Genomic DNA, 72,089 nt, shown 5'->3' on the forward strand with positions numbered 1-72,089 from the left:
ACACACTAATGCTCTGACAGGAGGCAGAACTCAGACAGTAATGATGTAACAGGGGCGGAGCTCACACAGTAATGCTCTGACAGGAGGTGGAGCTCACACAGTAATGCTCTCACGGGGGGTGGAGCTCACACAGTAATACTCTGTCAGGGGGCAGAGCTCACACAGTAATGCTCTGACAGGAGGTGGAGCTCAGACAGTAATGCTCTGACAGGGGGCGGAGCTCACACAGTAATGCTCTGGCAGGAGGTGGAGCTCACACAGTAATACTCTGTCAGGGGGCAGAGCTCACACAGTAATGCTCTGACAGGAGGCGGAGCTCAGACAGTAATGCTCTGACAGGGGGCGGAGCTCACACAGTAATGCTCTGACAGGGGGTGGAGCTCACACAGTAATACTCTGTCAGGGGGCAGAGCTCACACAGTAATGCTCTGACAGGAGGTGGAGCTCAGACAGTAATGCTCTGACAGGGGGCGGAGCTCACACAGTAATGCTCTGGCAGGGGACAGAGCTCACACAGTAATACTCTGTCAGGGGGCGGAGCTCACACAGTAATGCCCTGTCAGGGGGCGGACCTCACACAGTAATGCTCTGGCAGGGGGCGGAGCTCACACAGTAATACTCTGTCAGGGGGCGGAGCTCACACAGTAATGCTCTGGCAGGGGGCGGAGCTCACACAGTAATGCTCTGGCAGGGGGCGGAGCTCACACAGTAATGCTCTGACAGGGGGCGGAGCTCACACATTAATGCTCACTGGCCGGCTGCTCACCTCCTACTGTGTGGCCTGGTTCCTAACAGGCCATGGACTGGTAACAATCTGTGGCCTGGGGATTGGGGACCCCTGATTTAAATAATCGAGGACACACCTAGTAAACCATCTGCCAACAAAAAAGGAGGAAAAGCACCAACATTAATTTGAACTTAGAAATAAACTACAAGGCCAGGCATGGTGGTTCACACCTATAATTCTAGCACTTCAGGAGGCCAAGGAGGGACGATCACTTCAGCCCAGCAGTTTGAGACCAGCCTAGGCAACACAGTGAGACCCTGTCCCTACAATTACAAAATAAATGAGCTGAGCATGGTGGCGCACACCTGTAGCCCCAACTACTCAGAAGGCTGAGTTGGAAAGATCACCTGACTGCCCAGGAGTTTGACGCTGCAGTGAGCTGAGACTGCACCACTACATCGATCCTGTCTCAAAACAACAAAAAAACAAACTACAACAAAATATCTGGATTTTGATGTGACAGAATACAAAGATAATTACATTTGATTTTTAGGTCAACAAATATGACTAAAGTCACAACAGTAAAATATTTTAAATGGATTTGGAAATAAAAGAAAGTTTGTTTGTTTCTATTTTATTTAAGAGCTGTGCCCAGTTTTATCGTGTCACAAGAATGAAGCAAGGGACAAAGCTAAGTGCCACGCTCCCTGGCCACTGGGTTCCTGGCAAGCTCCCGGCCACTGGGTGTCAATCTCCCCTCAATGTACTCCTCCTTCCCCGGAGTGCAGAAGTGTATAAAGACAGTTATGACATGGACACATCCATGAGCTATTATACATAATTAGAAAAGCTGATTCTGTCATCACCGCATCTTGTCTCATCAGTAGGAGCGAATGGCCGGGGGGACGGTGGCACAGTCAGCCTCATTCAAAGTTTTGTCGATTACGGGTCTATATTCCAGGGTGACCTTGAAAAGAAGAGTCAGTGGTAAGTTAAGCACAAAAATGTACAAAAAGCCATCTCTTGTGTTCCTTTTGAAAAATTTTAACTATAAAAGTAGATTTACAGCGTGTGAACTTTAAGGTATTTGCTGCAGTATTTTCCAATAACAAATTCAAAAATGATCTACATGCGCAACAGGGGACAGTAAATGACGGCAGATCCGTAGAGTGGAACGGAGCAATGAAAATGACACTGTACCAGACTCTCAGTGCTTTACAAAAATGCTCCCATCATGTAAAGTGGGAGAACCCTTGTCTATACGAAGACACTTGATGTTTAAATTATCTACTTCCAGTTTCTCTACTTCAAAGTAAATACTTATATAGGTAGAACATCCCTAATCCAAACATCTGAAATTCTCCCAAATCTGAAACTTTCTGAACACCAACATGACATTCAAAAGAAATGTGCTATGGAGTCAGATCTTCCGATTAGGGATGCTCAGACAGTAAGTATAATGCAAACATTCCAAAGTCTGAACAAGCCTGAAATCCAAAACACTTCTGGTCCCAACGGTTTCAGAGAAGGAATACTCACGCCGTGTATTAAATATGCACACACAGGAAAAGGTAGGCACATATACAAAGAAATTTAAACCATAATGGGTCATCTCTGGTTAGTGAGCTCTTATTTCAATCTCTTTGTACTTTCTAAAATGAGTATGTATTTCTTGAAAAATCACTGAAACTGGCTGGGCGTGTTGGTTTGTGCCTGTTGGGGAGGCCAAGACACGTGGATCACTTGAGACTAGCCTGGGCAACGCAACAAAACCCCGTCTCTACCAAACATACAAAAACTAGCCAGGCATGGTGGCATGGTGGCATGTGCCCGGGAGGCTGAGGTGGGAGGATCACCTGAGCCCAGGGGAGGTTGAGGTTGCAGTGAGGCGAGATCGAGCCACCACATTTCAGCCTGGGCAACAGAGATGAGACTCTATCTCAGAAAAACAAAAACAAAACAAAAAACCCGAACCCGGAAACATTAAAAATAGACTTGTGCTAAGCGAGTGAAGTGTGATTTCTATACACTATCAGGAAACGGTCTTCATGATAAATCCTGAAAATGACCTACTGCCTGAATCACAGACACACTAGATGATAGTGAGGGTCCAAAGGTAACTTCCACAGACACAGCTAAATGATTATACGACTATCTCTTTCAAGATACGAAAAGCTTCAGGGTAAAAGCTTTCTATCTTTGTTATTTCTGAATCTCAATGCCCAGCGGAAATGCCACACGGGTGAACTGTGCCTGTGTGGAACAAGGCTGCAATTCCCCTACCAAACCCTCAGCTGGCTGTTTCCAGGATGCTGCTTACTCCAACCCCTCCTCAATTTCTTTTTTTAGAGACGGAGTCTCGCTCAGTCGCCCAGGCTGGAGTGTGGTGGCGCAATCTCGGCTCACTGCAAGCTCCGCCTCCTGGGTTCACGCCATTCTCCCGCTTCAGCCTCCAGAGTAGCTGGGACTACAGGCGCCCACCACTACACCTGGCTGATTTTTTTCTATTTTTAGTAGAGACGGGGTTCCCCTCCTCCATTTCTGCCCTTCTCTGCTTGCTCAGTGCCCAAGGGATGCTAAGGGCTGCACCACATCCCCTCAGCTCCCCTGCAGACGCTTCCAGTTGGCCCAGCCCATGGGAGGAGAGGGGAGGGGTCTCTTCTGGGTTCCCTTGGCTTGGGACTGGTTTCTGGTAGTGGCTGTGTCCCCACCCCACAGATGCTGACTTTCTCGCCAGGTCCACAATCATCATCTCTTCCCCTGCCACCAGGCCTTGGACACTTGCTCCTGCCCAGTGACTTCCATCTGGCCCACACCATGGAGCAACCCTTCCTTAAGGCTCCTCTGAATCACCTGCAGGCACTGGCTTCTGTTTCCAGCCCGAAGCCTGACTGCTGTCAGAGTGCCTTTTTCAGTGGTGCCTCAAATCTGTCAGGAGTTGATTTAAATCTGGCCTGCTCCTCTCCGTTCACCATCAGCAAGGCCAGCCCGCAGAACTGGGCGGGGCCGTGTGGGTGCTGGGCTGTGGTGAGAACGAGCTCCACACTGACCTTCCCAGTGCTGACGTCCACATAGGACAGGGTGTGCTTCCTCCAGTGCTCCTCAAAGGGCTTCTTCTGTTGCCCCTGGATGGGCTTGGAGTGATCGAACTCATTAATCCACACCTGAGGCCAGAAACACCATCACATTTCTCATTACTCTAACAGAGCAATACAGAAAAAACACAGGAAACATTAAAATGATCTAAGAGACAAATGCCCTAGAACTCATTCCATTTCCACTTCAGCCCAGGAGGTTGGCGCCATCAACACGTTCAGAACCCACAGAGGCCACATGGCTGGCCAGGGGTGTGCAGCCAGCAGTGAGTCCAGAGTAATCCACGTCCGCATGTTCCCTTAGACATCCTTTATGTACCTAGGAGTTTATCAAATACTTCGTCTTTTTGCTCCATGCACTAGGAGACTACCTCAATCCTTTCTTTCAGCCTGTTTGTATTTAAAAATTTTGTTTTTCTTTTGAGACAGGGTCTCGCTATGTCATCTGGGCTGGAGTGCAATGGTGTGATCACAGCTCACCAGAGCCTTGACTTCCCGGGCTCAATCATCCTGCCTCAGCCTCCTGGGCAGCTGGTACTTCAGGCATGTACCACCACGCCTGGCTAATTTTTTAATTTTCGTAGAGACAGGTTTCGCCATGTTGCCCAGGCTGGTCTAGAATTCTGGGGCTCAAGTGACCTGCCTGCCTCAGCCTCCCAAATGCTGGGATTACAGGTGGGAGCCACTGCACCTGGCTTCTATTCTAATTAAAACTCGTCACCAACTAAATTTATGCTCCTGGTCAGGGACAGTGGCTCATGCCTGTATTCCTAGCACTTTGGGAGGCCAATGTGGGTGGTTCACTTGAGATCAGGAGTTCGAGACCAGCCCGGCCAACATGGTGAAACCCTGTCTCTACTGAAAATACAAAATTAGCCAGGCATGATGGCATGCGTCTGTAATCCCAGCTACTTGGGAGGCTGAGGCAGGAGAATCACTTGAACCCGGGAGGCAGAGGTTGCAGTGAGCTGAGATGGCACCGCTGCACTTCAGCCTGGGGGACAGTGAGACTCCATCTCAAAAAAATAAAAATAAAAATAATAAATTTATTATTATTCTGTATTCTGGCAAACACGGATTCATATACTTTGCAGGAAAGACTCTTAATATGTATAATGAGATGAGCAAGTTCTGAGCAGTGATCACAGCCATCAGCATATTCTAGTGGAGGGTAAATCAGTAAAATTTCATGGTGAATAAAAATGATTTTCCCATTCACCGTGTTCGGCTGACTGGAAAGGCTGACATTAGCCACCCACACACCGTCCTGAACCAGCCTGTGTGCCTGCCTTGTGGAGCCTTTGTCCTTTTGCTGATGTGGTTTGTCCTGAACTTGCATTTGCACCGTAAGCTTCCCTTTCTGTGGTTTTTTGCTATCATATGTGAAAAACTCTTACCAGGCAGAATCCAACATGTGTGCTCTGCACAAAAATCAGTTCATCTGAAGAACAAGTGACCACAGGGCAGGCTCTATAATCAAACCACAGGGCAGGCTCTATAATACCTCTTCCAAACCACAAGACAGGTTTGAAACAGTGGTTTACTCCTTATTTAGTAAACTGGCATTTCCTCCACAGGGCACGTCTGAAACGGTGACTTACTCTTTATTTAATAAACTGGCATTTATTTCCTGGTCATGCCACTCTGGCTGCACTTCTAACCTTGGCCTTCTAACAGCAAAGCACACTGGCTTGGAGATGCCACTGCTGGCATCAGTGGATGCCGACCAAAAGCAAGGAAAAGGTCACAGTGATCCAGAAGATGGCAAGAATCCAGGGATCAAAGTTACCAGGGGGAAAAAGGCATATTTTGGATTTACTTTCTGGGAAACGAAATAAAATGCAGAGAAAATGCAGGGGTGGGGCTGAGTCCCACCAGGCGGGAGGAAAAGGCAGGTGCAGGTGGGCGTGACGAGAAGGCACACCTTGTATTCTTCCCCGGCGTGCGCGCCCCGTGACTCCTTCCACGCCTCTGCTCCATTGATGGTCTGCAGCGCACACAGCATCAGGTTCTGCAGCTCCAGGGTCTCCACCAGGTCTGTGTTCCAGACCATTCCTGGGGACACAAAAAGTTCCATCAGGGGCAGGCAGGGACCCAGTCACATGGGCCCTCCGAGCTGTCAGCCTAGGCCTGCTAGTCCATGGAGTCACTGGTTGTGGCTTTACAGCTGAGGGCCAGGACCCATCCAGACAGCAAGCATGGAACTAAGTCAGCACTGACGGGACAGACACCAGCCCACCCTGCAGAAGGCAGGGCCCAACAGTGTGCACACAGCCCGCTGTCTGCTCACCCCGGTCAAACGTCTTCAGGTGCTTCAGGTCTCCGTAGAGCTTGCTGATTTTCCCACAACCTTCTTGCAACACGCTTCCCACACGGAACACGGCAGCATGATTTTGCATTGACTGTGGCACAAAATATTATTTGTAAACTTTTAATCCATAGAAGCAGCCGTACCAAGAACTGCTTAACTTTTAAACCTGTTGTTTTGCATTTCATTTTATTTATGCAAATTAAACAGAAAAATTAGGAAATGTAGACTATGAGTTTATTACTCTGAACTTAAAAATGAAGTTTTGACTAAAGCTTCTGAATAAACAAATGTTTCTATTACATACATATCTTAGACCCACACACATCCTTTCCAGCGGGATACAGCCAGGGTCCAGGACTCCAAGCCAACTGCCTGTGAGGCACCATGTTCCATACGGCTCCACAGCCAACCAGGCAGCACTGCCTCCCCACACCCCTGGCGGGACTCCTGACTTGGGGTCTGGTGGTCAACGTGACATGAGCCAGCAGCCCTGTGGTGACACACACAAGGAGGAGCTGAACAGAGCCCTGCTGATGGTGGGGTTGGAACCGAAGGTCTTCAAGGAGAGGGAGGGCGTGGGTGGCTGGGGCCCTTGGCCCATCTGGCTACTGTCTTCTGCCTATTTTGTAGAAGCTCCTTGTACACTGAGTTCCTTCATAGTTTTACCATGACTAGAAATGTGCTACGCAGTGGACCTGAAGTTTACTGTAGGTATGCTGGGAAACGGGCATCAGCTTTTGCTTCCTGTGGGACAGACAGGCACCACCTCCGTGATCCCTCCTCCTCCTTGCTTCTCCCTCTAACTGTGCTTTGCTCCACTGACCCTAATTGTCTCTTCCTCTACCAATGCACCTGCATGGTTTAATTTGGACATTTCGTCTGATTTTCCTTAGACTCATACACAATCGTAACACTGTAATGCACATCAACCTAATGGTTTTTCAGGAAGAACAAATGAAAAAAATTGCATCTCAGAATCTAGTATTACATTCTTTCATGTCCTTTAGCAGCCACGTTTTCATATCCTTTATTCATATTTCTGGTTACATTATTTCAAGGCATTTTTAATTTTTTGTTTGAAATGTGAACGAGATATTTACTGATGTCTGAGCAGATTACTGCTGGCACATTGCAAAGCTACTGATTTTTACATACAAATCTCTTATCCAGACACCTTACTACATTCTTGTTTTGTTTCTGTTAGTTTTTCAGTTTCTTCTCTGGAAGTTTTTTGGAAATTATATCTGTAAATAATGGCAACTGTATCTATTCCTTTTCAATATTTACTGCCAAGACCAGCTGGGTCATGGAAACCCTAACCCAGCGGCACTAGAGGAATTAAAGACACACACAGAAATATAGAGTATGGAGTGGGAAATCAGGGTCTCACAGCCTTCAGGGCCGAGAGCCTCGAACAGAGATTTACCCACTTATTTATCGACAGCAAGCCAGTGATAAGACTTACTAAAAGTATTGCTTACGGGAAATAAAGGGATGGTTCTGGCTAGTTATCTGCAGCAGGAGCATGTCCTTAAGGCACAGATCGCTCATGCTATTGTTTGTGGTTTAAGAACGCCTTAAGAGGTTTCTCCCCCCTGGGTGGGCCAGGTGTTCCTTGCCCTCATTCCAGTAAACCCTCAGCCTTCCGGCGTGGGTGTCATGGCCACCACGAGCATGTCACATGCTGCAGAGATTTTGTTTATGGCCAGTTTTGGGGCCAGGTTATGGCCACATTTGGGGGCCTGTTCCCAGAAATTTACTTCATTTCTTTTTTTGATTGTTACTATTAATAGCCAGAATCAGCAGAAAAATCCCTTCCCCCAAGGAAACGCATTTCCACAGGCATAGGAAGCTCTGTTTGTTCAGTGCTGACTCCAGCAACTCACGGAGTCTGGGATACAGCAGGCACCAAGACACACCTTGTTTGGTGGGGACACTTCTAGTATTCTCACTTCAAACTATCTCAGATTTGCCATTTCTATATCCGAAGGCGTGTTCCCATTCTCTAATGCACTGGTTCCTTCTTTCCCAGCTGCCCTCCCACCCTACAAAACCACTGCAGGGCATCACTCAGCCTTCTGTGCCTTAGTCACGCTGTTCTTCTCACCGTTCCACAAAGCCTCCCTCAAGCCCAGCCTCACCTGAAGACTGAAGGGCACAGGCCTCTGAAAATGTCGGCAGGGAACCTGTTCTCTCGTGTCTAACACCAAATGCCTTTCAGAATAGGACTAAAGCAGTGGACTTCTTTTTAGAAAATACACAGAAATTCTTGCAAATAGTAGACAAGAGATCTCATTCTTGGACAAGAATCCTTGTTATTAGAGGAATTCAGTTTCTTAGATTGACTATATATCAGGTTCTCCACAGCCTCCGTGGCTAATGGCTGCCATACTGGACAGCAAACACTCAACATTTCCATCATCACGGACGGTCCTACTGGACCGACTCCCAGCAGCACAGACCGCACAGATCACTTTCCACCCACCGCCCACTCTCCCACTCTTCTGAGTATATTTAGGGGCAGCAACAGGTCCAGCTTAAAGACATTTCCGAGCTGCTGGAAGCCAGGCGTGATGACATGATCAGTATCTGGGCCTGAGATGTAAGCACCAGTGCTGTGTTGAACTCCAGGAAACCTCTAAGAGAAAGCGGCCCTGCTGGGGACTGAGCTTCTCTGGTGGTCCACGCTGTGACTCATCCATGACAGGCAGCGACGGTCAGGGCACGGAGGTCACGCCCAAGCACACACGAGTGAACCACAGAAGGCTGTCCTGGATGCTAAGCAGTCACTAATTCTGCCCTAGCCTGCTGACCTTCTATGTGGAAAACAAGTGCACTTCTGGTCTCTTTCATGTTCTTGATACAGCGAGGAGTAGGTCCCACTGCTGTTCACCTCCAGATACTGGTGCAGCCTCGTATGTTTATCGCAGCACTAGTCACAATAGCAAAATCATGGAATCAACCTAAGTGCCCATCAACAGACGACCAGATGAAGAAAATGTGGTACCTATATACCATGAAATACTACTCAGCTATAAAAAAAGAACATAATCATGTCTTCTGCAGCCACACGGATGCAACGGGAGGTCACTATCCTAAGTGAAGTGACTCAGAAGGTCAAGTGCCACACATTCTCACTTGGAAGTGGGCGCTGAACCGTGAGTACACATGGACACACGGAATGGACTAACAGAGACTGGGGGCTCCAAAAAGTGGGAGGGGTGGGGATGAGCGATTACCTGCGGAGTACAACACACACGACTTGGGTGACGGGTACATGAAAAGCCCAGACTCCACCACCTCACAGTACATCCACACAAAACTGCACCTGCATCCCCCTAGATCTATTTTTAAAAAAACAAAACCAGTGCAGGGCCAGGTATGCAGCCAGCCTGCTCACTCCAGAGCGAGTCCAGGCCATTACCTTCTGCATGCTGAGTCACAGTTCCCATGTTCTTATGCTTCTTCCATCAGCAAATCTCAATTTGTCAAGATTCGTGAGATTCTTCCCCAGCATTTGGTTTAATTGGAGGGACTTTATCTCCTAAAACAACAACAACAAAAAAAGCTAGAATTTAACTTCTAAAAACCGTTTTAAAAAACCAAATGGATTTAGAACGACACAAAAATATGTAGCATAGCCGCTCAAGGAGCCTGGAAACTGTGTAAGCCTCCTGAGCTAACACACTGCCAGCCCACCCTATATCTGAGGCCATCTGTTGAGTTGGGGCCAATTTTAAAGAACAAACATAGAAGGCAAAACTGTTGGCACACAGTAGATATCCATTAAGTGATCTTAGAGTGAATAAACTAGAAATCATCTCTAAAATTAAAAAATTAAATGTAGGCCGGGTGCGGTGGCTCACGCCTGTAATCCCAGCACTTTAGGAGGCCGAGGTAGGTGGATCACTTGAGGTCAGGAGTTCAAGAGCAGCCTGGCCAACGTGGCAAAACCTCATTTCTACTAAAAACACAAAAATTATCTGGCATGAGAACTGCTTGAACCCGAAAGGTGGAGGTTGCAGTGAGCCGAGATCGCGCCACTGCACTCCAGCCTGGGCAACAGAATGAGAGCCTGTCTTAAAAAAAAAACTAAATGTATACAAATTTATATACATTAAGTGTATATAAATGTCACTCCAATAAGGGAAAAAGAAGACACCTTCCAGATGGTGGTCCCGAGGGACCGGCCACCCCACTGTCCTTCACATCAGGGGGAGGAAGGTGGCTGCTGTGTGCTTGAAAGTCACCTGCTGATTTGGACTCTTATGTGCTCTCACCTATACTTCAAGATTTGCAATTTCTTTTTTTTTGAGATGGAATTTTGCTCTGTAGCCCAGGCTGGAGTGCAGTGACACCATCTCGGCTCACTGCAACCTCCACCTCCTGGTTCAACCAATCCTCCTGCCTCAGCCTCTGGAGTAGCTGGGACTACAGGAGTATGCCACCATACCTGGCTAATTTTTGTAGTTTCAGTAGAGATGGGGTTTCACCATGTTGGCCAGGCTGGTCTCGAACTCCTGACCTCAGGTGAGCCACCAGCCTTGGCCTCCCAAAGTGCTGGGACCACGTGTGAGCCACTGTACACAGCCAAGATTTGCAACTCTTGTGTTTCCAAGATGTCATGAAAAAAATTTTAAAGTTTTTTTTTAATAACATTATATATATATTTTCTTCAACAGGTAACACATGCAGGAGACAGGAGGTATGAAACGCAGGAGTCAAACAGGCCCTGCCCCGCCCACCGCCTCTCCACGGGACCAGGCTGTGGGTCTCTTGAGGGTCTGCTCAAATGCTTCTAGGCTTGCTGGTGTTGCTTTTCCTTTTGTTTATAATGCTTTAAAAATTGATCTTTCAGTAGAATTGACTTTTTTCTTTCGGTGGACAGTTCTACGATTTATTTTTTCTTTTTTTTTGAGACAGTGTCTCCTCCCTCTGTTGCCCAGGCTGGAGTGCAGTGGTGTGATCTCGGCACACTGCAACCTCCGCCTTCCAGGCTCCAGCAATCCTCCCACCTCAGCCTCCCAAGTAGCTGGGACTACCCAAGTGTGAGCCACCATGCCCAGCTAATTTTTGTATTTTTGGTAGAGACGGGGTTTCACCACCTTGCCCAAGCTGGTCTCGAACTCCTGAGCTCAAGTAATCTGCCTGCCTTGGCCTCCCAAAGTGCTGGGATTATAGGCATGAGCCACTGCACCCAGCCTCAGTTCTACCAATTTTAACACACGTATAGATGCATGTAACCACTTTGGGAGGCTGAGACAGGAGGAACACTTGAGGTCAGGAGTTCAAGACCATCCTGGGCAACACGGGGAGACCCTGTCCCTAGAAAACATTTTTAAAAATTAGCCAGATGTGGTGGCGTGCACCTGATAGTACCACTGCACTCCAGCCTGGGTGACAGAGGCAGACTATGTCTAAAAATATATATATATATGTATTTTTTGGGGGGGAGGGGTGGGGGAGAAGTAGTGATGCTACAAGCATTTTTCTTTCCTTTTCATTTTTAAAAATTAAAGCATAAAGATACAGTAAAATAAACTCAATATTTTTAATGTAGGGTTTTTCAAATTTTGACACACACAGAGCTGTGTCTCTAAGTCTCAGCACAATCAGGAAACAGCCTCTGGCAACCACCAATCCCTTTTCTTCCCGAGATGTGCCTTTTCCAGAATGTCCTATCAATAGAACCACAGGTGTGCAGCCTTTTGAGTCTGACTCCACAGCATTCTGTGTGAGATGCTGCATGTGTGAGCGGTTTCTCAGATATAAAGTATAGGGTATTCTTACAAAATGTTCTTTTCTGCATTTTCAAAGAAAGAGAAGCTCAAAATTTCTACATTGCTCTGAGAGAAGTGGTATCAGTCCTCACTGCTACAAAGTGCAGGGCTATGGAAGGAGACAAGCACAACCTGTGGCGTCAGGAACGATGGACCTGAACTCCGCCTTCGCGGATGATCAGCAACAGCTTGGGATAAGACACCAGCTCTGCGTGTGCTGGCCTCCCGAGCTGTGGTCAGATCCACAGAGACACAGTGTCTGAAGTAAGCTACCCTTTTAATACTATTTGTACCTTTCTAACTACAGATATAAAAGGGGGCATGTTTATAAGTTACAGCAGTGCTAGTTTTTATTTCACTTGAGTCGATACAAAAAGCAAAAAGCACCTGTTCTATAAAAACAGCAGAAATGATGCTAAACAGTTAATGCCAGAGAAAGTTAACGGGAAGAACGTGGGCCTGGGGTCCCACCGTCCTTGCCACACAAACATCCACCAGTGCCTCATCCACCTCACACTGTTCTGAGCACACGAGGCTGGATAACCACCGTGAAGCTCTCTGGAGGTGGGAGTGATGCTAACTGTCCTGTTCTTAGTGCACATAAGACTCACACTCCCACACACGGTATTTCTTTTCCTGCACATTATTTGACGCTATCAAGGAAAGAAAACCAGCAAGTGAAATCCAATCTGTCCATAGAGGGTGGGAATCCTGCTCACTCTAAGTCAGCCCTTCTCCTCTAATGGAGGTTCGTTGTACTTTGTTTTTAGAATGGCCTAGATTATTTTTCTAAGTACCAAGAAGTTACACATTCATTCATGCCAACTATTTTAAATATTTCATTGCAAATAAGTGATTTTTATCAGGCAAGTAATAGGTAATGAACTTCCCCTAAAAATAACAACTTCCTAATAGTGCTTTTTCTAAGCAGAAAATAATGACTGCAAAGTAATTAAACAAAAAAAAATTTAACCCCAGAAATGTCACCTTAACTGTTAAGATCCCCAACCAGCCTCTATCTAGTCTCAACATTACCACCATATAATCTCTGGATTTCTCAGTTTAATCACTTCTAGGGGAAAAAACCCAGACTACCTCTATATGATCACTAAGCAAATTTCTAGTAACAAATCAAAGCTTTGTAACCTGGCTGGGTGCAGTGGCTCATGCCTGTAATCCCAATACTTTGGGAAGCTGAGGCAGAAGGACGGTTTGAGTCTAGGAGTTCAAGACCAGCCTAGGCAATATTGTGAGACCTTGACTCTACAAAATAATTTTTTTTTACAATTAGTCAGGTGTGGTGGTACACATCTGTAGTCCCAGCTACTTGGGACTCTGAAGGTTGAGGTGTTGAGGACTGCTTGAGCTCGGGAGGTTGAGGCTGCTATGACTGTGCCACTGCACTCCAGCCTGGGCTGACTCTGTCTCAAAAAAAAGAAAAAAGACTGTAACCTCCTGCGCCTTCTCAAATAGGCCAGGCACGGTGGCTCATGCCTGTAATCCCAGCACTTTGGGAGGCTGAGGCGGGTGCATCACCTGAGTTCAGGGGTTCAAGACCTGTCTGGCTAACACGGTGAAACCCCGTCTCAACTAAAAATACAAAAATTAGCCAGGCATGATGGCGGGTGCCTGTAATCCCAGCTACTCGGGAGGCTGAGGCAGAAGAATCGCTTGAACCTGGGAGGCGGAGGTTGCAGTGAGCTGAGATTGCACCAGTGCACCCCAGCCTAAGTGACAGAGCGAGTCTTCACGTCCAAGAAAAAAAGAGAGGGAAGTAAAGACCATATCTAAGAAGGAAGTAAGGACCATAGCTACTCTTCTTCAGAGGGAAACTTCCGAATGTACCCCGAGTTTTCCCCTCTGCCCCTGAGCACCTGCTGTTACAAGCAGGTCAGAGGACCTCCAATGTCAGCATCTGCGACTGTCCCCCGTGTCCCATGTTCCCGAGGCCCTCACCACCTGTGCTCCGGCTCAGACCCAGGAGCACAGCAGGTGGAGGAACACCAGCAGGGGAGACTGATGTTCCAGACTCTTCTACCCCCTGTTCACCTCTTCATCTACGCAGGGAAAGTAGCAGCTTCCACCCACCTCACCCAACAAGGAGGCTAAGTGACTGACAAGCTCTGTGTGAACCGCAAACCACTCAAAGGTATGAATTATAAAGATCCCTCGATGTATAAGATCATTAGAAATAGGAATTATAAAGATCCCTCGATGTACAAGATCATTAGAAATAACACAAGCTCATATAGGAAAGTAATTATAAAATGGAAAAAGCTGCAAATGATGTATCTATGACAGTTTACTAAGGAGGAATAAATTATTAAGCCCCTTCCATCCTCCAGTAATAGAAATTTAAAGTGCGATCTAGAAAACAATACAGTACTTTCTTGAAGAAAACATCTGTCTTTTCCTCTAAGATCTAAAGAGACAACTGCAAGGTGGGCCCCGTCGTCCCAGCCTTCTTTCCAGCTGTGGGAGAGGAGCCAGCACCATCACCTGCCCCTTGTAGCTGGTGGGAATGCCGTCCACGTTATAATGCACGGTGGGGAGGACAGGGATCGGCTCCTTCATGACGTCCACACCAGCGAAGATCATGGCTGTCTCTGAAATGCCGGGCAGGCACGTGGCCGGCTGCTCTGGAGGTAGGTCATGCAGCTGCAGGTAGACGTGATCTTTCTCAGGGCCACAGCCTCTGGTAAGACAGGACACCATCACATAAGGCAGAGAACGGCAACGGCAGGAGACCTGAGAATACGTCATCTTGGAAGAGTGTGAGTTTCAACATGTTTTGATACTGAGCAAAATTTCCCCTCATGTATGGTCACCCTGTCATCAAATCTTTTCTAAGCATCTACTGTGTGCCAGGGACAATCCTAGGTGCTGGGACACAGCTGAGAACCAGAACAAAAACTCTGCCCTCACTGAACTCACACTCGTCTCAGGGATCACAGCCTGCTGCGGCTGTCCTTGGTAAGAGCATCAGAAAGGCCTCTATGCCAAATACAGTCGTCCCTGCGTATCCGTGCCAGGACCCCCACGGATACCAAAATCCGTGGATGCTCAAGTCCCTAATATGAAATGGGAGAGAATTTGCATATAACCTATGCACATCCTCCTCCATACTTTAAATCATCCTTATTTAAAGTTTTACATTTACGTTTTACAGCAACTCCAGGATTACTCATAGTACCTAATACAATGTAAATGCTACATAAATAGCTGTTACACTGTGTTGTTTAGGGAACAATGACCAAGAAAAAAAGTCTGCATATTTGTAAGGATGCAATTTTATTTTCAATACATAGTTGGCTGAAACCACACACGTGGAACCGATGGATACGGAGGGCCACCATATTCCAAAAAACCATCTGACTTCTTTTTTTTTTTTAATATAAAAATGTAAAACCCCTAAAGGCCATACCAGCAGATATTTAGCAAGTGTCATTACATTAAAGAACACGGTCAGGTAATGAAAAAGCTGCAAATTGTCTTACTGAAAGCCAAATAACCCACACACTTTGAAAGCTGCCGAAAAACATCTGTGGGTATCAGACACAACACCCAAGGCTCACACACTGACTTCAGGTTGGGTGTGTGTCTCTCTCCCCCATACTCCATCACATACTCACACACACTAAGAGACACTCTGTTCCACAGATTTGAGAAAGAAACTGGCTAAAATTTTCAAAATGTAGGTCTTTAGGAAAATATCACAGACTAACAGACGCCTGCCTGCAGCTGAGAGAGGTGGCTGTGCACGTGTGCCTGCACCCGAAGGTGAGGGCGAGCGGTGCTGAAACTCACAGAAGCAACCCCAGCCCGTGTGCCCACTCAGACAATGCTGGTGGTAAATCACACACACCTTCCTTCACGGATCTCCAGAGTCATCGACCGACACACCGCAACTCTAGACGCCAGGTCCTTCGCGACGGGGGCGTATTGCTCCATAAACCTTTCGCCTTGACTGTTAATCAGAATGCCTCCCTCTCCACGACATCGTTCTGTAATGAGACGACCAGCACCATATGTGCCTGCAAAAACCACACACATTTATAACCTAACAATTGCTAGGTCTCTATTTCAAATGCATTATTTTTTTTAAGATTTTTTTGGGGCAGAGAGGAAAAAGATATGCAGAAGGCAGTATATGCAAAACTGAATAGACAGAACAGTTAAGATACAGTAGAAAGTCTGGATAACAAAAAGCACTGACAAGGCTGACAGCTGCAGCACAGGCTGGGGCAGAGTGGCGTCCCCAGAGAGGAGAAAGGCCGGCCCACAGACCTCTGGCCAATACTCTGATTACAGTCCGGTGTACGCTGGATGCCTCAAATTTTGTTTTAATTTTTGAACATTCTTTTGCACTATGATACTGGGGTGACTAGTTAAGAATACTAGCTTGGAGAATTCATATCTAAATTACTCAAACAGTAGCAAGGACAGTAATAATGATTATTTTAGTTAATATTTACACTGCACTTGCTATGGGCAGTTCTAGCTGCTTTCCACATATTAAACTCATTTAAGTCTTACAACAACTCTGGGTAGTACGACCCTGTTTCTCAGTGACAAGCAAATTAACGCTTGGTGACATCCAGTCATGCAGCTGAGGACACAGCTCAAACCCAAACCTGGGCAGTCCGGCGGTCTGTGCTCCAAACAGCGGCTCTGTGACTCCTCAGTGTGATGAGAAACAGGGCGTGCCAAGCTCTCGAATTTTAACAAAGGAGATCAAAAACCCTAAACTAAATGTATTCCAAAAGCTACAATTTTTATTAGTGTACAAAAAGGGCAATCTTGCTTTCAAAACAAGAATGTGATTCTTGCATCTCACCTGCCTTTTGATTTTCTAAGTTTCAATCTTCTTTTTTCTGTGGATTACTTCTCACATATTGAAGACAAAGCATGAGAAGTGGAGCTCTAAGCAAATTACAGAGGGAATTCAGGGGCTCAGTGACATTTTATTGATTAAAAACAGTAATAAAAAATACAACAGGCCGGGTGCAGTGGCTCATGACTATAATCCCACCACCCTGAGGGGCCAAGGCAGGAGGATCGCCTAAACCCTGGAGTTTGAGACCAGCCTGGGCTTAAAATGGTGATACCCCGTCTCTACCAAAAACAAAAAAACCCTCAAAAATTAGCTGGAGATGGTAGCACATGCCTGTAGTCCCAGCTGTTTGGGAGGCTGAGGTGGAAGGATCGTTTGAGCCTGGGAGACAAAGGCTGCAGTGAGTCAAGATTGCTCCACTGCACTCCAGCCTGCGTAACAGAGCAAGACCCCATCTCTAAACAAATTTTAAAAAAACAAACCTACAACAAATTCATTTCTTATTTTCATCCCTTCCAGGGATCAGAAAGCTGACACTGACAAGAGAATCAGAAGACACAGGTCTGGTTCTTTACCACCACTTCAGGGGTCTCCATCGTCCACAGGTCAGAAAAGCAACCCAGAAAAGTCCAGGATGAGTCACCTCAAACGAGAGGCAGATGTGTGTGTGTCTCTCTCTGACTCATTTTGAAGAACCACCCCCAAACTCAAGGCTTCAACTGTCATTTCTGTGTTCATGTCTCCAAATCGCACATTCGTAACCTCAACTGTCAGTTGTCCCCAAGACGAGCTCATCTTCCCCACGACAAGCTCCCTCAGTGGTCATGTGGGCCGAGCCCAACGCTGAACGTCACATGGGGTTCTGTCACGGCTGTGTCCTAACTTCACATCCCATTATCGTGGAAGCTCCATGTTCTCCTACAAAGCTATAATCTGCCTGTGCTGCTTCTTGATTCCACGGCATTCACCCAGCTCTCAGAATGCTCACTCAGTAAACCCTGATGGAGACCCTACCATGTGCTGGGCATGGAGCACCCCAGTTAATGAGAAGACCTTCCTGCCCGAGGAGCTGCTGACCTCCCTGCAAAGAGGGACACTGAACAATCCCTGCTTTACCTTTTTTTTTGAGACGGGGTCTTACTCTGTTGCCCAGGCTGGAGCGCAGTGGTGCCATCTCAGCTCACTGCAACCTCTGCCTCCCAGGTTCAAGCATTCCTCCCGCCTCGGCCTCCCAAGTAGCTGGGATTACCGGTGCATGCCACCACACCCAGCTGACTTTTGTATTTTTAGTAGAGATGAGGTTTCACCATGTTGCGCAGGCTGGTCTCGAACTCCTGACCTCAGGTGATCCACCTGCCTCAGCCTCCCAAAGTGCTGGGATTACAGGTGTGAGCCACCATGCCTGGCCTCAATCCCTGCTTTACTGCTGGCATAAGTATCACCAAGGCAGGGTTCAGGGCTCTTGAGAAATGCATAAGAGTGGCCCAAACTGCCTTAGGAGAAAGGGAATGTGGGAAAAGTCTCCTTAAGGAAACGACATTGAAGTTAGGACCTGAGAGCTGAGGAAGCTGATCTTCAAAACCATGTTATCACGTAAAACTATGGAAGAGCAATGAGTAGGCACCACACACTTACAAGACAAACATGAGCCGAACGCCTGCCGGGCAAGGCGTCCTGCCCTACCTGTGGGGTGGAACTGAACAAACTCGAGGTCCTGGCAAGGAAGGCCTGCCCTGGTGATCATGGCCGTGCCGTCGCCGGTGCTGGTGTGGGGAGACGTGTAGCTGAAGTAGGTGCGCCCGCAGCCTCTGGAAACGACAGAGAGCAGTGACTGCACACAGCGTCCCACGTCCACAGGGAGCAGTGACTGCACACAGCAGCCCACATCCAGACCTCCTGTCTAGCGAGATCATAGAATCGACAGGGCAGCCCCGGGGCACCATCTTCTCAGTGCTATGTGCACACAGCCCCCTACTCACGCACACCCCACACACATCACTGGGGGCCACGCCAGTGGTGCTGCTACCCTGCGCAGGTAGGAGAGAAGCCTGGGATCAGAGAAGGGACTTCCATTTGTATTTTATTTTATTTATTTATTTTGAGATGGGGTCTAACTCTGTTGCCCAGGCTGGAGTACAGTGGCGCAATCTCGGCTAATGGCAACCTCCAGCTCCCAGGTTCAAGTGATTCTTCTGCCTCAGCCTCCCGAGTAGCTGGGATTACAGGTGTGCACCACCACGCCCAATTAATTTTTGTATTTTTAGTAGAGATTGGGTTTTGCCATGTTGGCCAGGCTGGTCTTGAACTCCTGACCTCAAGTGATCCTCCCACTTCAGCCTCCCAAAGTGCTGGGATTACAGGCATGAGCCACTGTGTGTCCGACCCTATTTGTATTTTAGCTTTGTGCTGTTCAGAAGGTTTCCCCAATAAGCATATACTACTTTTATAATGAAAATTTTAAAATTTTTATGGATTTTGTTTTTTTCCCCCAGATTTACTGAGGTATGACTGATGAATTAAACAAAAAAAAAAAACTGTGTATATTTAAGGTGTATGACATAATGATTTATTTTGTGAACTGATGACACAATCAAGTTAATACACATCTATCACCTCATACAATTATCCTTTTTTTGGAGATACAGATGCGTAAGGTCTACTCTCTTTGCAAATTTCAAGTTATAACACAACGATAGCCACCGTACTGTATAATATTAACTCTAGCCACCATGCTGTATAATGTTAACTCTGGCCAACACTGCTGTATACTATTAACTATAGCCACCATGTTGTATATTAGACCTTCAGAACTTCACCTTGTAACGGGAAGTTACACCTTTAATCACCATCACCACAGTCTGCATTCCCCCAGCGCCTGGCAACCACTGTCTTATTCTGTTTCTATGAGTTGTGACTGTTTTAGATCCACATATGAGTGACATGCAGTATCTGTCTTTCTGTGCCCAGCTCGTTTCACTTAACATAATGACTTTGGGTTCATCCACGTTGTCACACATGACAAGATTTCCTTTGTTTTCATAGCTGAATATTCAGTTGTGTATACACACCACATTTTCATAAAACACCAACAGATATTTAGGTTGTTTCCATATCCCAGGTATTGTCAATAACGCTGCAATGAACATGGGGGTCCAGGTGTCTCTTTGAGCTTCTGATTTCATGCCCTTTGGATATACACCCAGAAACTGGGTTTCTGGAACACATGGTAGTCCTGTGAATTTTGAGGAACCTCCAGAGTTTTCCATAATAGTTCTACTAATTTACATTCTCACCAACAGCACACAGGGTTCCCTTTTCTCCACATCCTCACCAACACTTGCTATCTTTTATCCTCTTGGTAACAGCCATTCTAATTGGAGCAAGATGAGATGATATCTCATTGGGGATTTAATTTGCATTTCTCTGGTGCTTAGTGATATTGAGCATTTTTTCATACATCAATTGGCCATTTGTATGTCTTCTCTGGAAAACTGTCTATTCAAGTCCTTTGCCCATTTTTAGTAGGGTTGTTTTTTAGTAGGATTTAGTAGGTTGTTTTGAGTGGGACTTTTTTTTGCTATTTTAGATACTAACATATCATTAGATATATGGTTTGGAAAATATTTTTTCCCGACCTGTAGTTTTGCTGATTTTTTTTCTTGGCTGTACTGACACTTTTTAACTTTTAAAGTGGTTAAAGTAACTGACAGTGTATAAAATTAAAGTTATTTATTTTCATCATGTGGAGCAGACAGACTTATCTATCCCAGGAATCAGTATAAACACAGAACCCACTAAAACAAGAGAGATTTTGCCAGAAAACCCCACGTGACTCTTCGGGCCACAGTTTCCTCATCTAAAATCGGGAGAGGTAAGCTGTGAACCTGATGGCAGCCACTACCGACTACTGAGGGCCATGCGTTCTCACCCCCTGGCAGGTGCTGCTGTCCTCACCCTTTACAGGTGAGGAACCACGGCTGGGAAAGGCCATCACCCTCACACGGTTATATCAAGGCCTGTGTCTGAACCGTTATTCTACAATGCCTCTATTTTCCTTAAAATAAAGAAACTCTAAATGAAATTTATTCATTTTTACAAAGGAAATAAAGTAGAAATTAGATTCCTACCCTGTGGCAACAACAGTGTTCTTTGCTCTCATGCGATGGATGGACCCGTCCTCTATGCACAGTGCAATGACACCACGGCACTCCCCATTCTCCATCAGGAGATCCAAGGCAAAATACTCCACAAAACAGCTGGTATCACATCACAGAGACTAAAAGAAAGAAAAAAAAAGGGCAAGAAGTGTTAAGCCAACCTTTAAGGTTTTAAGGTGCCATCTGCTCATGCGAACAGGTGAAAGAACTTGATCCAAATGGACCAGGTGAATCCAAGGAGATCAGCAACAGTGTCAATGACACTGTCGGAGCCCGAGAGGCATTCCATGCTGAGCAGTACAAACAAGGCAGGTGTGCTAGAGAACGCGGCAGCAACAGCTCCTATTCTGGTGACACATTTCCTACTTCTACACAACCCGAAGAGGCACTCCACACTGTCCGGTGGCAGCATGCAGCTCCGCTCAGAATCTGGTGCCAGAGTGAGGTCCACAGACCACGGGGTCACAGCCCAGATGGGAGCTGCTGGCAACACATAACCACTTAATTAATTAAAATAAATCAAAACATTCAGCTCTTCAGCTACACCAGCCACATTAGCAACAGCCCCATGTGGCTGGCAGCTACCAAAGCGGACGGTTGCAGACGAGCAGATTCCAGCGCCGCAGAAAGACAGGCACCGGACAGCCCTGCCCGCCTGGACCTGCTGTTCCCTCAGCCAGAGCAAGTTGCTCTCGTAAGCCTGGGCCAGCTCCCCACGTGACAGCTCCTGCTCCGGACGGAGCCACTGTCTCCTCCCACCACACACTTCTCGATGCACTCAGCCACAGAGAAGTCACTGGTGTTCTAACAACCTGCAAATTAATGATCCGTCCCCATTCATCAGAAAACAACAAAGTTCAGAATATTGATTACTCTGAATCAATACTGTTCAGAATATTATTTGGCCATGCCAAAGTTGACCCTGATTACCCAGCAACTATCCTCACCTCAAGTCTTTGTCCAGTGATAAGTTAACATTAAAACAATCCATGGCCGGGTGTGGTGGCTCACGCCTATAATCCCAGCACTTCGGGAGGCCGAGGCGGGTGGCCTGCCTGAGCTCAGGAGCTCGGGACCAGCCTGGGCAACATAGGAAACCCTGTCTCTACTAAAATACAAAAAATCAGCAAGGCATGGCGGCGTGCACCTGTAGTCCCATGGAGGCTGAGGCAGAAGAATCGCTTGAACCCGGGAGGCACAGGTTGCAGTGAGCAGAGATCATGCCACTGCACTCCAGCCTGGGTGACAGAGTGAGACTCCGTCTCAAAAACAAAGCAAAACAAAACAAAACAAACAAAACCAATCCATTCAGGAACTCAGAGGTAGTAAAAGAGCCTTAAAATACTTGTTCTTTTTCTTTTTTTGAGACACGTCTCCTGTTGCCCAGGCTGGAGTGCTATGAACACGGCTCACTGTCTCAAGTGATCCTCCTGCCTCAGCCTCCTGAGGAACTGGGATTACAAGCATGTACCACCATGCTCAGCTACTTTTTAAACTTTTTGTAGAGACAGGGTCTTGCTATGTTCTCCAGACTGGCCTCAAACTTCTGGTCTCAAGTGATCCTCCTGCCTCAGCCTCCTGAGGAACTGGGATTACAAGCATGTACCACCATGCTCAGCTACTTTTTAAACTTTTTGTAGAGACAGGGTCTTGCTATGTTCTCCAGACTGGCCTCAAACTTCTGGTCTCAAGTGATCCTCCTGCCTTGGCCTCCTAAAGTGCTGGGATTACAGACGTAGGCCACTGTGCCTGGCCTGCCTGCTCTGTTCTTATATGCTGAGTGTCACATATCCCAAGTTAAAACCTGGTATATAAGATTACCAATTCAACTTTCCAAAATAGATGCAAGAAGTCACACATTGTCTTAGGGGCAGCTCCTCAAGGCACATGTCTGGTCCTGTCACATCAACAGTCGCTGCATGTGCCACACACCGCTGTTCTCTGTTGCTTTATTACGTAATCTCTGGCTGACTCACTGGGCACGCTAACCCACTCCCCGCTGTCACCATAAGCCCCAGCACTACATGTCCTGTCTCAGGTGGACCGGGGGTGGCCTTACCCTCCCATATAAGGTGTGCAATATTCAGTGGCTGGTCCAATCAGCCACACAGCAGCACCGATGGGCCTGCCCGCCCTTTCTGAACCTGAGGCTCTGTCCACCAAATGCATGCTAACAAATCTTCCCATCTTCAGTTCTGTTAAACGGCATGCCATAATTTTCTAGCTCTGAAAGATAAAAACAAACAAAAACCGTATTACCTTAAAGGAATCAAGATATTCACAGCTAATCTACACTAAACAACTTTAATACAAATCTGCAAACCCGAAGTAACCTATTTTATGAACATGTCAACACTTCATCAAAGACAAGTTTTTCTTGTTACATGTAATGCATAGTTCATGACAGACAAAGACTTCTCTTGTGAGCTTTCCTCATCACCATTCTTTCAGCTGCCACATCTGCCTCCATTGCTTACATTTTTTCCAGGACTCTTGTACTAGAAACAGACCACGAGAGCACCCACAGCCTCCCGCCCATCACCTCGACCATGGCAGTGGGGGCCTGCTCCGTCATGTAGTGGATGGCATCCTGGTCCCCCAGCCAGTCGGAGCCCTTCACGGTGTCGTAGAAATGCCACCTCCAGTTGTCCCCCTCCATGTTCCCCAGAGCAGCATTGATTCCAACCTGGAACACCAACCACTCCTTACAAGCCACAAACAGGAGCCCCAACTTTGTCTTCCAGGCCCAAATCCACCCACTGGGGGACTCAGAGAAAGCCAACTACTCACGCAGTGACTCCCAGTGAGGGCTGACCTCAGCAGAGGAGCAGCGAGGCCTGACAGATTCCAGATCACAACCCCTTCCCAGCTCACCCAGTGATTCCATCCCTTAGCCTCAGTCTCCTCATCTGTGTGGTGGAGACAGAGGGAACTCCAGGAAGGGCTGACTGGAGCAGTGAGTGAGAGGCTACCTGTAATATGCTTATTACCTAACATATCTGGCACAGAAAAGGTACTCCACAAATCTTTCCAGATAATTTCATTAACAAATCTTCCCAACAGCATTTCACGGGCATGTGTTAAAGATTACAAGTGCTTCCTCCCAAGTAATAAACTCCATACTCAGAGTCGCACTCCCCTGTACCCCTACTTCCTTTGGCTGTGTGTGCCCATTGCCGTCTTACCCCTCAGAGAGTCCCAGAAGACAGCAGCACAGGGACAAATGAAACCCTTGCCCTTTTCTTCCCCAGCCTAAATTCTGATTCCTCCTTTTTAGATGATCTCCTTTCCTTAAGGAGTTGGGGCGGCAGGGGTGGGTGGGGAGGCAGGGGTGGGTGGGGAGGCAGGGGTGGGTGGGGAGGGTAGCAGGTGATATGGTCAGAGAAGGTGTTGGGGAGGCAGGGGTGGGTGGGGCGGCAGGGGTGGGCGGGGAGGGTAGCAGGTGAGATGGTCAGAGAAAACCCAAGTGTGACTGGAGTCTGAATTAAATGACAACAAGGCTCCCGCCCTTCAAAGTCCTCAGGGAAGAGGCTCCAGGGAGAGACCCCTGAGAGGGTGAGCTGAGTGAGTGAGGCACAGCAAGAGGCCATGTGGCTGGAGCACGGGGAGGAGGCAGGAGGCTGCCCAGGTAGAAAGTGCGAGGCTGCGCAGGACCTGCACGGAGTGGGAGCACAGTGGGGCACCTTTCTCTTACCTGCGCTGCAACAGTGTGTGACCTGGTAGGTAACAGCTTTGTAACACATGCTGTATTAAACCCTGCCTCGGAAAGGCCAAATGCAGCTCGCAAGCCTGCCCCTCCAGTGCCTACCACCGCTGCATCAAATTCATGATCCACTACTGGATACTGAGCAGAAATCTGGAAAAGAAAAATGCACCTGTCAATCACATGTTCCGCTATGACAAACATGCAGACTCTTGTGACAGTGAAAGAGCTTGACAAAGATAAAACGAGCAACTGCTGGGCACACAGGGCCTCCATCCTGTCCTGGGGCTGAGCCCTGAACAGTGCAGGGAGAAGTGGGCACATTTGCACCTGGAGAAGGGACTGACAATCAGATTCTATGAATGGTAGAGGGTTTATTCCATGGGATCAGACTGAGGACCACAACTCTACTTCAGGGCCTTGCCTATGCTTATGCCTGAGAAGGTGCCAAGGAGTATTCAGTCGCTATTGTGAGCTTATGAGAAAAGAACTTCGCAGCAAGTTACACTTTTCCAACAGAGAGAGAACAGGCACACTCAATACCAAGGAACCCACACCGGAATGGCCCCACGGTCCTATTTTCAGTAGGATTTTATCATCTACCACAGCACATACTGTTCATTTTAATTTATTGCTTTACTTGACCTAAATTTAAATCTAGTTTATAGATACATAAGAGATACAAGTAAAAATGTTCACATCTATGTTTATATTTGGACTTGCAATTAAGTAGTATTACACTGAAAATAATTTCAGCATGCATTGGATACCTATGAGAAATTGTTCTCTTATGTCTATGACTCATATGAAAACAAACTGTATAGATCCTTACCCCCAAGCCAAAAAAATCATTTATAATGAAACAAAAAGCATGAACTTACGGAATCTGAAACTTTAGCAGATGCCCTCTTGTTCCTTCAACAGTGAAGTGAAAACCTCGGGTTCCTGTTTGCAACACTGTTGGCCACTGGAGATACAGAAGACACAGATCCAGAGGGTTAGTGTCCTGAAGGAACAAATGCTGTGGGGGACAGTAATTCAAATTTCCCCTTGCAAACTGTTCCCCTTCTGACGTATCCAGGTGCTCCTGTGCATCCAGAGAGCTCAGCTGGGACCCTCTACTTAACCCTGAAGGGCAGCCCAAGGGGCAAGGAACGACTGAGCCCCCAGGTGCTCCTTTCCACCCTGACTTGGCACTCTAGAAAACCAGGATGAAGCTTGTTTCCAAACAGGATACTCACTGACTCAGATACGAAATGAAAAAGGCACACTTCCTCTGTGAAGTCTTAATTTATGCTACTTAGTGGAGAAGGGGAAAGACATCTAGATCGTATTACTGTATGTGGTATTTTGCAAATAATGAAGCATTTTAACTGGCTCCATCAGAGCCCTTTCCACATTACACTTCCAATCGTCCATGAGGGCTTGCGGTCAGTTCAAAAGGCACTGGACACTGAATCAGGACATCTGTATCCTGGAACAGTAAAAGCTGACAGCCCAGAGGGAAGACGTGTCATCCCTTCATCACACAGGAGGATGTCAGATGCACACTCTCCCCTGCCTGGCTGCTGCTGGCTTTTCCCTGGCCAACGTCTACAACTTGACATATCTCGCTGCTTAAATTTTCCATCTTAGAAACCTTTACTCAAGAAAACTGGTTTTAGTGTTTAGTTTTTAGTGGCTCTGTGTGAGAGAGGTGACATTGTCCCATATGCTAAGATTGGCCAACCATTTAGGGGATACGTTTTCCATTCTGCTGGCGGCATTTTAGAAGACCACTGAATAGTCTCAGAAATATCATAAAGAATAGTTTTAGGGGCTGGGCGCGGTGGCTTATGCCTGTAATCCCAGCATTTTGGGAGGCCAAGGTGGGCGGATCACCTGAAGTCAGGAGTTCGAGACCAGTCTGGCCAACACGGCGAAACCCCCTCTCTACTAAAAATTAGCTGGGTGTGGTGGCGGGCACCTGTAATCCCAGCTACTTGGGAAGCTAAGGCAGGAGAATTCCTTGAACCCGAGAGGCGGAGGTTGCAGTGAGCCTAGACTGTGCCACTGTACTCCAGCCTGGGCGACAGAGCGAGACAATGTCTCCAAAAAACAAAAGAGAAGAAAAAAAAGCTTTAAGAAATTATACACTCAGCAGTCGGAAGAGGGGACGTGAGGGATGTCTTCAAGTATTCAGAAATACTTGCAATTCAGAAATTACTTATTATGTGGGATAAAAAATTATTCTTCATTTCTCCAATTTCTAGTCTCTGTTTTTATTGACATAAGCTAATTTAGTTTTTTCTTTTTTCAGAAAACGAGAAAGAACGAATATTCTTCTACCTCAGTATAATTTTTTACACGGTAAAATCATATTTTAAGAAAGAAGTCTGAAATAATTTTAATACAAACGTTCTTGAAAATTTTGTAAAGTGCCCTATTAACATAGGTAATAGCACCTATAAAAACAGTATATTATACCAAACGTAAGTAGAAACAGTGAGATCACTAAATGTTTATTTGTTCTTTCTAGGATGTTGATGTGGAATACACACTGCCCACCCCTCACCACACACACACACACAGAGCTAGCTTAAAAGGGGCAGCTACTATAACACAATCTTGAACAAATTATCACGCCATCCCCCTGGGGAAAAGGACACTAACCCTCTGCATCTAAATCTAATCTGGGGCAGATTTCTGAATTTGGAAAGCCCAACTTTAAGCCAATGTCAGTCTTTAGATAAAACTCAAAACTAGTTTTGACACAAAACTAGTCTTTTGTGCCAATTATTAATTTTTTTAGGAGAAACTATCAAACATTTCCTCTAAGAAATAAAATGGGGAACATATAACTAAAAGGAATACTTCGACCTTGCTTAACAATACAGAATTTCAGATGACAGAATTAGGAGGTGGAGGGGGAAAAGGAAGAAGTGCAGCGACATTAATATACGAAATCTAGCAAAGTAAGGGGTCCTCATCGAATAAAATGCACCTACAAATCATCAGCAAGAAACTAATCTGCATGTACAACCTACACAATCACAAAGGCAGCCAACGAAGAACCTAAAAACGCACGACTTTCTGTAGGAAAAACTACCTTCATCAAGATTTTTTTGTAAAAAAGACTTTTACAAAACTCAAGACTAAATTTTGGTTCCGTTTTGCTATCTTGCCATCTTGTTTGAGGTGCCTGGGGTCTTAGTCTGCAGAAGGAACACTGGGCACCATCTGGGTTGAGGACAGAGAAACTAGCTCTATCTAACTTTTCTCCAATCACAAGCTACCATTTCCCCTAAAAAGTCCCACTGACCATGGGCGTTACTTCCTGCTTGTGGACGCCCTCCTAGCAGCTCCTAAGAGCCCAAGATGAGGCGGGGGTCTCTGCTCAGTCAACACCAACCACAGCAACACACTGGAATGGTTTACACGCTTTCTGATGTTGACAGGATGGCTGTATGACTAATCCTCACATTTAATTCAAAGAGATTTTTAATAACTATTTCAAAAAGGAGAAAATTGCACAATTACAGGCATAATACACATCAATATTGCTGAATGCCTTGGTTCTTATTGAGATTTTTACTCTGCAATTTAAAATGACTTTGTAATTAAGGAGGTGGGTGGGTAAGTTCATTTAAAAGAACCAAACTAAACCTATCCAATTTAGCTTGATTAAATACAATCCCAGAAGGCCGATTCTGAACATGCAATCGTAGAGGGCGCATTCAGACAAACTCAGAGAGCAAGGGCTCAGGGAAGTATAACCCTGACCATCGTCCTGGACTAAGCGGAGCCCGGCCCTCCAGGTACTCAGCGCACAGGCAAGCACAGGTCCTGGAGTCCTCGCTGGGTCAGTGCCCTGAGCTCTCCGTCTCATTTTTAAAAACTGGCACAGCTGCTTTTAAACACTGGCACGTTTTTGGTGGCACAAGGGCCACCAAACAGGACCCAAAGTAGAGGCCCTTAGCTTACAAGGTCCCGAAGTGGACATGCACAGATTTGCGCTTTCTGGAAACGGGAACTGCAAGCCCAAGCTCGGGCGCGCCGCGCTTCCCACCGGACGCCCACGTGGCCGAGCCCGGCCACTCCTCGCACCCACCCAGGCGGTTTCACCCGCCCCGCCAGCCCCACCCACGGGCTGCGGGCGGCCCCTCAGGACAACCCGCACAGAGGTCCTCAGACTCCCGGCCCAGCCAGGGCTCCACCCCGGTGACCTTCGGCAGACACGACTCCTCCCCGAGTCCACCCGCCAGGCACTGAGGCGAGGGGCTACCTCAGCCCGCGAAGTCGCCGGACCCCAGGCCCGGACCAAAGCGGCGGAGGGGACGCCCAGCAAGCCCGCGGGGTCGTGACCTTCACCGGGACGCGGACTACCTGCTAAGGACCGAGGTCCCCAGGCCCCCGAGTACACCCCGCGGCTCCCCCTCGCACCGGCCCGGGCTCTCCCAGCCCCTTCCCGATCCCCGGGCAGGGGGGCGCGGGGACCTGGCGCCCGCTCCGCTCGGACCCGCTGGGGACCGTCCCGCTCCTACCGCCGCCTCGCCCCCGCCTGCTCTGCCCCGGTCCGCGGCAGGGACTCACCGCGTTGGCCAGCGCCAGGCGCCAAGCGCTCAGCAGCCGCCACAGGCCCCGGACCCCCGGAACGTCTGTAGTCGCCGCCGCGCAGTCCTGCCAGTCCCTGCGCAGACTGCGCCTGCGCACCACACCGGGGTAGAGCTGGGGGGAAACCGGACCCGCGCACCACTCCCGGGTCAAAGGGAGACGGCAGTGGGGGACATCGCGCCTGCGCACCACGCCACGCCCGGGCTGGGGTCTAAGGGGCGGGGGCGCCGCGCCTGCGCAAAGCGGACCCGCGGACGGTGGCGCTGGGTGGACACGGAGGTCCCGCGCTCCCCGACCGAGATGGGGCGGGCCCTATTTCGGGGACGTGTTGGGCACCAACATTTTTTAAAGACCCGTGGGTGGTTCTCCGGAATCTCCCAGACCGAGAGGGCCTGAACGTCCAGACCGCAGGGAATGGGGTCGAAGGGGCGGCGCTCGTCCGCGGAAGTGGGCGGGAGCGGCCCCAGGCCTCCGGCCTCTAGTGAGTGGGAGTGACCCTCGGTTTCCGGCCTCCAAGGGAGTGGGGAGCGATCCTCAGCCATGTCCCCAGCCTCTGGCTTCCGACTGATTTTTAAATTTTTTGTAGAGGCGGGATCTTGCTTGTTGCCCAGGCTGGTCTCAAACTTGTGGCCTCAAGCGATCCTCCCTCTTCGGCCTCCCCAAGTGCAGGGATTACAGACATAGCCACTGCGCACGGCCGTGGCAGCTTTGAAAGCTGGGTAGAGCCCTTTGGCTTATACGCCTTTCTGCTAGCTTACCCTGATTTTGCTTCTGGTTCAGATAGTATTTTAATATTTCTAGTGTGTCTTTTTCTAAGGTATCTGAAACCTTTTTGTGGAATGAAGTGGCATGAAAAATAAACCGATAATCATTAGTAATTATGTTTCCTGTCTTTTCACTTTAAATTATTAAAGTCTTCGTCTTGTGCATAATGTTTAACAATTTTGAGTTATTTTAGTAAATTTGCAAGGGTTCAGTCCCATTTTATTGATATTTGGGTTGTTTCCCATTTTTGCTCTTAATAACACCGTACACAACATATTTGTGACCATAACTTTATCTTTAGGATTTTTTTTTAGATGTATGCCCCAGACATGGCCTCTATTGGCTTGCAGGGAATGAACATAATACCTCCTAGACTTTTTTTTTTTTTAAGTTACGCTGTTTTAGTCCTGGGTTAGTTATCTAATTTTGTTTGGTTTGAGACGGAGTTTCGCTCTTGTTGCCCAGGCTGGAGTGGAATGGCGCGATCTCGGCTCACTGCAACCTCTGCCTCCAGGGTTCAAGAGATTCTCCCGCGGAGCTGACAGTGAGCGGAGATGGCGCCACTGCACTCCAGCCTGGGCAACAGAGCAAGACTACATTTACTCTGCCGGCTATCTGGAGAAATGCAACCTCATCAGCAGAAATTATTTCCACCCTGCTGCTTTTTAAATGTTATTTCCTATAGCCAGGTACTGAGCCCTTCAACTGAGGTCTAAACCCTCCACCCTCTCCCTCCGGGATTGCCAAGCCTGTGGTTTCAGTTCCATGCTCCCAGGTAGATTATGTCAACTCAAAGTCAATGTGCTTATGAAATACTTTTTGTGCTTTTTTTCTTAATTTTAAGAGTTTTTTTTTTAATATGTTTTTGTTTCATGGAGGTGACACCCTCTGTCTTTGAGTTTTGGGAGCCTTCCTCCTTCAGGCTGCATGTACTGAAGCCAGTGTCTGCTGCGCAGCCCCTCAGCCGCAGCAGCCCACAGTGAGGTGCAGGTGCTCACGCCATCACCCCAGAGAGCTCCTCCATTTGCCCCTCCACCCGTAGCCCCTCGAAACCACTGCCCTGCTCCCCAACATGGTACACTGTCTTCTCCAAGATGTCATGTGTTGGCATCCTTCGGCCTCTGCCCACCAAAACTAGCTTCCTTCACCGGGCATGAGACCTGGGGCATTTGGATGCATCTTTCCACTGCTGGTTGGTGCCCCCTACGTGGAGGCATCTGCGTTGGTTCACGCCTTCTCCTGCTCCTGCCAATGGACATTTTGTTTTCTTCCAGTTATTGGCAATGAGGAATGAGGCCTAAACACTTGTGTGCAGGTTTGTGTGTGCATGTTTAAGTTTTCTCTTGGGGGACATTTCAGGAGCGGGGTTGCTGGATGACGTGGTAAGGATGTGCTTAACTTCATAAGAAACTCCCGGACCACTTTGCAGCATGGCGGGACCCCTCCCATTCCCACTTCAGCTTATGAGGGTCCCAATTCCTCTGCATCATCACTAGAACCTGGGTTGGCCCATGGTTTTTGTCTGTTTTTAGCCATTTTAATAGATTTGCAGAGGTACTGTTGACTGGCATTTCTCCAGCATCTCTATGATGTTGCGCCTCTTTCTCGGTCAATATGCCCTCCTTATACCTTCTTTGATGAGGCCTCCATTCAAATATTTGCCCTCTCTTTAATACTGAGGTTTTTACTTTCTTACGGTTAAGTTTTGATGGTTCTTCATATATTCTGCGTGCCAGTACGTTGTGAGATGCGTGATTCACAAATGTTTTTTTCTAGACCATAGTTTGTGTTTCATTCTCTTTAGATTTTTATATTGCTTTATAGAATTATAATTTTAAATTTATGACTAAATTGAATTTGTCAATCTTTTATGAATCATGCTTTTGGTGTCATGTCTAAGAACTTTTTGTCTAACCCCAGGCCATACAAATTTTCCTGTGTTTTTACCTAAGGGTTTGATAGCGTTATGTTCTCCATTTAGGCCTTTAATAAATGTTGAGTAACATTTTGTGTCAGCCATGGCCATACCTTTCTCCATCTCTCACAGTATCGTGGGCGTTTGCAGCTCCCAGTGCCCCGTGCTGTTCCCGTCTTCTTGGTCCGCTCTTCCTGTGAGTTTCAGGGCACGTCTTAGTGCTGGCGCTGTCCTGGTCCATCAGGGGGTCCCATGAGCTTGTGCGTGTGGGAAGGTCAGGACTGTGATGTTGATGGGATGCCCTGTGAGTCGGGAGGAGGTGTTGACGGGGGTTTCCATGTAGGAGAGAGAGGTGTTTGGTTTTCCGGATGGGGCAGACTTGAGAGGGGACAAACTTGAGAAATGCCACCAATGAGAAGCCCAGGCAGAGCAGGTCTCGGGGCCGCCCAGCCGTGTGGGAGCCAAACATGGATGTGTCAGTTGCCATGCCAGGAGGTAAACCCTCAACCAAGGGCCTCTGGGTGTCCAAGGCCAAGTCTTGTTCAAGAGGTGCGTTCAGCTGAGCCAACCATGGCAGAAATGCATAAGGGAGATCCCACGGTTCCTCTGTTCAAATCCCCTGCTAATCCCACCAGACTCAGAGAAGGAGCCAAGTCCTCACAGCAGCCTGCAACCCCCGCCTGACTCGGCCTCCTCTTGGCTGTGATGCTCTGTACCCTTCTATCCCTCTCTGTCTCTTCTCCCATCAGAAAGGAAATCTGGCACGTTTATCCTGGTGGATTCAAACCCATCTTTGCCACACATATAGTCACCAGAATGAATAGGTATAATCTAGAAAGAGTCCTTTTGAAAAAGAAGAAGTCAGGCTGGGCATGGTGGCTCATGCCTATAATCCCAGTGCTTTGGGAGGCTGAGGTGGGAGAATCACCTGAGGTCAGGCATTTCAGACCAGCCTGGACAACATGGTGAAACCCCATCTCTAGTAAAAATATAAAAATTAGCTGGGCATGGTGGTGCGTGCCTGTAATCCCAGCCACTTGGGAGGCTGAGGCAGGAGAATCATTTGAACCCAGAAGATGGAGGTTGCAGTGAGCTGAGATTGTGCCAGTGCACTCCAGCCTGGGTGACAGAGTGAGACTCTGTCTGAAAAACATAGTAATAGGAATGATAAAGGAAAAGTGCAAAAATTGAAACAACTTAACAGAAACTGGGCAAAAGAGCTGAACCGGCCCTCCACAGAAGAGGAAATGTGGAGGAATGGCTAATGAAAACATGAAGAGGGGCTCAGCCTAACAGGGGGACATATCACGTGACACCCACCAGACGGGCAAAAATCCCACAACCCAATCCATGCCAGTGTTGGGGAGAATGGAGAGAAGCAGGAATACCAGGCACTGCTAAGAATGGTTGTGAAGTGTATTTCTGTTATGCTTGTATATGAAAGAGTGTGTGTTGTGGGTTATGAGGAAAATTACATTTCTTACCTGGGATGAAATTTTAAAATTTGAAAGCTACTGACCAGAAGAAACTTGCACTTGTGTACAAAAGAAATGCTCAAGAACGTTCCCAACAAAACACAGTCCTAAGGGCTCCAACCTGGCCAAACACTCATCCACAGGAAGATGAAGACATTTCCCACGCTCCCCTCAGACGACGGGAGATCACGCAGCAATGAAAATGAACCATGTCAGTGTGGGTGGGTCTCAGGGAGGGAATGGAGGACAAAACTAGATATAGAGCAGATGCTCAGAGCCTTGCAGTGTAGGAGCAGCCGCGCAGGAGAATTTCCTCACATTAAAGTTCAAAACTACAGCCGAGGCAACAGAGCAAGACCCTGCCTCAAAAACAAAACAAAGTTCCAAAACGAAATGGAATATTTTTTAGGGATGTACACATCACGGTGAAAGAAACTTACTATGAAGGAAAGTGTGGGAATAATACAGACTAAAGCAGGAAGTGATTCCCTCGGTAGGAGAAGGGAAGGGACTGGGACTCAGGCAGGGCCTCCAGGGAGCATCCAAAGTTATGTCTCTTCAGATTCTACTCCCTAAACCTGGTGGAGGTCTTCTGTGTCCAATGTGTCAATATTCTTTATACCTTACCCATACTGTACAAATGCTTTATTTCTATTCAATATTTGGAAGACAGTTATAAACAAGATGCATTAAATAGCAAGGTGGCAGATGAACATCAGGAAGGAACATCCATGAGCTTCCATCCACGGAACCTCACCATGGATACGCTTGTGATCAAGGGCCTGGTCTCCCCTCAAGACACGGTCACAGATCAGAGGCCACACCATCATAGCAGTGGAGCAGGACCAGCTGGGACAGGGTCCTTCTGTGACACCTGCTGCATCACCAGGCTGTGGGAACGGACTCAATTGCCAGAACTCACAGAATAGCAGTATCAGCACCAAAACCTCACAGGAAAAATGGTAAGTTCTAAGTTTCTCCATTAATAGTAACTCTCAGATTAATCTCTGTCATCCACCACTTCTCCAAGAAATAACTTTTTAGGGTGACGTGCCAGGCGCCATGTTGGAGGGTTGGTGGTAGTGGCTTGGGGGAGGTGCTCGCTCTGTCGGTCTCACTCTCTCACACGTTTCTCTGGCTCCCTTCGTTCCCCCCCACCCCACTTGGCCTGCGAGCTGGAGTGTGTGGGAGGGAGTGGGAGGACGTGGGGGGGTGGAGGCAAGAGTTCCGGTCCCCAAGAGACCCGCGGAGGGAGGCGGAGGCTGTGAGGGACTCCGGGAAGCCATGGAGGTCAAGAGGCTCCAGGAGGCGCTGAAAGATTTTGAGAAGAGGGGGAAAAAGAAAGTTTGTCCTGTCCTGGATAAGTTTCTTTGTCATGTAGCCAAGACTGGAGAAACAGATTCAGTGGTCCCAATTTAAAGGCTATTTTATTTTCAAACTGGAGAAAGTGATGGACGATTTCAGAACTTCAGCTCCTGAGCCAAGAGGTCCTCCCAACCCTAATGTCGAATATATTCCCTTTGATGAAACAAAGGAAAGAATACTGAAAATTGTCACTGGATTTAACGGTATCCCTTTTACTATTCAGCGACTATGTGAATTGTTAACAGATCCAAGGAGAAACTATACAGGAACAGACAAATTTCTCAGAGGAGTAGAAAAGAACGTGATGGTTGTTAGCTGTGTTTATCCTCCTTCAGAAAAAAACAATTCCAATAGTATAAATCGAATGAATGGTGTTATGTTTCCTGGAAATGCACCAAGCTATACTGAGAGGTCTAATATAAATGGGCCTGGGACACCCAGGCCACTTAATCGACCAAAGGTTTCTTTGTCAGCCCCCATGACAACAAATGGGTCGCCTGAGAGCACAGACAGCAAAGAGGCACATTTGCAGCAAAATGAAGAGAAAAATCACAGTGACTCTTCAACATCTGAATCAGAAGTCTCCTCAGTGAGCCCTTTGAAAAATAAACATCCAGATGAAGATGCTGTGGAAGCTGAGGGGCATGAGGTAAAAAGACTCAGGTTTGACAAAAAAGATGAAGTCAGAGAAACAGCCAGTCAAAGGACTTGCAGCGAAGTTTCTTCAGTTATGGTAGAAGAAACAGAAGCATCATCTTCATCTCAGGATAAAGATAAAGAAAGTCGTTGTACCCGGCAGTGCGTACGGAAGAGGATGAAGAAGAGGATGAAGAGGAAGAAGAAGGTATTGAGAGACCATCCGTAAAAGGGAGGAGTAAGGAGATCCTCAAATTCTTCCTTTCATTGTTTTCGTGAAAGAATTGTACATCACGGAACTCCTTGTAATGCCGACGCTGGGCTTCTCTCCCACCTGTATGTAGCTGCCGCTGAATTTCAGGGGATGTGATTTGAACCATAGAACATCTGAATTCATGAAACTTAACTGTGGAGGAATTTTGAAAATAAAATTTAAGTACAACATTTGCTTATTTTTAGAGTCTTTTATGACATCAAGAGAAATGATCCCAGAAAGAAAAAATCAAGAAAAAGAATCTGATGATGCCTCAACTGTGAATGAAGAGACTTCTGAGGAAAATAATCAGATGGAGGAATCTGATGTGTCTCCAGCTCGGAAAGATTTACTACATTCTGAAGGTAATGAAAACGAAGGCCCTGAAAGTAGTGGTTCTTCTGACTGCCGTGAAACAGAAGAATTAGCAGGATCCAGTTCCAGTGAAACTGGAGAGATTCTTTCAGAATCATCCATGGAAAATGATGACGAACCCGCGGAAGTCACCGATGAACCAAGGGAACAAGATTATTTAGAAACATTTAGATGCAGTATTTTACATACGGTTCTGGTTTTAACACCATATAAAACTTTAATGTAAAAAAGTAGACCTTCAGTTTTACAAGAAAAGCAGGTTGTAAAATAAAGTACTTTATGGATAATTCCTGAAAGAGTTGTACATGTAAGAACCGTGAATATCAGCTCCTCTGGGTCCTGCTTACCTTACCGCTGATTTTTCTTTCTTTCTTTCTTTCTTTGGTCTGGGCAAATCAGTGGTTTGTGTATAGATTTTTTTTTTTTAATTTAGGATTGAAGTTTTTAAACTGGAAAGTAATTATAATTTTGAACAGTTTTTTCAGATTATCACATTTACTTTATACATATGCAAGAAGTTTTTGTCTTGTGTCTGTCTGATAGCTCTAGCAGTTTTCATATTTTGGTCATAGTTTCAACATTTTAACATGTGAATAATGGGGTTTCATGCTGATTTCCAGATTTTATTGTTCGGCTACATACGATGGAACTTTAAGTTATATATATATATACATTATTCTAAGGGGGGAAATCTTATATTTTTCTGTTTCAATAAGAGATGAATACAGTGGATACTTTTTCTATTGGTAATGATTGAGTTCACCTCTTTCAGAAGACATTTTCTTTCTCTTCTAAGTAACTGAAATAAAATCTGGCCTTTGTGAAACCCTGGAAATACCACGACCCTCAACTAGAAACACCAATACCAGCTCCTCCGCGAGTTTCCAGATCCACAACCTAACACATCAGAGGCAGCATTGGCTCCTCACGTAGATTCCAGCTCCGGGACCCTCATATTTGAACCGCAGGACCATCTCATCCCTGGATCTCCAGCTGCACCACACTCAAATTAGAACAACATCAGCTCCTCCCCAGGTCTCCACCTGCAGAGACCTCGAATGGGAACGTCAGCTCCTCCCCAGGTCTCCAGCTGCACGGCCCTAAAACTAGAACATCAGCTCCCGCCCGGGTCGCCAGCTGCACCATGCTCAAACTGGAACATCAGATCCCCACGGGTCTCCAGATGCAGGGCCCTCAAACTGGAACATGAGCTCCCCGCCGGGTCTCCAGCTGCATGGCCCTCAAACTGGAACATCAGCTCCACCCCGGGGCTCCAGGTGCACAGCCCTCAAAATGCAACTTCAGCTCCCAGCCAGGTATCCAGCTGCATGGCCCTCAAACTGCAACATCAGTTCCACCCCGGGTCTCCAGCTTCACAGCCCTCAAACTGGAACATCAGCTCCCCGCCCAGGTCTCCAGCTCCACGGCCCTCAACCTGCGACATCAGCTCCCAACCAGGTCTCCAGATGCACGGCCCTCAAACTGAAACATCGGCTCCCACCAGGTCTCCAGCTGGATGGCCTTAAACTGCAACATCAGCTCCCAGGCCCTCAAACAGGAACAGCAGCTCCCCACAGGGTCTCCAGCTGCATGGCCCTCAAATTGCAACATCAGCTCCCCACCAGGTCTCCAGCTGCATGGCCCTCAAACTGGAACATCAGCTGCCCGCCGGGTATCGAGCTGCACGGCCCTCAAATTCAGACATTACCTCCTTCCCCAGGTCTCCAGCTGCTCGGCCCTCAAACCAGAACATCAGCTCCCCGCCGGGTCTCCAGCTGCACGGCCCTCAAACTGGAACATCAGCTCCCCGCCAGATCTCCACCTGCACAGCTCTCAAACAGTAACATCAGCTCCCCACAAGGTCTCCAGCTCCACGGCCCTCAAACTGGAACATCAGCTCCCCACCGGGTATCCAACTGCATGGCCCTCAAACGGGAACATCAGCTCCCCACCAGGTATCCAGCTGCACGGCACTCGAATTCGGACATGACCTCCTTCCCCGGGTCTCCAGCTGCACGGCCCTCAAACTGGAATATCGGCTCCCTGCCGGGTATCCAGCTGCAAGGCCCTCAAACTGGAACATCAGCTCCCCGCCAGATCTCCAGCTGCACGGCTCTCAAACAGGAACATCAGCTCCCCACAGGGTCTCCAGCTGCACGGCCCTCAAACTGCAACATCAGTTCCCCCCTGGGTCTCCAGCTGCACCGCCTCAACCTGGAACATCAGCTCCCCCCCGGGTCTCCAGCTCCACGGCCCTCAACCTGCAACACTAGCTCCCCACCGGGTCCCCAGATGCACGGCCCTCAAACTGGAACATCAACTCCCCACCGGGTATCCAGCTGCACAGGCCTCAAACTGGAACATCAGTTCCCTGCCAGGTCTCCAGGTGCACAGCCTTCAAACTGGAACATCAGCTCCCCGCCAGGTCACCAGCTGCACAGCCCTCAGATTGCAACATCAGCTCCCAGCAGAGTCTCCAGCTGCACGGCCATCAAACTGGAACATCAGCTCCCCCGCCCGTCTCCAGCTGCACAGACCTCAAACTTGAACATCCACTCCCCGCCAGGTCATCAACTGCACGGCCCTCAAACTGGAACATTAGCTCCACCCCTGGGTCTCCAGCAGCATGGCCCTACAACTGGAACATCAGCTTCCCCCGGGTCTCCAGCTGCACAGCCCTCAAACTGGAACATCAGCTCCCTGCCGGGTCTCCAGCTGCACAGCCCTCAAACTGGAACATCAGCTCCCCGCTGGGTTCAAACTGTTCCAGTCTGAGGGCCGTGCAGCTGGATACCCGGTGGGGAGCTGAAGTTCCAGTTTGAGGGCCGTGCAGCTGGATACCCGGTGGGGAGCTGAAGTTCCAGTTTGAGGGCCGTGAAGCTGGAGACCCAGTGGGGAGCTGATGTTCCAGTTTCAGGGCCATGCAGCTGGAGACTCGCGGGTAGCCGATGGTGCAGTTTGAGGGCCATGCAGCTGGAGACCCGGGTGGGAACAGATGTTCCAGTTTGGGAGCCATGCAGCTGGAGGCACTGCGGGGAGCAGATGTTCCAGTTTCATGTCCCTCCCTGGGTCTTCAGGTGCACGGCCATCAAACTGGAAAATCAGCTCCCCGGCACACAAACCAGAACATCAGCTCCCCACCGGATCTCCAGCTGCACAGCCCTCAGCATCAGCTCCTCCCCGAGTCCTGAACTGCACGACCCTCAAACTACAACATCAGCTCCTCCCCGAGTCTTCAGCTGCATGATCCTCAATCTAGAACATCAGCTCCTCACGGGGTCTGCAGCTGCAAGAACCTAAAATTAGAACATCAGCTCCTCTCTGGGTCTGCAGCTGGAAGATCCACTAACTAGAACATCAGCTCCTGTCCCGGTCCCCAGCTCCATGTCCGTCAATCAAGATTATCATCTCCCCGAGTCTCCATCTGAAAGACCCTCAACGCCAACAACATCAGCTCCTCCCCAAGTCCTCAACTGCATGAACCTCTAACTACAACACCAGCTCCTCCCCGAGTCTTCAGCTGCACGACCCTCAATCTAGAACATCAGCTCCTCTCCGGGTATGCAGCTGCAAGAACCTAACAGTAGGACACCAGCTCCTCCCCAAGTCTTCAGCTGCATAACCTTCAATCTACAATATCAGCTCCTCTCCAGGTCTGCAGCTGGAAGATCCACTACCTAGAACATCAGCTTCTGTCTGGCTCTCCAGCTCCATGACCCTCAATCAAGAATATCAGCTCCTCCCTGAGTCTCTAGGCGAAAGACTCTCAATGCAAACAACATCAACTCCTCCCCGAGTCCTCAACTGCACGACCCTCAAACTACAACATCAGTAACTCCTCGAGTCTTAAGCTGCATGACCCTCAATCTAGAAGATCACCTCCTCTTTGGGTCTGCAGCTTCAAGAACCAAACAGTAGAACATCAGCTCTACCGTGGGTCTGCAGCTGGAAGATCCACTGACTAGAACATCAGCTCCTGTCCGGCTCTCCAGCTCCATGACCCTCAATCAAGCTAATCAGCTCCTCCCTGAGTCTCCAGCTGAAAGACCCTCAATGCCAACAACATCAGCTCCTCCCTGAGTCCTCAACAGCACGACCCTCAAAATACAACATCAGCTCCTCCCCGAGTCTTCAGCTGCATGACCCTCAATCTAGAACATCAGCTCCTCTCCAGGTCTGCAGCTGCAAGAACCGAAAACTAGAACATCAGCTCCTCTCTGGGTCTGCAGCTGGAAGATCCACAAACTAGAACATCAGCTCCTGTCCGGGTCTCCAGCTCCATGAACTTCAATCAAGATTATCAGCTCCTCTCTGAGTCTCCTGCTGACAGACCCTCAACGCCAACAACATCAGCTCCTCCCCGAGTCCTCAACTGTACGACACTCAAACTACAACATCAGCTCCTCCTTGTCTTCAGCTGCACGACCATAAATCTAGAACATCAGCTCCTCTCCAGGTCTGCAGCTTCAAGAATCTAACAGTAGAACATCAGCTCCTCCCTGGGTCTGCAGCTGGAAGATCCACTGACCAGAACATCAGCTCCTGTCTGGGTCACCAGCTCCATGACCCTCAATCAAGATTATCAGCTCCTCCCTGAGTCTCCAGCTGAAAGATCCTCAATGCGAACAAAATCAGCTTCCCCCTGAGTCCTCAACTGCACGACCCACTAACTACAAACATCAGCTCCTCCCCAAGTCTTCAGCTGCATGACCCTCAATGTAGAACATCAGCTCCTCTCCGGGTCTGCAGCTGCAAGAACCTAAACTAGAACATCAGCTCCTCTCTGAGTCTTCACCTGGAAGATCCACTAACTAGAACATCAGCTCCTGTCCGGGTCTCCAGCTTTATGACCCTAAATCAAGATTATCAGCTCCTCGCTGAGTCTCCAGCTGAAAGACCCTCAACGCAAACAACATCAGCTCATCCCGAAGTCCTCAAGTGCACGACACTCAAACTACAACATCAGCTCCTCCCCGAGTCTTCAGCTGCATAACCCTCAATCTAGAATCTCAGCTCCTCTCCGGGTCTGCAGCTGGAAGATCCACTACCTAGAACATCAGCTCCTGTCGGGGTCTCCAGCTCCATGACCCACAATCAAGATTCTCAGCTCCTCCCTGAGTCTCCAACTGAAAGACGTTCAATGTGAACAAAATCAGGTCCTCCCTGAGTCCTCAACTGCATGACCCTCACATTACAACATCAGCTCCCCCCGAGTCTTCAGCTGCATGACCCTCAATCTAGAACATCAGCTCCTCTCCGGGTCTGCAGCTGCAACAACCTAAAATTAGAACATCAGCTCCTCTCTGGGTCTGCACCTCGAAGATCCACTGACTAGAATATCAGCTTCTGTCCGGGTCTCCAGATCCATGATTCTTAATCAAGATTATCAGTTCCTCCATGAGTCTCCGGCTGAAAGACTCTCAATGCCAACAACATCAGCTCCTCCCCAAGTCCTCAACTGCACGACCCTCAAACTACAACATCAGCTCCTCCCTGAGTCTTCAGCTGCATGACCATCAATCAAGAACATCAGCTCCTCTCTGAGTCTGCAGCTGCAAGAACCTAAAACTGGAACATCAGCTCCTCTCTGGGTCTGCAGCTGGAAGATCCACTAACTAGAACATCAGCTCCTGTCCAGGTCTGCAGCTCCATGTCGGTCAATCAAGATTATCATCTCCCCCTGAGTCTCCATCTGAAAGACCCTCAACGTCAACAACATCAGCTCCTCCCCGAGTCCTCAACTGCACCAACCTCTAACTACAACACCAGCTCCTCCCTGAGGCTTCAGCTGCACGACCCTCAATCTAGAACCTCAGCTCCTCTCCGGATATGCAGCTGCAAGAACCTAACAGTAGGACACCAGCTCCTCCCCGAGTCTTCAGCTGCATAACCCTCAATCTACAATATCAGCTCCTCTCCGGGTCTGCAGCTGGAAGATCCACTACCTAGAACATCAGCTCCTGTCCAGCTCTCCAGCTCCATGACCCTCAATCAAGAATATCAGCTCCTCCCTGAGTCTCCAGCTGAAAGACCCTCAACGTGAACAACATCAGCTCCTCCTCAAGTCCTCAACTGCACGACCCTCAAACTACAACATCAGTAACTCCTCGAGTCTTAAGCTGCATGACCCTCAATCTAGAGCATCAGCTCCTCTCCGGGTCTGCAGCTGCAAGAACCAAACCGTAGAGCATCAGCTCCACCGTGGGTCTGCAGCTGGAAGATCCACTGACTAGAACATCAGCTCCTGTCCGGCTCTCCAGCTCCATGACCCTCAATCAAGATTATCAGCTCCTCCCTGAGTCTCCAGCTGAAAGACCCTCAACACCAACAACATCAGCTCCTCCCCGAGTCCTCAACTGCATGACCCACGAACTACAACATCAGCTCCTCCCCGAGTCTTCAGCTGCATGACCCTCAAACTAGTACATCAGCTCCTCTCTGGGTCTGCAGCTGCAAGAACCTAAAACTAGAACATCAGCTCCTCTCTGGGTCTGCAGCTGGAAGATCCACTAACCAGAACATCAGCTCCTGTCTGGCTCTCCAGCTCCATGAGCCTCAATCAAGATTCTCAGCTCCTCCCTGAGTCTCCAGCTGAAAGTCCCTCAACGCCAACAATATCAGCTCCTCCCCAAGTCCTCAACTGCACAACCCTCAAACTACAACATCAGCTCCTCCCTGAGTCTTCAGCTGCACGACCTCAATCTACAACATCAGCTCCTCTCTGGGTCTGCAGTTGCAAGCACCCAAAACTAGAACATCAGCTCCTCTCTGGGTCTGCAGCTGGAAGATCCACTGACTAGAACATCAGCTTCTCTCCGCGTCTCCAGCTGCATGACCCTCAATCAAAATTATCAGCTCCTCCCTGAGTCTCCAGCTGAAAGACCTCAACGCGAACAACATCAGCTCCTCCCCGAGTCCTCAGCTACACGACCCTCAAACTACAACATCAGCTCCTCCCTGAGTCTTCAGCTGGATGACCCTCAAATTAGAACATCAGCTCCTCTCCGGGTCTTCAGCTGCATGACCCTCAAACTGGAACCTCAGCTCCTCCCTGAGTCTTCAGCTGCATGCCCTTCAATCTAGAACATCAGCTCCTCTCCAAGTGTGCAGCTGCACAACCCTCAATCTAGAACATCAGCTCCTCTCCAGGTCTGCAGCTGCACGACCCTCAAGCTAGAACATCAGCTCCTTTCCAGGTCTCCAGCTGCACGACACTCAAACTAGAACATCACCTCCTCTACAAGTCTGCAACTGCAAATCCACAAAACAGAACATCAGCTCCTCTCTGTGTCTACAGCTGCACGACCTTCAAACTAGAACATCAGCTCCTCTCCGGGTCTGCAGCTGCAGGGCCCTCAAGGTAGAACATCAGCTCCTCCCCGAGCTAGGACACCTGTCCCACCTGGATCTCCAGCTCCACGACTCTCATAGAACAGCCACACGGGCTCCTTCATTGTCTTCAGGTCCACAACCTAAGACATCAGTGGGAGCACCGGCTCCTCCCTGGAGGTCCACCTCAACGACTCTCATAGACTTAAAAGCAGCACCTGCTCCTCCCCAAGGCTCCATATCCACCACCCTCAGATTTGAACAGCGGTAGCACCAGCTCCTCTCCAGGTCTTCAGCCCCACGACCCTCCCTGAACAATCCCTTCTCATGAAATTCAGCAGTCAAGAAATCTGCAGCAGAAGTAAATGAATAAATGTTTTGTTTTCAAATCCATATCTCTTTTATGTTCATGAGTTAATTTTCTACTTTCCATTAGCCTTGAAATCTACTTATGTCCAATGTGAAACAGAAACACACCATTTGAAATCACACTTAAAAACTTAGTAATATTTTTAAATAAAATCATCACACAGCTGTAGTCACGATCTTATTTCTCTCTGCCTTTGCAGAAGTCTTATGAAAATTCCAACTATGAATTTACTTTGTTGAGATTCCCAGAATACACATTCATCCCAACTCTTACTCCCCTCCTTAAAATCTTTTCACATATTCCCATCACCTGAGCATAAATGCCAGCTCCCATCCACAGCCCAAAGTGCCCAGCATGGCCCTGCCCTCTGCCCAGGTCTATGGTCTCCCCTCTTAAATGCCAGCACCATCCACAGCCCACAGTGCCCAGCACAGCCCTGCCCTCTGCCCTGCCCTCAGCTCTGGCCTAAGGTCTCTCCCCTGTGCTGTTCCCTTCCTGCCAGACAGGCCTCTGTCCGTTCCTCAAAACACACAGGCTCAGGCCTGACTCCAGGCCTTTGCCCTGCTGTGCTCTCTGCCTACGGTGCCTTTCCTGGGCTCTGCATCCTCCTCTCAACCCGCTGAGCTGCAGCCTGCTGGTCGCCCCTCAGGTGGATGAACACACGGTGTCCTCTCGACCCGCCAGCTTTTGCACAGGCTCTTCTCTGTGCCAGACACACACCTTCTCTATCGGGGTTTACTCTCTAAATACCATTCATCCTTGGAGTCTCCACTGAAATATCGCTCCCTGCCCACACCCCTCACTTGGGCTTCACCTTGGTTAGGTTGCCAACCCCCGTCTCCTGACTCCGGGAAGCTAGATGCTCTCCTAGCACTCGGAACTCATCCATCGCCACATTTTGCACAGCCATGGTTACTGTGTTAGCTTGGTGCACAAGTCATCGCGGTTTTTGCTGTCAGTATTAATGAACTGCAACACCGGCTCCTCCCAGTTTCTTTTCTTTACTTTTTTTTTTTTTTTTTGCCATTACTTTTAATGACTGCCGCACCTACCTATTAGAATCATTTATATTTATCCACCCAGCATCTGCCTTCCCCTCTAGAAAGGAAGCGCCATGAGAATAGAGGCCGAATCTACTCAAATCACTCCACCTTCCCAGCACATGGTTTGTCAATAATCATTTACCAACTGACTGATAGAGCAATGCCTTCTCTGTTGCTGGGATGAGGCATATGACACACCCCTTTGAAAGTCAATTCCATGGACAGTTGGCATTTGCTCTTCACTCCTGCACCCGTGGCGTGGCTGGCCTTAGGCTGATCTAGTCTGGCCTTGACTCCAGGCTGAGGATGGGAACCATGCCTGCTCCACACGCCTCTCATCATGCAGCCAGAGCCGCCGTTCCCTGCGGCACGCGCATCTCATGGGGTAAATCAAGAGCCTTAGAGGGCAGGCCTGGCAGTGCCCACACATTCCAGGCTTCTGCTTGTGCCGTGTCTGTGAAAACCTCATTGGCAGAAGAAAGTCACCCAGCCACGAGCATCACCTATGGGATGGATAAGTCCATCCACCCTCCCTCGGGCCCTGGCAAGGTTGTGGCTATGACATACTCTTACGGGGGAGTGAAAAATTGAGGCCCAACATTAAATCACCCACGCAAGAAATGTCAGCCTCTGTCCCCACGCTGGAATCATTCTTCACCAGCGGGTTTGCCTGAATTCCCTTTGCAATGGTGTCTGCAGGTTTAGGCCAATGCTGTTCCCTGTGGAGGACAGAGAAGCCTCCATGGGCCTCCGTCTCTTGGGAAGAACAAGATATTAGCTTGATGCAAAACCACCGCAAGCCCCAGGGGGCCCTTGCACCATGAGACAGGAGAGGGGCAGAGAACTGTGGGAAGTCAGGAAAGCTTGCATCCCCAGCCCCTCCCGTGCATCCCCAGCCCCCTCCCCAGCATGCCCCCATCTCTGCTTCCTTTCTTTCTTTCCTTCTCTTTCTTTCTTTCCTTCTCTTTCTTTCTCCCTTTCTTTCTTTCTCCCTCCCTTTCCTCCTTCCTTCCTTCCTTCCTTCTTTCTTTCTTTCTTTTCTTTCTTTTCTTTCTTTCTTTCTTTTTCAGGGTCTGGCTCTGTCATCCAGGCTGGAGTGCAATGGCATGATCTCGGCTTACTGCAACCTTCACCTCCTGGGCTCAAGCAATCCCCCCTCCTCAGCCTCCCCAGTGGCTGGGACTACAGGTGCACGCCACCACACCCAGCTAATTTTTTTTTTTTTTAGAGACAGCGTTTTGCTATGTTGCCCAGGCTGGTCTCGAACTCCTGAGCTCAAGCAATCCTCCCACCTCAGCCTCTCAAAGTGTTGGGATTACAGGCATGAGCCACTGAGTCCAGCCTGCTTTATTTTTCTTTACAGTACTTGGAACCTTGGAACCTTTTTTTTTTTTTTTTTGAGACAGAGTCTCACTCTGTCTCCCAGGCTGAAGTGCAGTGGCGCAATCTCGGCTCACTGCAACCTCTGCCTCCCTGGTACAAGCAATTCTCCTGCCTCAGCTTCCTGAGTACTTGGGACTACATGCATGTGCCACCACCTCTGGCTACACCTTGATCTCAGAGACTTCTGGCCTCCAGAACCATGAGACAATAGGTTTCTGCTGTTGAAGCCCCCAGTCTCTGGAACGCTGTTAAGTAGCCCCGGGAAGCTGGCACAGAACCCGGCCAGCCCTCATGGGCGAGCTGCTTTCTGCCAGGCTCTGGGGGTGGCGGGTGGCCTTTCACTGATCTCCTCCAGGGCTTGACCCTATTCTGACTTGTACTTTGGGACTGTCCTTTGTCTTCCTAATGTCGATAGCCTCACACACGTGGCGTTGTACTGGCACCCGAGAACCAGCACTCACGTATGCAGCACTTTCAGAAATTAGTTATATTTATGCATGCTCATGGTCATACTCATACATCCAATTGGACTTCTTTTTTAAGAAAGTGAAACAAAGCCTGAATTCTCCATTGTTGTGTCAGCCTCAGTTCCCGGAGCTGTCCTGTAAGTTCCTTGAAAACAGGTGCACCCAACCTGTACGTGGGACCTCTCAGCAGCTGCCTCATAGCCTGGGCCCTGGACAGCTCTGAAGTCAGAGGAGTGGGGCTTCAGTAGGTTGCGCTGGGGTGAAATCCTGGCCGTCACCCACGAGGAAAGACCAATGCAGCAGAACCAACCCTGAAGCAGCGAAACGTGGTCAGGAGCCGTCCGTCAGCGAGCCATCCCTTTGGAAGTTCTTCACGGGACAATACATCTTAGAATTTTTAACACATAGTGACGTGCCACGAGATGGCTTTCCTGTCCTGTTCCTACTGACGTACGTTTATATTCAAAGTAGAAACAGAAATCGTCTTCTACATAACAAAGTCCTGAAAATCGTCACAGCTCTTAAGCCACATGGTTCCTCAGCACCATATGAGTTGAACCATCCAGCTAATGATCACGTGGACAGACTAAGACATAACTGTAGAAGCCTCGGTATTTTATATGTATCAAATTTCATTTTTAAAAGACATTTTTAGGGGACAGAAACGTTATAGAACAACTTTTAATGCTCCACAAAAGTATAAATAGTAGAAAAGGAAACTAGTGCATGTGAACTAGGACTCCATGTAAAGTACCCAGTAGTTGAAGCTTCATGACTCCGTGGACAGAAGTTTGCACAAATATTTAAGTGATGTTAGTTCCTGAACATCAGGACTGAACATATAAGCAAGCCGTGGCAGGTCTGCAGCCAGAGCCCTCTGGAGTCCTTGCTGGGAAGGCGCAGCTCAGGGGGCTCCTGTCACTGGTTGAGGAGGGGAGACATGCCACTCATCTCTCCCAGGGAGCCCCTGGCCACGGACTCTGGCAAGAACAATGGGGCAGAACGTGAGGAGCAGTGGCCAGGCAGCAGGTGCACCTGCGTCCCCTCCCACATCCCCCCTGCATCCACTGCCTGCATCGAGGCAGCAGGGTCCACAAGCTCTCAGGGGCCACGTGCAGGATACTCCAGGAAGGACCACACAGCCTGAGCTGGGGGCCACAGAGAGAGGACCTAAGGGGAAGGGCAGACACCCCACCCCTCCCCACACCCTGGCCCCTGCCCCCTGCCCCCTGCCCTCTGCCCCCTGCCCCCTGCCCTCTGCCCCCTGCCCCCAGCAATCACCTGGGTCTGTGGCAGCAGCTGTGGGGACAATGGCAGAGGGCAGGACCCAGTCCCGCGGGGGAACCTCCTCTCCATGTGGGACTCTAGCAGGATGGGGCCAGCCCCACTGCTTCTTCCTCTCTCATCTTCCCAGCCCTTGGCCCAGGCCTGCCACAGCCGTGGGAGTGCACAGCTCAGCAGGTAACTAAATCCCCGGCTTTCTAGCTAGAGAATGAAAATGAGGGTTCCCAGGGAGAAAGGACATTTTAGGGAGATTCAGGAGAGGGAGAGTCTTGGTAAGTGGCGTGTGGCCTCCTGGGCTGCCCTGAGCTGTTCACATGTGGATTGGAGCTTGTGGGCAGACCTCAGCCTAGACCCTGGTGGTGCACACACAGGGCACATGCAAACAGCATTGAAGGCTTTGAGAAAGGAACTGGCTGTGGAAACCCAGACCACAAAATGTTAGTTGAAACTTGCAGCATGAATTTAATTGGGTTAATGCTCACTGAAACAAACCAATCTTCATTGGAGTAAAATAAGATGCAGAGTCTCCTAACATAATATTCATGGTGTCCAGAATGCGATTCAACCTTACTAGGATATGAAGAACCAGGAAAATCGCAACTCATGCAGGAACCAGCCAGCCCATGCCCATGCCAAGATGACTGAGATGTGATCTGCTGGCAAAAACATGAAAATAGCTATGATAAAATCACTGCACCCCTAGTCACAAACACTCTTGAAACAAATGAGAAGGGAGAAAATCTCAGGAAGGAACTAGAAGATGTAACTATAAACCAAATGGACATCTTAGAATGGAGGGGCAATAAGTTCTTTTTGAAAAAAACCTCACGGGATGGGATTATAGAAGATGGTAAAGAAATATCAGAATGGAACAAAGAGTCTGTGGATTTGAATATAGATCAATGGAAATTATCCAATCTTAACAACAGGGAAAAACATGAGAAAGGAATGCATTAAATGAGAATATCTTCTCGTGGAGACTCGGCGTGCAGACCTGGCTCGAAACTCTCCTGTCACTGGAGGGGCAGGTGGAGGAGACCTACGTGGAGATGGAGTCACAAATTCCAACTAGCAAATATGGATTCCAGGCAAAGTGTGAAAAGTTAACGATGTACATTTTATTTCCTAGACAGTGATGCACTGTGTAAAATTAAATCACCCCAAAATAATGATAGAGATAGAATGAAAATCAAAAGACAAAAAGTGAAGCAAACGCCATGCAAACCCTCATCGAAGACAGTGGGATAAGCCACGTTAGTATCAGGCAAAGTAGGCTTTGAAGCAAACAAAATCACCAGGGATAAAGAGAAGAAATAAATAATGACAAAAGGGTCAAGAAAACAATAATCCTAAATGTGAATTCACCAAATGCCAGAACTCTAAAATACTTGAAACAAAAATTTAAAAACCCAAAAAGAGAAATAGACAAAGTCCACAGTGAGGAACGGTAACACTGCTGCTCTATTAATAAAGATTATACTAAAAAGATAGAAAGTTCTCAATAATGTAGGTTTCCACTTTTTAAAAGGTAGAAAAAGGAAACCAAAATGAATCAAAACCAAGCAGGAGGAGGGAAATCATAAAGGTAAGATCAAAAAACAACAAAATTATTTTAAAATACAATAGAAAAATGAATGACACCAAACCTAATTCTTTGATTAAATTTGAATAAAATTGATGAACTTCTAACAATACCATTGAATAAAAAAGGAAGGGAGGGAGACACAGTTTACCAACATTGAAAAAGAAAAATGGGTCATCATTATAGACAGTGCAGACACTAAGGGATAAACAGGGAATAATATGACAACTCCACACACATGAACTCAACACTCAGGTAAAATAGATGGATTCTTCAGAAAACACAAACTCATCCCATGTGAAAGCAATACCCTCAGAGGCTTATTTGTATTCCCAAACCTTTTAACAAAGAAATCTCCAGGCCCATTTTTTTGCTAAGAAATTCTAATAAACATTTCACAAAGAAATGCCATCAGTTCTACATAATGTCTTCAAAAAATAGAAGAGGAGGACTCCCCAAATTATTTAATGAGGGCAAGTCATCAGGATACCAAATCCAGACAAAGAGCATTCAAATAAAGAAAGCTACAGATCAATACTCTTCATGAACATAGACATAACAGTCCTCATTAAAATGTTACCAAATTAAATCTGGCAATAAACAAAAAGAGTAAAGAGTACCACACTAGAGTCAAGTGGTGCTATTTACTCCAGGAATACAAGGGTGGTTTGATAGCTTAAAAAGTAAAATCGACTAACGCAATATATCATATTAACAGTCTAAAGAATAAAAATGACATGATAATATCAATTGATGCCAAAAGGCAGTTGACAAAGCAATATCAATTTATGATAAAAACTCAGCAACAAAGATTAGAGGAGAACTTCTCCAACCTGAACAGGGCATCAGTAGAAGGTCTACGGCCGGCCTCACACTCGACAGTGAGGGACCCATATGCCTTCTCAGTGAGATCAGGCAGAAGATAGGAATGCCCAGATTTTCTAATCCTATTGGACATCACACTTAAAATCCCAGTCAGTACAATAAGGCAAGAAAAAGAAATAAAATGCATATTGATTGGAGAGAAAACAGCAGTGTGCTTTGTTGTAGATGACATGATTTTACACACAGAAAATCCCAAGAAACACAAAAACTAAATAAATAAACTCCCAGAAATAATGAATTTAGCAAAGTAGAATTTATGATCAACAAATCATATTTCTACATTTACATAGAAAGCCAATCATATTTTTACCTAATAGCAATGTATAATTGGAGATTCAATTTTTTAAAAAATGCCTTTGTATAACAGGTCCAAACAATGAAACATTTAGGTATGAATCTTTCCAAACATGTACAGGATCTCCAAGTACTACAAAAGACCTATGAAGACAATTTTTGCATATATGTATATAAGTATAAATAAATGGAGAAACAACATGTTCATAGATTGAAAGACCCAACATGGTAAATACATCAGCTCTCCCCAAACTGATCTGTAGTTTAATGCAATTCCAATTAAAATCCCACAAAAATGTTTAAACCGAGCTGATTCTAAACTTCATATGGAAAAGCAAAAGACAGAGAATATGCAACTTAATACTGAAGAAGAACAAAGTTGGAGAAAACATAAAATTAAAACTACTTTATTTTAAGACTTACTATAAATCTGCAGTCATCAAGATGGTGGCATTTGCAGAGTAGCAAATGTATAGATCCTTGAAACAGAATACAGTGTCCAGAACACAAATATGCCAAATATGCAAAAGGAGTCAATGGAGGGAAGGAGTCTTTCCAACAAACGGTTATGAATCATGTTGACAGGCATGTGCAAACATCTGCAATCTAAACCTCACATCTTATGAATACTTAACTGAAATTAATCATAGATCTAAATGAAAACTACAAAAGTATAAACATTTTAGAAGAAAACATAAGGAGAACTCTTCATGACCTGTTATTAGGCAAAGAGTTTACTAAAATCAGGTTAAAAAATTGATGTACTCCACAAAATGTTTAAAATTAAACTTTGTACTAAATGATGTCTCAATTCAATTGCACCCTGGTAAAAAGCCAAGTCTACCTGGACATCTCAGAATCCTCTGCACCAGTGTGGAAGGATGCTGGCTTCCCACACCTGCTGTAGTCAGTTACCAGAAACCCAGGGGCTTAAAGCAATCGAAGTTTCTTCTCTCACAGCTCTGGAGGCATGAAGTCCAAAACCAAGGTATGGGCAGGGCCAACTCCAGTCAAGGCCTCTCAGGTCTGTGGGATGTGGCGGGTGAAGGAGGCACCTCTGGGACGGTTGTCACATCAGTCACAGCAGAAGCGCCCGTGCTTCCCCCAGCATCCTGAAAACAGTTGAGGAGAAGCAGTCAGCAGCTGCGCCCTGTCTGTTTTTGCAGGAGCCTGAATAAAGGCACAGGTGGCTGCAGCTGTGTCCAATGCCACCAAATGGGGCCTTTGTGAGCCACGGACATACCGAAGGACCTCAGCATCTTCAAAGCCCTCAGATGTGGCAGAAAACCAGTTGGGAGGAATATTTGCTCCCACACCGACGTGCAGACAGCCTGACCTGTGTGAATACAGAGACCGGGGGGTTCCTTCCAAAGGCTGTTTAAATTCCCATCGTGTTTTCAACTGGGCATTCATTTAGCGGTCTTGGCTTTATGAATTATACAAATAAATGCTCTATTTGTTTTTGTCCCTCAAACGCACTCAGTTAACCTGCTCCTGTCCCCAGAAGGCGATTAACAAACACTTATACTGCTGGTCAGCTTGGTCATTACTCCAACCCTGCATGATGATGGAACCATCAATACAACTTACTTTGATATTTTTTCCTCCCCAAGCACCAGCTCAGAGGAGGCCAGCAGGCCCGGGCCCCAGGAGCTTCACCTCCTCCCGATGTGATGTGCGACTCTGGGGCCTCCTCACACTCCTGGCCCTGCAGCCCCTTTCCCCTGCATGCCGCTTCCTGTGAGAGTCTCAGCGACTGTCCAGGAGCACGCCTGGCCTTCTCTCTCCATGACCTTCTCCTGGGCTCAGATCAGCACAACGAGAGCCAGGATGGGGAGTTCAGGCCTCAGCTTGCCCTCAGTGTGGCCCCAGAGCCTGGGGTGGCGATTGCCCAAGGCTCCTCAAGTGTGGTGGGCAGGTATTGCTGCTGGGGTTGTGGTGGGGGGGTGTTGGAGTGGGTGGGTGTTGATGGGTGGTGTGGTTGGGGGGTGTTGACTTGGGTGTTGTGGTGGGCAGGTGTTGTGGTGGGCAGGTGTGCACTCAGGTGCTGTGGTGGACGGGTGGTGTGGTGGGTGGGTGTTGACTTGGATGTTGTGGTGGGCGGGTATTGTTGTGGGTGGGTGTTGTGGTGGTGGCAAGTATTGTGGTGGGCAGGTGTGCACTCAGGTGTGGTGGGCGGGTGTGGACTCAGGTATTCTGGTGGGTGGGTGTTGACTTGGGTGTTCTGGTAGGTGGGTGTTGTGGTGGGCAGATGTGGACTCAAGTGTTGTGGTCGGGGGGTGTGGACTCAGGTGTGGGCGGGTGTTGTGGTGGGCGGGTGTGGACTCAGGTGTTGTGGGCGGGTGTTGTGGTGGGCGGGTGTGGACTCAGGTGTTGTGGGCGGGTGTTGTGGTGGGTGGGTGTTGTAGTGGGTGGGTGTGGACTCAGGTGTTGTGGTGGGCGGGTGTTGCCATGGGTTTGTCACCTCTTCCTGCCCCAGGAAAGTGCTGGTTCCTAAGAGCACCCCCAGGTGTTGGGTTGAGGTTTTCCACTATGGGCCCCAGCACCAGTTCTGGGCCCCAGGAAATTCTCTGTGGACGCTGTGCTCTTACTCCGTGCATGGACATTGAGCTATTGGTAGGTCTTTACAAACAATCCTGGGTCCACTACTCTGAGAGGAGCTGAACTCCTGTGTGAGATGCCACATCGGAAACACCAGGGCCAAAAGCACAGATGGAGTCTTCCTTTGCTTCCCCAAAGGAAGAGTGCACAGGAGCCTGGCACTCCTGGACCTGAGGAAACCCTGAAATGTTGGTATCTGCAGATCCTCTCCAAAAAGAGGTCACCAGTCTCCTAACTGCAAGTCTGACCCCAGCATTCTGGGAGCCAAGAGGGAGAAAGAGTCTGCAGATCTCCCTGCTCAGTAAATTGGCTTTCACTAAATACTATCTTTGCATAAGCAGCATTACCCAGTGTCCTGGAGCTTAGAAAAGTCCTGTTTCAATGTCTGAAGAAAATAACTTGTTTCTTTTTCCGATGTCAGGGAGGAGTATTTGACTGCCAGTGTGGACTGAGGGGTCTTGGGATCACACTCTTCCCAATCCAGCTTTGAACCGACCCTGTGCCTGCCTCACCATCTCCTCTGCTTATCTAGACACGTGGAAACCCTAACCCAAGCCCTTCTAGGAGTCTGTGGTGTGGCTCAGCTGCCTCTGTAGGCATCTCTTGGGGTTACACATTTTCCACTCTGCTAAGGCAGTGCCATCTATTCTTCCACTTCATCTTCAGAAGACACTGAGCCCTTCCCCACCCTCCCTTCCCCGCCCCCCACACCAAGTCCGTAGCACCCTTGAGGCCACAGGGTTGCTGCCATAAGATTTTTGTACTGAGTGTTCTCTCTCCAAGCAACTGTGAGAGATTTCTATGGGCAAGGCCTCCAGGTTCCTGTTAAATCAAATTGTAGTTGAGTGTTGGGTGCTATTCGAGAAGCATCCACCTTTCTCCTTCCTAACAGAGCCCTGAGCTATTCAGTCGCATGGTTTGAAACATGGGGTGAGTGCTGGTTGACTTAACCTAACCAGCACCGTCTCACCCTATGTCACAGTTACTGGTTCCAAGGTGGATGCATAACTGAGGCTCATGCCAGGTGCCACACAGCACGCCCTTGGTCCCCCTAATGGACTTGGGGATGGGCAAGGGCCTGCGTTGTTCCAATTAGAGTCAAATACAAGTTGTGCTAAGAGTGTGCTTGTTCATGCTCCCTCTTTGATGAAGAATGCAGCCTCAGAAATTGTTCCTGGAGATTTTGCCACACTCAGAATGATTCTGACTTCACTGAAGGCAGAGCAGAAAATTGGGAAGAGACTGAGTCCTGGGTAGCATCCATGAGCTTCTTTTTGCTCAAATTCACCCTGAAGCCTGGTCTGCTTCTGAACTACCCACCTGAGTCAATAAATTGCCTTCTTATTAAAGTCAAATTGAGCTGGATTTTTAGTTACTTGCACCTGCAGGTGTTCTGTGAAGCTGGTACTGTGAGTTTGTATCTGAGAATATTTACAGAGTTTCTCTCATGGTTGAGTCAATCATTTCAAGGATGCTTTGAGGGTAAAAAGAATGATCAATTGTGAAGCAGTGAATTGTGCTGCCAGGCACAATTCACTGGGCAATAGAAAGCCTCATTTCCTGGGCAGTAGAAAGTTTCATTGTACATTAGTTACATATCTTGTTTCTGTCTCCACCTCCTGTTTTTTCATATGCAAAGGAGGTCAGGAAGTCTACAGAAGTCCAGCAGCTAATATGCCTCTCAGGCATGATCCAAAACAGAATTGAATTATGCAAGCCTTGTTAAAATTCATCATCATCATTCATATTTCTGAATATTTAAATTAGAAATTCTGAAAAAGTAGTTTGTTTCAGAGGTAGTTTGTGTGTATGTAGGTATTTTTTCAGGATCAAAAGTTTATTTTTTATTGTCTGATTGAGTTTAATTTACATATAATAAAATTTAGTAATTTTAAGTGTACAAATGAATGCATTTTGACAAATATATATAGTCATGTACACAAAACTACCATTGAAATACATTTCATTACCCCAAAAATTCCCTTGCATGCATGCTGCTGTAGTCAGTGCCCCCTCCACCACAGCTCCTGGCAGTTGCTTTCTTTCACTCTAGTTTTGTCTGTCTTAGAATTTGATACAGGCCACGCGTGGTGACTCATGTCTGTAATCCTAGCACTAGACTGAGAAGATAGGATCACTTGAACAAGGAGTTTGGGTAACACAGCAAAACCTTGTCTCAAAAAAAAATACACACACACAAAAAATTAGCCAGTTGTGGTGGCACACACCTGTGGTCCCAGCTACTCAGGAGGCTGAAGAATCACCTGAGCCTGGGAGGTCAAGGCTGCGGTGATCTGTGGTCACATCACTGCACTCCAGCCTTGGTGACAGAGTGAGATGTTGTCAAAAAAAAAAAAGAAAGAAAGAAAAGCATTTGATATAAATGGAATCATACAGTAAATTATCTTATACATGGTTTCTTTCATATATTTTAATGCCTTTGAGATATATCCATGTGGTTTCCAGGGTGTATCTCATTCTTCTTATGTTGGGCAGTAACCACTGCAGGAATATATTACAGCTTGTTTATCTATTCTGCAGTGATAGACTATTTTTAAAATATTTGGCTATTAAGAAGAAAGTTGTTATGAATACTTATATTCAGGCCTTTGTGTAAACAGATTTTCACTTCTCTTGGTTGAAAACATAGGAGGAATTATTATTTTTTAAGTCATGGATTTTTAAATTATTGTCAGTTACTTTAAAAAATGTAAATTCTTAAATTAAAAAGTTTAGGATGTCTGACAACTCTGACAAAAACAAGCAATGGGGAAAGGATTCCCTATTTAATAAATGTTGTTGGGAAATCTGGCTAGCCACATGCAGAAAACTGAAACTGGATCCCTTCCCTACACCTTACACAAAAATTAACTCAAGATGGATTACAGACTTAAATGTAAGACCTAAAACCATAAAAACCTTGAAGAAAACCTAGGCAATACCATTCAGGACATAGGTATGGGCAAAGACTTCATGACTAAAACACCAAAAGCAATGGCAACAAAAGCCAAAATTGACAAATGGGATCTAATTAAACTAAAGAGCTTCTGCACAGCAAAAGAAACTACCATCAGAGTGAACGGGCAACCTACAGAATGGGAGAAAATTTTTGCAATCTATCCATCTGACAAAGAACTAATATCCAGAATCTACAAGGACCTTAAACAAATTTACAAGAAAAAAACAACCCCATTCAAAAGTGGGTGAAGGATATGAACAGACACTTCTCAGAAGAAGACATTTATGCAGCCGAAAAATACATGAACAAAAGCTCATCATCACTGGTCATTAGAGAAATGCAAATCAAACCCTCAATGAGATACCATCTCACACCAGTTAGAATGACAATCATTAAAAAGTCAGGAAACAACAGATGCTGGAGACGATGTGGAGAAATAGGAATGATTTTACACTGTTGATGGGAGTGTAAATGAGTTCAACCATTGTGGAAGACAGTGTGGTGATTCCTCAAGGATCTAGAACCAGAAATACCATTTGACCCAGCAATCCCATTACTTGGTATATACCCAAAGGAATACTTTTCTCTACTATAAAGACACATGCACACGTATATTTATTGCAGCACTATTCACAATAGCAAAGAATTGCAACCAACCCAAATGCCCATCAATGATAGACTAGATAAAGAAATGTGGCACATATAAACCATGGAATACTATGCAGCCATAAAAAAGGATGAGTTCATGTCCTTTGCAGGGACATGGATGAAACTGGAAACCATCATTCTCAGCAAACTAACACAGGAACAGAAAACCAAACACCACATGTTCTCACTCATAAGTGGGAATTGAACAATAAGAACACATGGACACAGGGAGGGGAACATCACACACTGGGACCTGTCGGGGGGGTGGGGGCCTAGGAGAGGGATAGCATTAGGAGAAACACCTAATGTAGATGATGGGTTGATGGGTGAAGCAAACTACCATGGCACGTGTATACCTGTGTAACAAACCTGCACGTTTATCCCAGAACTTAAAAGTATAAAAAAAAATAAAAGTCACAGGATGTTTGTGATAGTATCTATTACACTGATGTTAACATTACATGGTTGACTATGTGGAGACTTCAAGTGAAATTTCTTGCAGTTCTTAGTGCCAGGAAAATCTGTATTTCTGGATAAAACTCAAAAAGTTTAGAAAAACATTCAAGTTTCATAGTCTAGAGGTCTAACACTGGAATCTTTTCCAAATTTAAGGTTTAATGATTTACTGAAATCTAAAAATAGTAGGTTGCAGATGTATTTAAACAGTGTGCCTAGGTATTATGTTTATATATTAGGATGAAAATGGTCTTCTAAAGCTTACTAATTCTAATATAGCCTTTATTGTTTCATGTAGACATATCTTTCCGATTCCCAGGATAATTTAAACAATTAATTCAAAGCAACTATTGACTTAGTTCTAGAGTGGGATATCTATTTATGCATTTGAAGCTTTAGATATGTATTTCAAATTAGAAACGTGTGCTGGTCATGGAAAGTTGTGACTTACAGTCTCAGGTAAGTTTTGTTTCCATGTGAACACACTGCTTCCAATTAATGTTATGCCCAGAGCAGACAATTAATAAATACCCTTTGAACTGAATGAGTGATTAACTGCAAATATTACAATACATCTTCTTAGTGGGCATGATAATTGGACATATTTAGTCCTTGCTGTGACCTAAGAAAGGAATTGTTTTCATTAAATGTTTAATGTTTCACCCTGTTCATACAGCTGGAGTCACTGATTCAGTTTGATGTGAATTCAGTCTTTTTTTTTTTTTTTTGAGACGGAGTCTCGCTCTGTCGCCCAGGCTGGAGTGCAGTGGCGCGATCTCGGCTCACTGCAAGCTCCGCCTCCCGGGTTCACGCCATTCTCCCGCCTCAGTCTCCCAAGTAGCTGGGACTACAGGCGCCCGCCACCACACTGGCTAATTTTTTGTATTTTTAGTAGAGATGGGGTTTCACCATGTTAGCCAGGATGATCTCGATCTCCTGACCTCGTGATCCACCCACCTCAGCCTCCCAAAGTGCTGGGATTACAGGCGTGAGCCACCGCGCTGGGCTGAATTCAGTCTTATAAAAGACCCATCATTATAACCGGCACTTACGCTTCCGCAAAGAAGCATAACCGGCACTTATGATCCGCAAAGAAAAAAATTGGGAAGTTTAATTTCATTAGCATGAAAAACTTTTGTTTTCAAAAGATACTGTTAAGAGAATAAAAAGATAAATCACAGTATCGGAACTTCCAACTTGTAGGCAAAATAGATATGCTTCATAATCTTAAAAACCATAAGAAATCTCCCTTTATTCGGAATAAACATAGAATTAGGTATTCTATTAAACTGAACAATAGGACTCACTGGGAGTGACTGCATACACTATACCACGAATTGCCAAAGTGTCTGAAAAGGTCACTGGACCATTTTGCTCCATGCTGTGCCACGGGCCAACCACGAGGGCTGTCAGTGACTCACTGCGTGGGCCACCCAGGGCATGTGGTGCTGAGGCTGTCGAAGAGCAAGACGACGCTGTATTTAAACTCAGGACTCTGCTAAGTGTCAGAACTTGGGCAAGATGCTAAACACTTTAGAGCCAGTTTCCTTTTCTATAATTGGGTTATAACACTCACCCTGTCAGGTTCTCGTGTGCGTTGACAAGGCCGGCATGTGACACACCAGGGGCAGAGCTGGACGGGAACCTTCTTCCTCAGACATCAGGGTCCTCATGAGCATCAACAAAATAAGGAGAGCTGTGTCAGGACTGCAGCAGGGACTCAGCAACAATCATTTTCTTTCTCTTGTTTCATCCAAATCATACATTTAAAAAAATAGGTGGGGTTATCATTGATGTTTATATTGATTCCTGGGATCAGACAAATACACCTTTCCTTGTCATGCTGTTTTCTCTTCCCAGATGGTTTGAAGAGCTTCATTTTGGACTTTATACTCCTGGAATGCACGTGAGAAACAACAGCCAATGATTTGCACATTTCACAGCAGTGTAGCTCTTCATTCACAAACTCAGATAGGAAAAAAAACAAAAAAAACAAAAAACCTTCTTTTATTTTCTAATGAGTTCAGTCTTGACCCTGGGCCATCACCCTCCAGAATGGCAGGACGTTCCACTCCACCATTGTTGGGGTGCCACAATTTCACTACTGATCAAACGCTCCTTGGTTTCTGAAAAATGGGAGATGTACCTCTAATACCCAGTCTAGATTGTCACTGCTCACTTCCTTATTTTCCAATTCCACAGGGGCCCCTAAAGCCCAGAAGATCTCATTTCCGGGCATCTTCTAGACCATGGGAACCTGTTAACACTGGGAACCCTGGGGCCAGCACCCACCTCATGTTCACCCTGTCTCTGTTTCCATCACCCTGTAGGCACTGCTACAGAGCAGTGTTGGGACCCACCAGAGATCTGACTGCTCCCAGCCTGGGAAACTGCCTTCTCTCTCTCCACTGAGCTCATGATATTTCTGCTTTCCACCCCACAGAAATCCTTGAATGAAGCACAAAAGGGATTGGTAGTTACCTGGTGTGAAGCAGAGCTGAGCCTACCGGAGGAAGCAATATTGCAATGCACTCTGTCACTGATGTCACTAGTGTGCAAATCTGTTACCACTATGGTCAAATTTTCATATTCACTTTAAGATTATAACTCATTCTGCTCATTGTATTCAATGCAACATCTACCCCAAAAGATACTCAGGCTTTAATTTATGCTTTTCTGTTTACAAATGAGAATTCACAAGCAAATTGAGGTAGCAAGTAGATATTTAGATATTTTTTTAAATTGAAGGCAAAACAGAAGACACATACACATACATCAGTGAAACAGAACAGAGAACCCAGAAACAGACTGAAATGCAGCCAACTGATTTCTGACAAAGGAGCAAAAGCAATTCAATGGAGAAAGGAGAGTCTTTTTAACAAATGGTTCTGGAACGAGTGGGCATCCACATGCAAAAACAAAAAAAAAGAATATGTAAACAGACCTTATACTTTTTACAAAAGTTAATGCAAAGTAGATATTAGACCAATATATGAGATGTAAAATTTTCAAACTTCTAGAAGATAACAAAGGAAAAAATCTAGATAACCTTGGATTTGGTGATTTTTTTTCAGATACAACACCAAAAGCATGATCCGCAAAGAAAAAAATTGGGAAGGTGAATTTCATTAACATGAAAAACTTTTGTTTTCAAAAGATACTGTTAAGAGAATAAAAAGATAAATCACAGACTGTGAGAAAATATTTGCAAAATATATCTAAGGATTCATATCTGAAATACACAAAGAACTCTTAAAACTCAACAATAAGAAAACAAACAAAACTGGGCAAAAGCTGAACAGATCTGCAGATGGAAACTAAGTATATGAAAAGATGCTCTGTATAATATGTTATTAGGAATTGCCAATTAAGACACAATAAGATACCACTACACACCTATTAGAATGGCCAAAATCCACAAGAATGAAAGCACCAAATGCTGGTGAGGATGTGGAGCAACGGGAACTCTCATTCATTGCTGTGGGAATGCAAAATGGCACAGCCACTTTGGAAGACAGTTTGGCAGTTTTTACAAAGCTCACATAGTCTTGTCATAAGATTTAGCAATTGTGCTCCTCATTATTTACCCAATGGAGTTGAAGAGTTATGTCCACACACAAATTTGCACAGAAATGTTTATAGAAATGTGGGCGGCAAGCCACCCAGGTGCCGAGGTAAGAAACCAAGGGCACAAGCTGTTCCAGTGTAATAAAATATGCAAAATAACAAGAGTTATACTAGATCTAGATCATAGATATGATTATATATGAATATCATTCATCATTAGTTTGTAGCGATTACTCTTTATTCCAATATTATAATAATCCTCGCTCTATAATCATAACCTAGGAAAGGCCAGGCCATACAGAGATAGGAGGTGAGGGGACATAGTGAGGAGTGACCAGAAGACAAGAGTGCGAGCCTTCTGTCACGCCCGGACAGGGCCACCAGAGGGCTCCTTGGTCTAGCGGTAACGCCAGCGTCTGGGAAGACAACCGTTGCCAAGCGGACTGTGGTCTAGTGGTAGCCTCAGTGTCAAGGAAAAACACCCGCTACTTAGCAGACCGGGAAAGGGAGTTTAGAGAAGACTCTACTCCTCCACCTTTTGTGGGCCCACCTGCAGTTATCCGGAGGCCTAACCGTCTCCCTGTGATGCTGTGCTTCAGTGGTCACGCTCCTAGTCCGCCTTCATGTTCCATCCTGTACACCTGGCTCCGCCCTGTAGATAGCAGTAGCAAATTAGTGAAAGTATTAAAGTCTTTGATGTTTCTGAAAAGAGCATAGAAAAAATAATGGCGTTAGCTGTCCTCTCTGTCTGTCTGACTCGGCTGCCAAACAGGGAAGGGCCCCCTGTCCGGTGGACACGTGACTCACGTGACCTTATCAATCAGTTGGATGACTCACACTCTTTACCCTGCCCCTTTTGCTTTGTATCCAATAAATAACAGCGCAGCCTGGCATTCGGGGCCACTACCGGTCTCTGCGTCTTGGTGGTAGTGGTCCTCCGGTCCCAGCTGTCTTTTCTTTTATCTCTTTGTCTTGTGTCTTTTCTTCTACAATCTCTCATCTCTGCACACGGGGAGAAAAAACCCACAGACCCTGTAGGGCTGGCACCTACATAGAAGCTTTATTCAGACTTACCAGAAACTGGAGGTGACCAACATGTCCTTCAGTAGGTGAACGGAGAAATAAATTCTGGTACCTACAGACAACGGAATATCATTCAGTGAGAAAAGAAATGAGCTATCAAGTCATGAAAAGGCATACAGGGACCCAAAATGCACATTACTAAGTGAAAGAAGTCAAAAAGGCTACATACTGTATGATTCCAATTATGTGACATTTTGGAAAAGGAAAAACTACATAGAGAGTAAAATATCTATGTAATTACGTGACATTTTGGAAAAGGGAAAATTACATAGATAGTAAAATAATCAGTGGCCGACAGGGGTTGGGGAGAGGAAAGGATGGATGGGCAGAGAGCCCTGGATGTTTAGGGCAGCGAGACCACTGTGCGCGATTTCACCACAACGGTGGACCCACGACAGTGTGCAGATGCCAACACCCACTGAATGCAGACCACAAAAAGGTATTAATTACATAAACTATGAACTTTCATAATGAAATAAATCATGTTTTAAAAAAGTAGACAGTTTTTTTTCAGTTATTGTCTACTTTCTGAAATGGAGATGGTGGAGTGCTTCCATGGTTGTGAGGATAAAAATAGCTTAGAGAATGTAATAACTAAGATAGGTGTGTAAACATTGTTAAACTATTTTATTCTCATTAAATATATTTGTAATTTTTTACAACTGAGCGAGTAGTGCAAACACATTAACATAATTCTCCTGTAGCTCCACTCAGAAGTCAGGACTGCAGGGCTTCAGTGCAGGACCACACAGCTCCACATGCACCTGCCAAACGCAACAACCTCTTTCAGCGTCATTAAAATATTTCAATAGGAGGATTGAGTTTAGACTCAACCTGTGTTTTCTCCCCCTGGAAAACAAAGGTTTTATGAAACAAGGAAGGTCTTTACCATCCTCATCCGAAATGCTGAGGCATCTGTGATGTCTGCTGTAAGTGCCACCAGGCTCTCCGCTGAAATCTCGCAACGGGAAAATAGAGACCGTAGATTCTGCTTTTAGAAAGGGGAGAATCAGAAGTAATGTGGAAATGCCATGTCCTCGTTCATAAACATCTTCTTTTACATATTTCACACGTTTAGTTACTTTGGGATTAATATGGGCCTATTTTAAAGTGCGTTTATTAATTTAGCGTGAATTGTTCAAATGCATTCTGGATCCTGAGCTGACATCCAGCAATGCTGAGTGTGCGCCCAGCCCTGATGAGCCTCAGGTTATTGTGTTCATAAAATGAAGGGGCTTAGGCTTGCTCCGATTTTTTAAAAACCATTTTTAACAGTAAAAACTTTTTTCTTGCTACATAAAAATGTACAAGAAAAACTCAGACATTAGCAATGATAAATTATAATTTTATTAATATAAATATTTTTGTGAGCTCAATTTATATGACTTAGTTATTATAAAAGAAATAAGCAATATGAGGTGGCCATTACCATCCTTTCCCGTTTTATTTTGTTCATATGCTATTGATAAATCTTGATGTATACAGAAAAGTAGTTTCAAAGAATAACAATTTTAAAAAATGACTTGTAATTTCAAGAGACTTTAAAAAAAATTCCTGCAATTGCTTTTTAAAGGTTCTAAAACAGTTTTCTGTGCCTTAAAGCTAGATAACTACAAAGAGCTCACTCTTCTCACATTCTATATTATAAATATGTAAGTCAGAAAAACAACAGACAAAATCATAAAAACACGTGCATGAACAAACGGGCCTTGGTTTACATTGAATTGGATCTGGCAATGCACATGGGTTATAGTAGTATTTTTGTGTGTAATTTTACATGAGTGGACTGCTGTCAAAATAAAAATTGTCTACAAGCTCTTTTCAGTGGTAAATTTGCACAAATGGTAAACATACACATAGAGATCGTAGGAGACATTTATTTCGTGGCTTGCAAGACGACAGGTTAAGTTGGGACATTTAATTGTTTCATTAATGCTACATTTTCAATGCACTTGTATGGGCATGGTATTTAAATGTATTATTACAACTTTCAAGTGCTCAATGTTACAGATGCAATATTGGAGAAAGTACTAACTTGTGTCTTCTTTGTGTGTGCTTTGGAAGCGTCAGGAAATAATAAAGCAGCCCCTTTCCCTTTTCCCATCTATTTCCTGAAGGCCAAGCTGTGCTTCTGCAAATTACATCTCTCTGTAACACACACACGCGCACGCACGCACACACACGCACGCGCACACACGCACGCGCACACACACGCACGCGCACGCACACACACACACAAGCACACACACGCACGCCCGCACGCACACGCGCACACGCACATGCACATGCACACACACACACAATATAGCCTTTAGGGTTTTAAAGGAGGAAAAGAGAATTTGCCTGGATAACTCTCACCTAGGTATTTTCTGGGGAGATCTAGAATCATCTAAGGGGGTAAGCTGGGCTAGCCAATGGGAAATCAAAACGAAGATACTGGGGAGATGTTCCCAGAAGAGGAGCATTCCTAATGGGCTAGGTCCTAGTCACGTGCAATTCCCCACATGTGGCCACACCCCTTGGTATGGCCAAGGTTCCAGCATTTGTCGGCTGCCTTCTTGGCACTTCTTGTGCTGTCAGGAATATCCCCTCCCCAATGCCAGGGGCAGTGGTCCTCTCACCCCCTTCAGAGTAAAGGGCCAGCAATTGGCAGTCACAGGAAAAGTAGTGAGACGGGAAGGTGCGGAGCATGAAGTCCCGCCATACCAGCCTCCTGTGTCTGGCACAGAATATGACAAGGAACCTCCGTGAATTGGAATCTTCCACATCTTGATATATAGGAGTTTCTGCTAGATACAATTTGACTTATAAAAAGAAAGAAATATGACCTTCTTCACTTAAATATTGTAGAAGAGTTAATGATTGCAACCTGGATGTTTTACATTCTGAGATGCTATTAAACCAATATTCATCACGAATGTATTGATAATTTTTTAGAAGAACAGAAGAGATCTCATTATATTAAATGAAGTGTATCAATTATAAGATGCATGCTAACTCCAGAAAAAGCAAAACACGAAAAAAATCTGTCTTAGAATGGAAAAATACAGTAGTTAAACTGTTTTTAACTGGAATTTAAATGCAACATTTTAGGATATAAAGCCTTCAACTCATTTTGAAAACTGCTGGCTCAGATGACCTCAGCGATAGGAAACTTCTAAAAGATCATGAATCTAATCAGGTAATTTTCTGTGCCTTTGCCTTAGAGTCTACCTGAAAGTGGTGCGGTTTTTACAGAAGAGGAATAACGTGTCCCGAACTGAGAACCCTTCACGGGCCACCATTCTGGGTGGCGCTTCACTGTGGAGTTTCGGTCAGCAGAGGGCTCCAGGGGTTGCTGGGGAAGGCCAGGACATGGAAGAGGGCCTAGAGCCAGGGTTACCCGGGAGAGGGTGGATCCATTTTGCCAAGCACCTGAGGACCATACCATACAGGATCCTCTCAAAACCACTCGCACACTAGGTGGGAATAAAGGATAAGAGAAATTAATGTGTGCTTAGCATGTGAGAACCGACATTCAGAGTCAGCCTGAGCAAAGAGATTTATACAGAAGGATGAAGCGCACATTGTGAGACAAAGAACACCCAATTATAAGATAGAAAACCTCGGTTCCGGGAAATTCCTGAACCTGTTTGCCCATCCATGAAAGAGTAAGAGTGATACTACCATCTCCACCTTTTTCTTGTAACAGAACTGCCCGTTTCTTTCGTGCCCACAGCTAAGTGTTTAATAGGAATAATGTGACATATATAAAGTCATTGCTCTTACACAAAAGGTTCAAGAAAACTGAGAAAGATCTAAAAATTCCCAAAGGAATGATTTTTCAAAGTACAACATCTTAATTTACGTAGAGAGAAATAATACATTTTGTCTCAAATAAAGATTTGGCCACATCCTAAGTACAGCATTGAAGAGCAGTTAAGCTATTTCTTCAAAGAAAATATATCAAAATTAAATCTGTACTTTCTGAGTGTGAATTCTAACACACAAACCTGGTGCAATATATTTAAAACAAAGCAGAGATTAATTAATTAATTAATGATTCCTCATCACCATTTTCAGAAAACCCAGTAACTTAGTGCCTTAAGATGTTCAAATCATCCCAAAAAGTTGAGTTACTAAATATTTTCAAAACCCTTTCTCAAGCTTTGCTATTCTAGCTTTAGTTGGAAGAAGAAGCTTCCAAGTTAAAGATGGTAGATGAAATACTGACCCAGTTGTGTCCTTTCCCTCCTGAGAAACCATGATGGTTATCCACAATGGAGAGAGAGCAGCGGAGACAAAAAGTGATTTGATGGCCTCGCATCCATGAGGAGCATCATCTGTGGACCTTCCTGGGGGTGAGGGGCGGAGAAGTGAGGAAGGTGTTAGAAAACAGGAGGGTCGGTTAAAATCTGTACATCGACAGTCAACCCTCATTCTCCTCCCTCACCGATGCCCGCACCCCACCCCTCAGGTAACCAGTGAGTAGAACACCAACAAGCAACAAGCAAGCACCTGCCTTCCAGAGAGGAGAGGAGAAGGTTTTCTCCAGAGAAAGGAAACCATCCAGACCAAAGGCATCACTTACTAACATGCAGAAACCCCATCGACTCCCCAGAGCAAAACCTCTAGACGAGCCTTTCACTAATGATAACACAGACTCATTCTCCTTCTTCACGTGTCAGTATTAAATGTGAACGGTGAAGAATCACCAGACATTGAAGGGAAACCCATCTCAATGGGAAAAAAGAATGAGGTAAACTGGCAGGCGGAATGATTGTTGAGAACCCAACATCATAGCAAAATAAGAAATAAGGGTTTTATATTATCATTCACTTTAGTGGCACTGTCTGAGGTTTCACTCTACAAATATATTGCTTTGATATGTGTGTATAGATATATATAGATATATATATATATATATTTTTTTTTCTGAGTCTCGCTTTGTTGCCCAGACTGGAGTACAGTGGTGCAATCTTGGTTCACTGCAACCAATGTCTCCCGGGTTCAAGCGATTCTCCTGCCAATTTTCATCTTTTAAGTAGAGACAGGGTTTTGCCATGTTGGCCAGGCTGGTCTCAAACTTCTGACCTCAGGTGATCTGCCCGCCTTGACCTCCCAAAGTGCTGAGATTATAGGCATGATAGAGTTTTAACTATTAGAAGAAGCCAGAGGAAGCTACCATTCGAATAGATGAAACATCAGCAATATATTAAAATATCAGCAATTTCACATGTTTGAGATTATTTTTAAAAAATAAAAAGAGAACAGGATTGATTTAGTTTCTAGGCCAGCAACCAAGGAAAAAGCAAGGAATGGAAGATTTTATAATTGCATAACAATAGCAAGATCTTACATTTCTATTGAGCTTTAAAGATTACAGGCCAGGCGCGGTGGCTCACGCCTGTAATCCCAGCACTTTGGGAGTCTGAGGCGGGCGGATCACAAGGTCAGGAGTTCAAGACCAGCCTGGTCAATATGGTAAAACCCCGTCTCTACTAAAAATACAAAAATTAGCTGGGCATGGTGGCGGGCGCCTGTAGTCCCAGCTATTCGGGGGGCTGAGGTGGGAGAATTGCTTGAACCCAGGAGGCGGAGGTTGCAGTGAGCTGAGATTGTGCCATTGCACTCCAGCCTGGGTGACAGAGCAAGACTCTGTCTCCTAAATAAATACATAAATAAAAATACAAAAATTAGCAGGGCGGGATGGCACACACCTCTAATCCCAGCTACTCGGAAGGCCAAGACACGAGAATCTCTTGAACCTAGGAGGCAGAGGTTGCAGTGAGCCAAGATTGCACCACTGCACTCCATCCTGGGCAACAGATTGAGACTCTGTCTCAAAAAAAAAAAAAAAAGAAAGAAAGTAGAAAAACTTCAAGTAAACAACCTAACAATGCATCTTAAAGAACTAGAAGAGCGAGCCAGGCGCAGTGGCTCATGCCTGTAATCCCAGCACTTTGGGAGGCTGAGACGGGTAGATTGCCTGAGGTCAGGAGTTCAAGACCAGCCTGGCCAACATGGAGAAACCCTGTCTCTACCAAAAATACAAAAAATTAGCTGGGTGTGGTGCCAGGCACCTGTAATCCCAGCTACTCAGGAGGCTGAGGCAGGAGAATTGCTCGAACCCAGGAGGCAGAGGTTGCAGTGAGCTGAGATGGTACCACCGCACTCCAGCCTGGGCGACAGGGTGAGAATCAGTCTCAAAAAAAAAAAAAAAAGAAAAGAAAGAACGAGAAGAGCAAGAGCAAGTCAAACCCAAAATCAGAAGAAAACAAATATTAAAGATTAGAGCAGAAATAAATGAAATTGAAATGAAAACAAAATCAAAAAAACAAAATTTTGTTTTTTGAAAAGATAAACAAAATTGACAAACCTTTAGCCAGACTAAGAAAAAAAGAAAAAAGACTCAAATAGATAAAATCAGAAATGTAAAAGGAGGCATTACAACTGATACTGCAGAGATGTAAAGGCTCACTAGAGACTTCTATGAAAACTATATGTTGCGCTAATAAATTGGAAAACCTAGAAGTGGATAAATTCCTAGACATATTCAACCTACTGTGATTGAACCATGAAGAAATCCAAAACCTGAACAGACCAATAACAAATAATGAAATCAAAGCCATAATCAAAAGTCTCCCAGCAAAGAAAAGCCCAGGATCGGAAGGCTTCACTGCTGAATTTTACCAAATATTTAAATAACTAATACCAATCCTGTTCAAACTATTCCGAAAAATAGAGGAGGAGGGGATACTTCCAAACTCATCCTACAAGGTCAGTATTACCTTGATACCAAACCAGACAAAGACACATTTTAAAAAAGAACAAAAGAAAGAAAACTTCAGGCCAATATCTTTGATGAACATTTATGCAAAAATCCACAACAAAATACTAGCAAACCTAATTCAGCAACATATTAATAATATCATTCATCACGACCAAGTGGGATTGATACCAGTGATGCAAGGTAGGTTCAACATATGCAGATCAATCAGTGTGCTACATCATATCAACAGAATGAAGGACAGAAACCACATGATGATTTTAATTGATGCCGAAAAAGTATTTGATAAAGTTCAACATCCCTTCATTATAAAAACCCTCAAAAAACTGTGTATAGAAGGAACATACCACAACACAATAAAAGCCATACATAACAGACCCACAGCTAGTCTCATACTGAAGGGGAAAAACTGAAAGTCTTTCCTCTAAGCTCTGGAACACGACAAGGATGCCCACTTTGACCACTGCTATTCAACATAGTGCTGGAAGTCCTAGCCAGAGCAATCAAACAAGAGAAAGAAATAAAGACATGTAAATTGGAAAGAAGGAAGTCAAACTATCTTATTTCCAGATTATATGATCTTTTATTTGTAAAAACCTAAAGATTCCACCAAAAAACTGTCAGAACTGATAAACAAATTCAGTAAAGTTGCAGGATCAACAACTACAACTTTGTTGATAAATGCCGATCAACAAAATCAACATACAAAAATCAGTAGCATTTCTATATGCCAACAGAGCAAGCTGAAAAAGAAATAAAGAAATTAATCCCATTTACAATAACTACAAATAAAATAAAATACCTAGAAATGAACTTAACCAAAGATGTGAAAGATTTCTGCAATGAAAATTGTAAAACAGTGATACAAGAAATCAAAGAGGACACACACAAAATGGAAGGATATTCCATATTCATGGATTGGAAGAATCAATATTGTTAAAATGTCCATACTACCCAAAGCAATCTACAGATTCACTATCAAAATAACAATGACATCCTTCATAGAAATAGAAAAAATAATCCTAAAATTCATATGGAACCACAAATGACAGAGAATAACCAAACTCATCCTGAGCAAAAATAACAAAACTAAAGGAATCACATTACCTGACTTTAAATTATATTACAAAGCTATAGTAAAGAAAACATCATGGTACCCACATAAAACAGATACATAGATTAATGGAACAGAATAGAGAACCCAAAAATAAAGCCATACATCTACAGTGAACTCATTTTTAACAAAGATGCCAAGAACATACATTGGGGAAAAGGCAAGTCTCAATAACTGGTGCTGGGAAAACTGGATATCCATGTAAAGAAGAATGAAACTAGACCCCTGTCTCTTGCCGTATATGAAAATCAAATCAAAATGTATTAAGTTAAATCTAAGACCTGAAACTGGAAGACTACTAAAAAACAAAACAAAACAAAAACACTGGGGAAGTTCTTCAGGACATTGGTCTGGGCCCAGATTTTTGTATTATTATTATTATTACTGAGACAGAGTCTTGCTCTTTCACCCAGGCTGAAGTGCAGTGATGCGATCTCAGCTAACTGCGACCTCCACCTCCCAAGTTAAAGTGATTCTCCTGCCTCAGCCTCCTGACTAGTTGGGATTACAGGCACCCGCCACCACACGTGGCTAATTTTTGTATTTTTAGTAGAAATGGGGTTTCACCATGTTGGCCAGGCTGGTCTCAATCTACTGGCCTCAAGTGATCTGCCCGCCTTGGCCTCCCAAAGTGCTGGGGTTACAGGTAGGGCACAGATTTATTGAGTAATACCCCACAAACACAGGCAACCAAAGCAAAAATGACCAAATGGACTCACATTAAGTTAAAAAGCTTCTGTACAGCAGAAAACAATCAACAAAAATGCACATAAAACCCACAGAATGGGAGAAAATATTTGCAAATGATCCATCTGTCAAGGGATTAATAGAATACACAAGGAGCTTAAACAACTCAACATGAAAAACCTAATTATCTGATATTAATATGGGCAAAAGATCTGAATAGACTTTTCTCAGAAGAAGACCTTCAGATGCAAACAGGTTATATAAAGGTGCTCAACATCATTGATCATCAGGGGAATTAAAATTAAAACTACAGTGAGATATTATCTCACCCCAGTTAAAATGTCTTTTGTGCAAAAGACAAGCAATAACAAATGCTGGCAAAGATGTAGAGAAAGGGGAACCCTCATACACTGTTGGTGGGAATGTAAGTTAGTACAACCTCTATGGAGAAGAGTATTGAGTTGCCTCAAAAAACTAAAAATAGAACTACCATATGATTCAGTGATCATCTGCATATACCCAAAAGAAAGGAAATACCAAAAAGAAAAGAAATCAGTATATTGAAGAGATATCAGTATGCCCATGTTTATTGTAGCACTATTCACAATAGCTGAGATTTAGAATCAACCTAAGTGTCCATCAACAAATGAATAACGAAAATGTGGTGCATATACACAACGGGGCACTATTAGGGCATAAAAAAGTGGCCAGGCACAGTGGCTCATGCCTGTAATCCCAGCACTACGGAGCCTGAGGCAGGTAGATCACCTGAGGTCAGGAGATCAAGACCAGCCTGGCCAACATGGTGAAACCCCATCTCTACTAAAAATACAAAAATTAGCCAGATGTGGTGGCGGGCTCCTGTAATCCCAAGCTATTCAGGAGGCTGAGGTAGAATTGCTTGAACCCGGAAGGCGGAGGTTGCAGTGAGCCGGGATCATGCCACTGCACTCCAGCCTGGGCAACAAGAGTGAGACTCCGTCTCAAAAATAAATAAATAAATAAAATAAAATGAGATCCAGTCATTTGCAACAATATGGATGAAACTGAAGGACATTGTATTGAGTGAAATAAGTGAGGCACAAGAAGACAAACTTCACATATGCTGTCACTTATCTGTGGGAGCTAAAAATTAAAACAATTGAACCCATGGAGATAGAGAGCAGAATCACAGTTACCAAAGGCTGGGAAGAATAGTGGGGGAAGCGGGGAAGAGAATGGGTAAAAAATATAGTTAGATGAATAAGATCTAGTATTTGATAGCACAATAAGGTGACTATAGCCAACAATAATTTATTATACATTAAAAAAACTAAAAGATTATAATTGGAATGGTTATAACACAAAGAAATGAAAAATTATTGAGGTGATAAATTTTTCAAAAAGTGGTGGTGCTGGAACATTGGCTCATGCTTGTAGTCCCCGCACTTTGGGAGGCTGAGGCAGGTGGATCGCTTGAGTTCAAGAGCTGGACAGCCTGGGCAACATGGCGAGACCTCGTCTCTCTCCACAAAAAAATTAAAAAATTAGCCAGGCATGATGGCACGTGCCTGTAGTTCCAACTACTCAGAAGGCTGAGGTGGG

At 45.9% G+C, this 72,089-nt stretch overlaps 1 protein-coding gene and 2 pseudogenes across 1 annotated transcript; 2 read left to right on the forward strand and 1 right to left on the reverse strand.

The window, feature by feature from the left end:
• Positions 1-1,345: 1,345 nt before the first annotated feature.
• Positions 1,346-29,742, reverse strand: LOC129033000 (succinate dehydrogenase [ubiquinone] flavoprotein subunit, mitochondrial-like). The gene is given in 17 exon segments (XM_063661430.1): positions 1,346-1,694; positions 3,778-3,891; positions 5,747-5,877; positions 6,113-6,224; positions 6,438-6,599; positions 10,592-10,738; positions 14,413-14,608; positions 15,779-15,947; positions 18,431-18,555; positions 20,875-21,023; positions 22,964-23,128; positions 23,447-23,590; positions 24,599-24,760; positions 25,489-25,523; positions 25,526-25,574; positions 29,180-29,512; positions 29,584-29,742. Coding segments are annotated over 17 exon segments (2,439 nt in total). The 3' UTR covers positions 1,346-1,607.
• A 4,823-nt stretch (positions 29,743-34,565) lies between these two features.
• Positions 34,566-37,889, forward strand: LOC129032746 (serine/threonine-protein phosphatase 4 regulatory subunit 2-like; annotated as a pseudogene).
• Positions 37,501-39,175, forward strand: LOC129033001 (uncharacterized; annotated as a pseudogene).
• Positions 39,176-72,089: the final 32,914 nt, after the last annotated feature.

Source organism: Pongo pygmaeus, chromosome 2, assembly GCF_028885625.2.
Source record: "Pongo pygmaeus isolate AG05252 chromosome 2, NHGRI_mPonPyg2-v2.0_pri, whole genome shotgun sequence".
NCBI classification, from domain to species: Eukaryota; Metazoa; Chordata; class Mammalia; order Primates; family Hominidae; genus Pongo; species Pongo pygmaeus.